At 36.8% G+C, this 72,089-nt stretch overlaps 1 long non-coding RNA gene across 13 annotated transcripts; it reads left to right on the forward strand.

The window, feature by feature from the left end:
* Positions 1–39,598: 39,598 nt before the first annotated feature.
* LOC145163738 (uncharacterized) lies at positions 39,599–50,874 on the forward strand. 13 transcript variants are annotated; one of them, XR_013739725.1, is made up of 15 exons: positions 39,599–39,699; positions 39,819–39,917; positions 40,179–40,276; positions 40,623–40,700; positions 40,800–40,890; positions 41,027–41,408; positions 41,501–41,567; positions 41,684–42,068; positions 42,177–43,127; positions 43,201–43,394; positions 44,149–44,219; positions 44,300–44,403; positions 44,512–44,605; positions 45,184–45,342; positions 50,450–50,874. It is a non-coding gene; the product is annotated as an uncharacterized LOC145163738 (long non-coding RNA). The 13 variants fall into 13 exon arrangements; XR_013739730.1 differs by having other exon boundaries at positions 44,300–44,394; XR_013739726.1 differs by having other exon boundaries at positions 42,177–42,709; positions 42,795–43,127; positions 44,300–44,605.
* The last annotated feature ends 21,215 nt before the right edge of the window (positions 50,875–72,089 follow it).

Here is a 72,089-nt window from a genome sequence, read left to right on the forward strand (position 1 = left end):
ATGATCCTAAGGTCATATATGAGTGTCTTTGATTTGATTGAATGAGAGGGTATTTTAACTACTTTTTGAAAGACGGTAATTTTTAGCGAACACACCGAATTCATTGCAAACATATGGTACTTAAACGTTTTCGTTGTTGGAAACATTACAAAAGTCCTAATAAGATTCCTTGTTGCCCTTGCTGGTTTGTTTGTCACACTCCTCCTGCTCCCCCGTCATTCCTCTTAGTTGGACAGTCTCTCTTGAAGTGTCCCGTTTTGCCACATAGGAAGCATACTGGACTTACATTGGTATTGGTGGTTGAAGTGATGTGCTGAGTCGGGGTCCTGCAGGAGCAAACGGTATGTCCTTTCCTGTTGCAGTTGATACAGTATGGAATCCGGCAAGCTCCTGTGTGATGGTAGTTACACTTGTTACACTTTGGAAGTGTTCCCATATAGTGCCTGTCTGGTGCTTGAGTGACAGATGTTGTGGCTGATGTCGAGGCATGTGTTGTGACTGCTGTCGTAATTGTAGGGGTAGCCACGGATTGCTGTCTCTTAGCGAATTTTTGAGATGGGTTGCACTTCTTTCTGTTCCAAAACTTCCATTTCTTGCTCTTAGATTTGTGGTCTGAGGTATTTTCGTTGGTAGACGCCCGCTGGTGTTCTTGATTGCTATTGCGGTTAGTATTTCCGGCACCATCTCCGCGCCTGCTGGCGTGGTTAGCATTGAGCTGCGCCATGACGGCTGACACGGCTGCCGTGACTGCAGCTTGAAAAGTAGCAGAGTCTATCTGCAGGGTTGGCGCCTTGCTAGTTGGTTGGTTACCTCTTGGTGAAGACATAATTCTATTTCATAATGAAAAACGAATTCGTGAGTGGGGATGATTACCTCAAGTGCATTCTTACAATTTATATTCTCATATATAAATTTCGCACATTGCTGTACTATTCTTAGTGTTTCTGCTAATCACTCCTGAGATGGAGTTACGGAAATGGGTAGAAGTAGGTTTCGTACGAATGTTAAGTTTACCCATCCTAGTTAATATTTTTTCCCAAACACTCTTAACCGAGGAGTTTTGATGGGATCCGGTACATTAGTGCTGGTATGATCGCACCCTATAGGTTTACGAAGGAGGCACCTTTCAACCAAAATGTTTAAAGGTGAAACGATAATGAGTCGTTAGAAGGGCTATGCGTCGTGAGTTATCTAACTAAGTTTATCTTAGTTATAAGTGTATTGTATTTCAATTTTTATGGTGTTCTGAAAGCAATTCCTATTGAGAGTCCATAATAAACCCATGTATTTTAGTAGTTCTGTATCCAAGTGAAACCTTGTAATGTGATCCAAGCTAAGTCCTTCTTACGACCACTTGATGTATGCTTAGCTGCATAAGTAAGACTTAATAGACCTTTGAGCCTATTGGGTCTGTCGTAAGCCCATTTTTTTTATATCATTCTAGAAATTTTAGTTTCAGAGAAAATTCTGACCTCGATACAGGTCTACACCACATCATTGTAAGGAAGAGTTTTGACAACAAATAAATCCCCCGATTAGTATGACCACTTAAATCGCAGGGTTGAGCTTACACATAGAATAGAGTAGCACCAACGCATACTCATGAACCTAATCTACATGGTCTTGTGAGCACTATGAACTCACGACGATTCGTCCCTTGCGATGCCTGAGACAAAGTCGATGCACCTTGCAGCTCTGCAAATCGACGCTTGGCTGCTACCATTCTCTCTTCGAGTGTCGGATGCATACCCTGACGCTCTCTTGCCTTCGCCTGAGTGGCGATAAAGTCCTTATGAAGTTGGTCTCTGAAATAGTAGTTTCTTTCCAAGTCTCGAGTTTGTGAGATGGTAGCGTCTGTAGTAGTACGCAGTTCCCGGACTTGATTCGCAATCTCCCTGTTTTGATCCCCGATGTTCGCGATCTGCCGGGTCTTCGTCGGGAGGGCTCTGTCAGTCGGTCCCCCGTGGTTGAGGTCATAGCAACCTTGTTGGCCTCCAAATGGTGATCGCTATCGTTGTTGTCGACTACAACCCTCGATCACGGTTGCCCAACGGGGCACAAGTCCGATGTAGTCGAAACGGTTCGCGAGAACCCTGGCTATGTATGGAAGGTTGATCACCTCCGGTTCCTCTTCTGACTCTCCCTCGTCTTCATCTTCACTCGTCATTATTTCGATTTCCTCATCTTCAGATTCTTCTCCTCGTTTTCCTCGAGTTCTTCATTGGGGTCTTCTTTGGGTTCTTCTGTTAACCATCCACTATTTCCCTGGTTGGGAAAGTAGGGGTCGCCTGGTAAGTAGAATTCTTCCATGTTATACGTGCGAGAATAGGAGGGGTAGGAAGCATATATTAGTCGTATTCCTAGAAATACTTACAGGGGTTTGATCCTCATTCGTTACTTCTATCATGACATAGTGCATACTAATTATATATATAACAAGATATGATAGACCTTCGAATAAGTGATCCTACCCTAGGTCCACATCCAAACAAGGAAAAGGAGATAAGGCAATGACCACAGATTCTAAGTCTATGATCTCTAAGTTATATATAATTTTAGAGTATCCGCTTAGTGACTATAGACCTATTATTAAGGATCTGTTTAGTTTTCACATAAGTTATGATATTACAGAATACTCCTATAGTATTTTAAATGTTATGTTTGGTTCTTAGTAACTTTCTTGTATGGGAAGTTTTCAGGCTTGTTGCTCACTACGACCATACTTCGGCATACATTAGTCACACCTCGGATAAATATAGTTGATCAGGCTATATCCATCCCAAGTCTGATTACATATCCCAAGGTCTACTCGTAGTGTCCAACTTCTCGTTTTACTTTTGTATTGTCCTAGATAATGATACTATACTAGTATGTATGTATGTACTCGTAGTTTTAACAAGAAAATATTTCATTTCTAAAAGTGTAATTGTTTTGAAATTGTTAAATCAGAGAATTTTAGTCCCAATGTATTTATAGTTGTATATCTTATGTGGTTCGATATACTTAGTTCACTATAAACAATGCTCTGATACCAATCTGTCACACCCCCAAACCAAGGATGGCGGAAACGTCCGGGGGTGGCGGACTTCATGTATAGTATCATAACAACAAGTATAATAGTGATCAAAGCAATACAACCAATCATAATTATAATCGAAAAAGAATTTCATGGTTTCAAGTGTTACATATTTCAATGATTGATTACAACATGATATAAAAATAGTTGTTCAACGCCGTAGCGTCCCATCCTCAAAAGCTTGTGGTTACTTGATTTCGTTGATTTCCTGAGAATACAAGTAGTTTTGAAAAAGTGTCAACAATTAAGTTGGTGAGTTCATAAGCTTTTTAGATGAAGAGTTTAGAAACCGAACTTTGTAATGAGATGTGTGTTCCCAAGAAAAATCCAATATTTTCCTTACAAGAGTGATGTGTAGTCTTAAATACCAAGACCGAAATGTACAAGTAATCTCCATACTTATTGATATAAAAAGTGATTTTAAATCGACATAAAACCCTTTTTGATTTATGAAAATCCCCGTAAACTTTATGTGTTGTTAACTCCCTATGTGAGTCGCTATAACCATACTATAACTAATGAACATGCCACGACGTTTCTCAGGCGTCGAAAAAGATAATGACACTTGTCACCCCAGACTTGCCAGTCTAGCTGTTGCATGCAGCTCAGGTGTGGGTTTTTCAGACCCAATATAGATCTATACACAACTATCAAGTTCTCCCTACAAGAGACTCTGGTTATAACTACCAGGAATTTTAACTCGTACTCTAGGAGTACTGAGAAGAATGTCTCACAATTTAAGTTAACAAGTTTACGTGTAGTGTGCATGAGTGTAAAACCTTTTTCTGTGGGAATATAACCTTCCAAAATGTGTTTGTTGTGTTAATGGAAACATGATTATAATGTATATGAAACATAAACTATACTTACCATAGTTTATCATAAATGTTTGTAATGTATACGAAACATAAACTATACCTATTATAGCTTATTAAAAACGTTTTGTAATGGTAGAAATCCTTTTTACATATGATGTAAACCTCTGTAATGAGGTAAAAGCCATGTAATATAACCAAGATGTATTTATATATGATAATACACACCTTGCTCAACAAGTTACAAGGTGTAAATGAGTTAATAACAATTTGCTAGTTTTATCCTTTCTGTTCCTGTTCTTGGAATAATTATAGAAAATTCATACGGAGTCAAAAACTGATTCTGTAAATTATGAGAGTTTAGAAATTGTGTCTAGTTTGCTTATAATTTTTCTCATGATTTTTAGAAGTTTAGAACTGGTGTGAAAACGTTCATATTCACAGACTGGTCCGAAATCGTAGCTACAGTGATAGGCAGTTTTTGTAAAAATCACCATAAATTGTAGAAAAATCATGTGAATATGTGCAAGTAGTAATTTTAAAGGTATAAAGCTGAACTATTCGTATCTAATACAGTTTTGAAAACTAAAAAGTTTAAGATGTTCAAAACAGTCCGTGAATGAACATTAACTTTTCTGTTGAAAGCTGATGTTTGAGTTGAGTTGTGTTCTTGGTGTTTTAACTTGTATTCCCCCCCTTAAAACTTAAGAAAAACATGAAATGATAGGGGTATGAACTCACCTTGAGTGATTTCAGTAGATGGATGATGGAGAAAAGAAGTGTTCAACTCAAGAACACTTGGGAGATGCTCGAAGATTTGAAGATCTAACAACAAATATGATGATATTTGTGTAAGGAACCCTTGATTTGGGTGAAGAAGTGTAAAATAACCAAGTTTAGGATGAAGTTTACTTACCAAAGATGTGTGAGAAGCTGAAAACCTCCAGGGAATTTCGAGTTCTTGGAGGGAGGAAGTGAGAGAGAATGAGTTTTTGCTTTTTGGTGCAAAGTGAATGTGATCTTGGGTGTGAAGGATAATGATCATTTGTGTGTGTAAGTAAGAAAACTTTTTGAGGAAGTGTGAAAGGTACAATGAATAGGTGAGGGCTGATGGTGAATAGTGACATAAAGTGTGAATAGTAAGCTAAAGGTGTCATAACTTTAAGCAAAAGTCAATGGACACCCCTTTTGTACCAAGCCTTAACTCTTAAGAAAATGGTGGGTTTTATTATGAAAATCCTTAGGATAGGATTATTTTGTGGTCTTTGAAGGTTTAAAATAATAAAATATGGGTTTGTATGAAAATCTCGTGCGAAAATCACTGAAAACGGGCTTAAAACGAAGTTGTGATCGAAAACCGGGTGGAAAAGAGCTTCCTACGAAGTCTCTCGGATTGGGCCGATGTTCAGTCCCTTATGGCCATGGACCGAAGGCGAACTGGGTCGAGATGGACCGAAATGGAGCGAAGGCGAAGGGGGGAGGTTCGGTCCGAAGGCTAGAGCCGAAGCTCGGTTCGGTCCCTGGTGCGAGCTTCGGGTTCGGTTCTCAGCAGGCTTCGGGTTCGGTTCTCAGTAGTTCGGTTCCAAGAGGCTTCGCCCCTTAAGGGAAGGTTTCGGTTCCTTAAGGCTATGTTTCATAAAAACTTCCTGTTTCAAGTGATTTTTGACTCGGTTAAGGGTCGGGATGACCCGAATGCTTATAAAAAGTTAAAAGGGATTTTGAGAGAGATTTGGGAGAGATTTAGATTGCTAAAGAGAGATTGAAAGAGACTTTGTTTGTGACCTTTTTGAGTGTTTAGCTTCGCAACTCAAGGTTCGTAAACCCCGTTAAGCCATGTTTAAGAGTCTTACGCACCCCCGATGGGTATGCAATGGTGTTTTATCGTTTTGTTACCTCACTTACCCCATTTAGGGTTTAAGAATTTCGATCCTACGATCTTTCCAAGTGATAACTTCTTATTAACATAGCGAGTTGTACAACTCTAAACATAAGGAAAACCCTAATATCCAAGGGTTAGATGAGTTGACCGGTTTGACCCGTTGACTTTATTTGACTTTGACTTGACTAGAATTTGACGGTTGTCACACGAGCACATCCTACCATCCGTAGACCGACGGACAAGGTGAGAGGACTATCCAAACTTTGGAACACATGTTGAGAGTCTGTGTGATAGACTTCGGGAAGGCATGGGATACTCATATACCCCTTTTCGAGTTTTCCTACAATAACAGTTATCACACAAGCATAAAGTTTGCTCCATTCAAAGCCCTCTATTGTCGAAAGTGCAGATCCCTTCTATGCTGGGCTGAGGTGGGTGACACCCAGTTAGCTAAAGGACGAGTTCCTGACAGCACTCTCACCGATCTAGAGATCATCCGGGAAACGACAGAGAAGATCGTTCAGATTCGTGAACGATTGAAAGCCTCTATAGACCGACAGAAAAGCTACGCAGACAAGCGAAGGAAGCCTTTGGAATTCCAGGTGGGAGACCGCGTGCTATTGAAAGTATCACCCTGGAAGGGCTTGATACGCTTCGGAAAGCGTGGAAAGCTAAATCCAAGATACATAGGGCCTTTCGAGATTCTCGCTAGAATCGGCCCTGTAGCTTACAAACTCAATCTACCTCGCGAACTTAGTAACGTACATTCTACCTTCCACGTCTCGAACTTGAAAAAGTGTCTATCCGATGAGACTCTTGTAATCCCACTCGACAAGATCGAGATCGACAAGAGCCTCAACTTCGTGAAGAACCAGTAGAGATCATGGACCGAGAGGTCAAGAAAACGAAGCAAAGCCGCATCCCGATAGTGAAGGTTCGCTGGAATGCCAAGCGGGGACCTGCATTCACTTGGGAGTGCGAGGATCAAATGAAATTGAAATATCCTCATCTTTTCGTTTAGTTATTTGTAACTACTTAATTGCTTAAACTCTAATTCGGGATGAAATTCTCTCTAACAGGGGGATGATGTGACAACCCGAAATTTCTATCTTGTGCAACCATTCAACTCAATCAAAGTCAGACTTATTCCTGCTATCTTTTATCACTGTTTGGGGTCTGTTTGATTGTTCTAAGCCTAGTACATTAAAGGAATAAGTGTTAGGAAGTATCAGCTGAAGTTCAAAACCAACAAACAAGCCATAAACCCCTTCATGAGGAGTTTACGGCCAGGACACATGAGTTTGCGGCCGTAAACTCATGGTGGCCGTAAGCTCTTGGCTATATATATGATGCTTGGCCATTTTTCAACACTTTTACCACTCCTAAACTCAAGAACTCGGTTTTGCTCTCAACTATCATCAAGCTCTTCACTTAAATCTTCAAAAATGTAAGTGTTTCCACCCCTTGATTAGTTGTTATATCACCTTACCTAGCATCACCCATTGATTCCATCCATTAACATCATCTTTTGGGTTAGATCTTCAAGAAACACCAAGAACACACACTAGTGTTTTGGGTTGAAATCAACCTTTTTAGCTTCTATATCGTAAGTATCACTTCCCTATACTCGATATCTAGTTAAAACACATGTTAAGCACCTTGAAAACGTCCATTTCCCCAAGAACAATAGGTGTTTACGGCCAAGAGCATCTCCCTTGGCCGTAAACCCTAGTTAGAGGTGCATATGAGCCATAAACCCTTCCTAAGGCTTGGACTTGAGTCTAGAACACTTCATTATTGACTGTAAGACCTTAAAACACTTTTTTGCACAACACCTTATGATTTTACGGCCGTAAACTCATGTGGCCGTGAACACATTGGCCGTAAACCCCTAGGGTCGTGAACACTTGGCCGCAAACACCAAGTGTGGCCGTAAACTCCCCTTATACACAATCATTTGTGATTTATACCTTTCCATTCAAGGGTATCCTAGTCCTTAAGGTGTTTCCCTTACCTGATTAGTTGTATAAACACTAATTATATACATATATGTGTCATTATATGCTAAATAGGATCCGTGTGTGTGCTCAAATCTTCACTCGACACTTAGCATCCTATACCACTCTTTCATCCGAACTACTCACTACAGGTGAGTTCATAACCCTTAATCTACCTTTTAAATGATTTTAAATGCTTTTATGGGGGGGATACAAGTTGAAACATTGTAGTTATTATATCAATCATATGTGATTAATAACTATCAAACAAGTGGATTTCATATACTTCAAAACTGTTTACCAATGAAACTCTTTAAAAAAATTTATAAACTGACATCAAGTCATCTATTATCATTCAAATGGTTAAAACTTCTTTTTATGTCAAACTCTTTTATGCTAAAACTCTTTATTAAACTCTTTAAAACTTATATATTGTCAAAATCATGTCTATATAGATATAGTTATATAAGTAAGGTTGAAAGGACTTAGGACTGATAACTCACTTTATCTCCTGTTCCTTGTTTCGTTGTGGACTTAGAGTATTCAGTTGTTTGTCCGAGTGTCGTTTGAACCTTAGTTATATATTATGTATATGTATATAGATATAAAAGCTTTTACCTCAGTTCAACACTTTTGGGTAGCAAAGGTGTACAAACACACTCAGTCAGTCAAACAAACATCTAGTAAACTATAATAGGTATAATTTAGTGAGCATATACAAACAACGAAAGCGAACATATACATATACATTTACATATACAAAGAACAGAAGAGAACATATACATATACAAGAACAGGAACGAACATATACATATACATATACATACAAGTACAGTAAGAATACTGTAACGCCCCGTTCTAAAAGTACTTATTTATGAGTTTCCGAGATCAAGAGTAAGGGCGTTTCGGTCTTTTGTGGACAATGGGTTTCATTCGAGAAGGTTTCGGATCAGGGTGTGTCGTTAGAAGCATAGGGCTTCTCGCCACCTTTTCATGGATATAAAGTTCGTCGGAAACGGACTTAGGATGAAGGAGTTATAACATTTTGAAGTTGTTGTCATTTATGGTCCCTTAATGGAAAAGTTGGCAATGCAGCCCCTTGGCATGCATGTAATGCACGCGTATGTTTAGCTGAGTACGCCCAACGTAAGGCTGGGGTACGCCCAGCGTAGCAGGGCAAAATGATTGCGGGTGCTGGGGCAGTACGCCCAGCGTACGCCTAGAGTCCTTAAACCCTAATTTGAGGGTGAGCCACTATATAAAGAACATAATGGCTCAAACCCTAGCCTCATTATCAGCCTCCCCAACCTCAGAGATACCCTAGAACGACTCATCCTTCCATTTTGTGAGATCTTGACCTTGGGAAGCTCATTTTGGTGGTTTAAGCTTGGAAGAGGAAAAGAGGAAGTTGACAAAGAAGGACTTGGGAAGTTGGAGCTTATAGATCTGGAATAACATCATCTTCTGGAGCCCTTTTGAGGTATAAAGTCTCTTGCTTGACATCTATTTTGTGTAGATCTAGGTGTTATGAGGTTTTGACACCAATTCTTGTCCCAAAAACCCCAAAGTGATGCATGATGCGAGTTGGTTGAGATTAGATGTCCTTTCAGACCTTAGGAGAGATCTTGAGTGAGAAAAATGAGGTCCCAAAGGCTTTGATTGTCTCATGTGTGATGTAGGTGGGTCTTAATGGATTAAGACCTTGAGTTAAGAGCTTTATGGACATCCCAAGTAATAAAGTTTGAGACTTTATGAATCCTAGGCATGTTTGGTCGATGGATCTGAAGTTTGGGCTTAAGAGCTTAAGCCATTAAGAACTTAGGTGGAATTTTGGTTCAGCGAGATTACGCCCCGCGTACCAAGAGGGGTACGCCCAGTGTACTCCCTCTATTGGGTTTTTGATTTTGGGCCTTAAGTGATTGGGCTGTTTATGGGCTAGTGAGGCTTGGGCCGTGACTGAACATTATGGATGGAGTAATTTAGACCCAATAATTATTATGGACCTTGGATCTAGGCCCATTTGGTGAGGTGGGCCCAATTTAGTAAATTGGGCCAATATTGGGCTTTGCATGAGGATTTGGTTTTGGGTCTTGGCCCAATAAGAGGATGATGGACTTAATGAGTGTTGTGGGCCCTTGGTCTAGAAAGTCATGATTGGACTCTAACTTGGTGATTATCATGTGATAGTTGGGAGTCCCGGTGAGTCAGCGGTCAGAGATTTGCAGGATTTCGGCAGTTGCAAGGTGAGTTATCCTCACTATATCGACAGGGTCTACGGCACCAAGGCCGGCCCTTTATCGGATGGAAATCCGGGTATTATTTGTTATGTTATTGTTTTGCTAGATCTGCATCCTGGTATTTAGGATGGTGTTATGTTAGTGACATGGTTAAGGTCGGTACCTGGGATATAGGGTAATGTTATGCTAGTGACCGGTTAGGTCGGAATCCTGGTTAGGATGTTGATATGCTATGTGATCTGTTAGACTGTTTGTCTGGTTGAGGATTGTTATGTGATTAATTGTTGTATGTGCACATGGTTGTTTGACGGGGGTTGGGTTGAGGCGGGTCCTGCTTTGTGCTGTAGGCCAACATACCCAGGGCGTACCGGATGTTCCGAAGGCCCAGCGAGCGGTCCGGATAGGCTGAAGGCCCCAAGAGGGCGGACCAGACGTGCCGAGGCTCGGAGAGTGGACCAGGCCGACTGAAGGTCCGGTGCGGGCAGACCAGTCATACTGTAGACTCAGAGAGTGGACCAGGTGGATTGAAGGCCCGGTGCGGGCGGACCAATCACACTGTAGACTCGACGTACATGGCTAGACTCGGAGGGTGGAGCGGGTGGACTGAAGGCCCGGTGCGGGCGGACCAGTCACACAGTAGACCCGATGCGCATGGCTGTTCTATTTATGATATGTTATGAGTATGATATGTGTGGTTGGTATTTTGGGGGTAACTCACTAAGCTTTCGGGCTTATAGTTTCAGTGTATTGGTTCAGGTACTTCAGGAGATCGTGGCAAGGTGAAGGCGTGATCGTACCGCTCCTCATGTTTTATGATTTATATGATATGGTTATGGGGGATACTCTGATGTTTAAACTATTTTGAAAACGAGTTGTATGAACGTAATGGTTTTTGAATGATTAAAATGTTTTAATTTGGCTCAAATTTTATGGGTGTTACAAATACGATAACTAGAATGTGAAATACTACTTCATGGTACAACTATACATTGTTGTATCACATTTGTAACCAGAGTCTCCTGGACGGAGAGCGGGCATCGTGTGTATAGATCTATACGGGACAGACACTCCCACACCCCGACTGCTAGCTACAGTCCCAACCGGTAAGGCCAAGGGGTGACAAAATGTCACCTTACTATTTTATGACGCCAGAAGGTCGTCAGGTATCCAGCCGTCAATCAGTATGGTTACAACTAATTCACATATAACCCTTTAATTAACCAAATCAGAATTAAAGGCAATAAGACTCTCCAAGGAGTATAGTACATTTAATACGACTATGAGTCTTCATTTTTATCATTTCATATTTAGTAGTGTCACTGGAAAAATAAAACATTCTATTTTTCCTAATAGATGATAGTAATAAATGGGAGAAAACATACTTTTACACAGATATAAAGTACTACTATATTTTTCCATACTATTCCAAGTAAATATGCAAACATTACATTTTTATACGAGAACAAACATGTAAGACAGTCGGGCCTCGGGTAGAAGGCTACTTTAATCATAAGCAGGAAATATAGGATTTTCTGGGAAATCTTTACAAACTGTTCAAGGTTTTAATACAAACATTTCGAGGTTTTTAATTACTAGATGACACTAAACACTTATGAACTCACCAGCATTTATGCTGATACTCTCTTTCAAAATAACTTGTATTCTCAGGGAACCAGTAAGACAGGTACACCCATACAGCTTTTGAAGGACGGAGCAGATTCAAGACTCGTCATTATTTTGATTATACATTTTTGGTGTCATTTAAACCTTACAAAAGAACACACAGGTATTTAACTATTCTATTACTGCAATGGATGTTGTTGCTTGTTTTTACTATTATGCATTGTTATGATACTATACATGACGTCCTCCACCCCCGAATGTTTCCGCCAATTCGGTTTGGGGGTGTGACACAGTGTACTCTAAAAACCCATTGACGTGTATTTCGGGTGGATTGCCGAAAATAATACTGTCGATAAATGAGCTATGGACTTAGCACCCGTTGGATAAACCCTGGCGACGATGTGACTTCGTGCCTATTCCTTAAGTTGTATAAACCCTGGTGACGATGTGACTTCGTGCCTAATCCTTAAGAATGAATGAACGAGAAATAGCTGATTCTTAGGGTAGATCCTTAAGATTAAAGAAGATAATGGGGATGGGTAATTGGGTTGATTGTTTGATGTTTAAACATAATAATTATATTATTGTGGGTTGAAAACCGTATGTGCTCACCAGGTTTCGACACCCGACCCACTCAGTTTATTTGTATCATAGGTGTCGATACGAAGCTATTTTACACTAAGAGATTTAAAGGAGATGTAGATCACTAGTGTAAATAAATGTAATGTCTGTTTATGCTTATGTTTCAGTATTGACGATGACATCCAAAAGTTTTAATATGAACAAAATACATTTCTTCGAAAATGATTTAATAATATATTTATCATGTTTTTCTGGGAACAAATTCCGCAACACTTTTCTTTAAAAGGATACTCTGATTTTTAAAATAAAGCATAAACAAATCGGTATTTTTGGGCCGTGAAATTGGGGATGTCACATCATAAGACATCGAGTAGAAGAAGGACTCCTCGTAATGAAGGGGGTATCGTCAGAGGAGAACCCATCAGATCCCCTTACGAAGGGACTAAGTAGGGTTAAGCACTTGCAACACGCTAGGAGAGTATCGGACTGAAGGACGATATTAGTTTTAGTGATTAGATAGATATTTAGAAACTTGTAATAGGTAAAATGTAATTGACATTTGATGATTGAATAAAAGTATTTTTATTTATAAGTAAAGTTACTATCTTGTGTCAATTGTTTACTATTGTTTCATTTTTGCATGTTTTGACTTCCAGAATAATAAGATTATTCAAACCATCCACAGTCGATCATACTTTGGAAGTAGGTTATGAAAGTAGACTGTCTTGAATGGGTTTTTGTAAGATTGTCTAAGGTGTTAGACGTAACAAAAGTTTGCTACAAACATTCACGATTGCTCTTGAAATAAGATTTGAGTATTGGACTAAACCCACGCTCACATGAATCCCTTCATGGAATTTATCACGAGTGATTGTGAGACGATAATATCGTATAATCTTCAAACCAAGATATTTGAGTTGTTGATTATGAGTTGGTTGTGCATTGATAGTACGAAACCACATCAATAACTTGATGTAACATATTATTGCATATGATTTAAAGATTAGTTAGTACAAGCATATAAGTCGAAGTTTATTTGTTCCTTTTATCCTTAGAGGATTAAAAGCGATATCTTGGGCCCTCGATGATTTTGTTTTGACTTATGTGACGGGCCCGGTCAGGACTCAATTGATGTATTCAATTAAGTTCTATGTTAAACAAATCAGAAATCGGGAAACAGACTACAGTACAATGAGTATGACTATGTTCCATGTATTATTCTGCACGATATCTTGAAGAGCAGACGATTATATGATCCCTTATCTAATGGACACGTCAGAGTTCGACAACGGATTTTTGAGAGCTACGATTGCTATTCGGATTTTGAAGTTACACTGGCAGTTATAGTTATTAGACTTATCCAAGTAGGAGACTGTTGGATTACGTGTCTAAGCCCATAACTATAATTGGTATGTACTTGACCCGATAGTAGCATGGTCCATTTTGGGTGGCCTTCACCGGAACAATTTGATAGGTTGGATATTTGAGAAAGAGATTATTTGTGATTTATTAATATATTATAAGAATAATACATTAATTGAGAAATCATATTATTTAATTAGTATTGATCAAAATTAATTTGGAATTAATTTACTGATAAAAAGAGACTAATTAAATTAATGGGGACTGATTATGTAAATCAGTGAGACATATGGTTTGGGCTAATGATCCATGATTGATTTGTGATAGGCTAAGCTTATGAGTTAGTCCATGAAGTGTTAGTCCAAATCAATTATTGGATCATAAGCTTAAGTGTAAGAATTAGGGTTACAAATGACTCTTGGAATTCTACACTATAAATGTTTACCCTAAGCTCTAAAATCGGTGACCACTTGCATTCCAAGAAGGGCTAGCCGATTTTGTGTCTCCTAAACCTCACTCATTGTCCTCTAATTGTTTATTGGTGTTTGTGACTTGTTTGAGGCATCACACTTAGGGTGCTAAGCTCTTTTAAGGCCAAGTTCTACACGCTACATCAAAAGGTAATATTCTAACTAGTTTTTATGATTCAAATATTACCTTTGCATGCTAGTTAGGCTTCATGCTTTGGAAAATGAATATTGCATGTATAATTAGAGAAAACTTAGATCCAAAGCATTAGGGTTATATGTGCACCATAGGGATGTTAGAGTACATAAAACCCATCAGGGCTAAATTAGGAAAAAGGTATAATGGTCCTTTTACCCTATTCAGTTTGATGATTATGGATTGGAGTCCAATTATTAACTGGATGTTATTTTATAGCGCAGGGATTTATCGGTACAACATCCAGAGATTTATCAGTGTGATTTAGCAGTTCGAGGTGAGTTTCCTCACCATGTTTAGTGGGTCGAAGGCACCAATGCCGACCCATGGTTTGTTATGTCAGTATGCTAGATGTCTGTGTGACTCTTGCATGTGTATGTGCTTGTATTTTTACTGGGCGGGGCCCGATGATCTTTCTGTATATTACTATCATGTTATGCTTGTATGATTTGTGTGCCAGGCGATGCCTGTTATATGAGTTTGGGCGGGGTCCGCTATATGAGTCTGGGCGGGGCCCGTTATACTTAGTGGGCGGGACCCGTTATATTCAGTGGGTGGGGCCTGTTATATGAGTTTGGACAGGGCCTGTTATATGTATGATATGTTTAGTATGTGGTATTTGGGCGAAACTCACTAAGCTTCATGCTTACGGTTTTCAGTTTATGTTTAAGGTACTTCTAGTGCAAAAAGGAAGAGCTTGGGGTGGTTGCAGTGCACACACGTTATTGTTCCGCATTTTATGATAACTCTAGTATTGTGAAGTTTTGGTACAATTGTTACATTGGGATTTTATGATGATGTCTTGGATATTGTTTTCATTAAATTAAAAATGAAATTTTTGGGACGTTACATTTGAGATCTGGTCTCATTCAACCATTCTGATATTGATTTTGAAGTGAAATTAGGTGATAGAATTGGGCAGCTGATTATTAAGAAGATAATCACACTTGAAGTCATTGAGATCTGTAATATTGATTCAACTATAAGAGGTGCATGTGGTATTGGGTAAACAGGGCGTTTGATTTCTTATTTTTGACATTAATCATAGCCAACATCACATTCTAGTTCTTCTTCCTTGGAGATCGTACAAGTTTCATTTTGTGTTATCAGAAAGAACAATCCATGTTTCTGAAACAAGTTTAAAAGCTTCACCTACTCCCATGGTTTTGTTCTTATCAAGGTGAAGAAGAACAACCATTTTCTTGTATTGTTTCTTGAGTGATGATTTGTCTAAAGAAGGGTTTAATCCAAGAATTGAATATAATTCGATTTCAATGTTGTTTTTTTTTTTTTACAGTTGTTGCATATATTTCATAACTTCCATCATTTGTGAAATGCCCTCGAGTTGTCGGCATATTACTTGAGCTTTTAAGACGTAATGTTCTACGAAAATGAAGCCTTTTACTATAAATAGATTTGTTGTGTTCTCTTTTGCCATACGAGCTTCTTTTATGTTAGATTACATCTGAAAATGACGAACTCTTTGTGGTTGCTTACGAGAAATCTACATTTGGGAAATAATCTCTAGTTGTGGGTATATTGCTTGAGCTTCTTCTTGTTTTTTTTCTTGATGAGAGAGAGAAAGAAAGGGAGAGAGAGAGAAAGAGAGAGAGAGAGAGAGATGGATGGATGGGACCCCTTCCATACTATATTTCATTTTTTTAATAAGACAAAACCTCATGAATAGTCCCTGAGGTTGTGAAATGAAGAAAATGTCTTTCACTTAATGGTAGAAAACTGACGAAGGTAAGCATAAGGACCAAATATCAAAAGTTTTGAAACCACGGGGACCATATACGAGGTTTTTTAAACTTAGGGACTAAACTTCAGGATACCATAGGTAAGGTTTTTTCATATTTTTTAATTACAATTTACAAAAATGGTCCCTATGGTTTGCCAAAAGTCACAACGTCAGTCACTGTTAATTTATTTAATGCAAATGGTCCTTGTGGTTTGCAAAGCTTGCACAGATGGTCCTTTCTACTAATGCCGTTAGTATTCAACTGCTACGGACTGAATCTGTAATGACATTTTCAACTTTTTAAGTATAAAGGGACTGAAGTTATGACATTTGATAAACCACATTGACTATTTTTGTAATTTGTCTTAAAATAATATAGTTAGTATTCAACTGTTAGGGACTGAATCTATAAGGGCATTTTCGTCTTTTCAAGTATAAAGGGACCAAAATTATGACATTTGATAAACCACATGGACCATTTTTGTAATTTGTCTTAAAATAATATAATTGAGGGGAATAGGATTCAAACTTGTGACATCCTCTCTTTCTCCCTTAATCAACCAAAGCTTTAACCAACTAGGATAAAACCACATTTGTTCTATATTTTCAAAAACTTATTAATATTATCTACAAATCGTAAATAAATTAATAATAAAATATTAAAAAATCATATTTTTACAAAAAAAAAAACTTTTTTTAATAAAACAAAATATATTTTTAGCGTATTGTACAAAAAAACATTTACAAACAAATTATTTGTTTTTTTTACGTATTTGTTTTATGTAAAATATACTTTTTATGTATTTAAAAAATAAGTTCTTGTATAATATGTTATTACATTGCTATGATCCTAAAACATATTTTTACCTTTTCATATAAAAATAAGTTTTTTTTTCTTTCACATAGAAAAAAAATTTGTATTAAATTTACGTAAAATATTTTTTTATATATTTAAAAAATATGTTTTGGCATAAAATCTTATTACATTGTTATAATCCGAAAATATACTTCTAAATACATAAAAAAACGGAATAACATATTATATGAAAACGTAATCCTAGAAAAACATTAAAAAAAAGTTTTTTGTATATATTTATTTTATGTGAAGTATGTTTTTTATGTATTTAAAAAATACATTTTCATATAATACGTTATTGCGTTATAATTCTAAAATATACTTTTACATATCTTAACGTTTTTAGTTGATTTAAAGCGATTATGCAAGTAGTTTTTTTATGTAAAAACATTAACATAATAACATATTATACGATAATGCATTTTTACGTTATGTTAACGTCTTTAGTTTGTTTTACGTAAAAAAAATATGTCGTTTTGCTTTGATTCTAAAACATATTTTTACGTTATGTTTTAGGATCATAGCAATGTAATAACATAGTATACGAAAATGTATTTTTTTTAAATACATAGAAACGTATATTTTACGTAAAAAAACATATATACGAGGATAAAAAATACGTAGGAACAAAAGGTATGAGAATATTTAATTTCTCTTTCGTATAATATGTTATTACGTTTTTTTAGGTATTTAAAAGTATATTTTCAGATTATAAAAATGTAATAACATATTATACGAAATCGTATTTATTAAATACATGAAAACGTATACTTTACGTAAAACAAACACATAAAAAACATATAAATTGTTTGCAAGTTTTTAAAATACGTTAAAAGTATATTTTGTTTTATTAAAAAAAGTTTTTTTGTAAAATATTTTTTAAATATTTTATTATTAATTTATTTACGATTTGCAGATAATGTTAATTTGTTTTTGAAAATAGACAAAATTGCAAAACTGGTCCCTATGGTATGCATTTTTTAGGGTTTTACTCCAAACCATAACTTTTTGGATTGGTGGTCCTTTTGAGGTAGTTTCGATGCGTTTTTGGTCCCTCGATAAACTGAAATGACTGTAATGCCCTTGAGGTATTTATTTTCTATTTTTCTTTCATTTTTAAAAAAAAAATCTTATATTCATTTATTTATTTAAAAAATTAAAAGATAAGTGGGCTCTCTCTCTCTCTCTCTCTCTCTCTCTCTCCACCATCGACCCAATATTTCTGGGTTTTCAAGAACTCAAGAACAAACACTTATTTTCATTTGTGGGGCAAGCCGCTTTAAAAGCTGCATCAAGCAAAGTGGCAAAACATGAGAAAAGGTGCATGGAAAATCAACACATGTTTATACCCTTTGCATTTGATACTTTTGGTTTCCTTGCACCAAAAGCTGTGGAGCTACTCAATAGAGTCCAACGGGTCATGCATAGTAATGTTATGATTCCTAGATCTATAGATGTTGTTTTTAAAAGAATTAGTTTTGCCATTCAAAAAGGGGTTGCGACACAACTTGTTGCTCGTTTACCCGCTACGTCTATGTAAATCTTTCTTATGGAACTTAAATATATGCTGTAAAATTAAGTCGTATTTAATCACCAAATTCGATTGTTCATTCGATTTCAAAGAAAGATGTTTACCCCTTATATGAATCTTCAGAATCCACCGAGTCATTACCGGATATTTGTATGATAATCTTCGGTTTGGGACCTGAGAGGAATTCGATGACATATTGATTTAGGGGTATTTACACCTCCTGCTTTTTTGTGCTTCTCACAACACCTCAACTCCTGCTTTTCATCTTCCTATTTAACTTTACTTAAATAGGGACCCGTTGCTTCTCGAGTGCTTTGTTGAAAACCATCTACATACAAAAATGTACAAGTTTCAGTTTCTACATTCGAATCACCCACATCTACTTCATGGATGCTAGCTGCTGGTTCTTCCCCTCCTCAGCCCACAGACCCACATATAAGGATAATTGATCTATTTATTGTACTCTTCATAGTTGTTCTCAACACATGCTCAAATTAACTTGATTTTGAATTTTGAGATTTTGTGTTCAAATCTATGAGAGAATTCCTCATGCCCATCAACTGTTTGATTTAAGTCTTAAACCAACAATACGCCATGTTATCTGTATCTTTATTGTATCTTTATTACTACTTTTATAATATAAAGTTATGGCTTGTGATTGTAAGTTCCTGATCAAGAATAAGGATGTCTTGTTGGAAGGAAATAATACAAAACGACTAGCTTTGTTTGGGTTGAAATTGTTGGATAAGGTGTCTAAGTCCATAACTATATTTGGTATGTACTTGACCCGGCTTAGCATGGTCCATTTGGGTTGCATGGCATCAGAACAATTGAATAGACAAATGAGAAAAGGATACTTGTGATTTGTTAATATATTATAAGTTCTAATATATTAATATGAAATCATATTATTTAATTAATATTTATCAACAATTAATTTGGAATTAATTTTGTGATCAAATGAGACTAATTAAATACATGGGGATTGATTGTGTAAATCATTCATTCTTATATAGTGGGCTTATGATCCATGATTCATTAGATTGGGCTAAAACCCATAGGGTGATCCATGGATGCTCCATGGAGGTTAAAACCCATGGATCATGGAGGAAATGAAAAGTCATGCACATTAGGGTTTGCATGGTGAATGTGACACACTATATAAAGGACCTCATAGCAAGTAAAATCGGCCACTAGATATACAAGTGAGGGCTAGCCAAATTTTGAGTACAAATGTTCTTCTCTCAAGTTATTCCAATAGTTGTGGTGTTGTATGAGACATTTGAGGCATCACACTTGCGGTGCTAGGGTCACAAGGTCTTAAGGAATCAAGCTACAAGAAAAGGTATGTCATTCTACTAGTTTTTATATTACATATGCCTTATGATATGCTAGTTAGGATGAAACCTTGGAAAAATCAAATTTGCATGTATAATAGTGAAAACATAGATCCAAGGTTTCTAGGGTTGCATGCACACCATAGGAGTGTTAGAATGCTCAAAACTCATCAGTGGTATCAGAGCCAAGGCTTGTTTTCAATTATACTTGATGCAAATTGCTGAAAAAGTCGAATTTCTGCTCACTATTCAGTTAACTCGCTGAGTCCATGGGGGGACTCGACGAATCCATGTGAAAATTCATCTAACTCGTCGAGTTGGTTCATGCACTCGACGAGTCGGAGGCCCTGAGTGCAGAATTTCGAGTTTTATTGCTGGAATTGGACTAGGATCATTACCCTAAACTGTTTTTAGATTGTTAACCCTGTTTTTGATGTGGTAATGATTATGCTTATCCAATTTCAATGATAATTGTCAAAGTTTCATGTTTTATATTAAGTTCATATGATACTTGAAAATTGTTGATATGGATGTTTATTGCTTATGAGTTTTTGTTAGATCATAGGAATTATTTGCAAATTGTTTGTTAGTTAATTGTTCATCTAAATGCTTCATATTGGACTCCATAACTTTTCCTCAAGTTATGGAATTCCAAAAGTCTCTTCCATTAAAAGCCTTTAAAACTCATAAGTTCTAGAAATGAAAGGTTTTGAATAGTTTCAAAACTTGCTCTCAAGTTTTGGAATTTGTAAAGTCACTTTAGAAAACTTTAATTCCAAACCCTAGAATTTTAAAAGTTTAAAATTCAATCCTTATACTTTATAATATTATAAGTTAATAATATATATATATATATATATATATATATATATATATATATATATATATATATATATATGTATAAGATCAAGCCAGTCTTACCGTTAGTAGGCCTCATTCACGAAGCCGGTCTATAAGGGGGGTATAAGGTTGTTGCCTATAAAATGGAAGCTTAATGGGTGTCCACTCTCACCCACCGCTTCCTTGACTAGTGGAGAGTCGTTAGCCGAACGGGTAGGATAGGACTATAATTCTCCCTTCATTAAAAGTATAATGATAATTATAAAGTAACTAAACTTTTATAAATTCCCAATCTTAGTTACTTTAGGAAAATGTGAAATTGATGCTAACCCAAGAAATTACACTTTGTACCATTACCAAGTCGTTAATGGAGCGTGTGTGGTAAACCGACACACTAGCATGAACTAGTAAGGGTGGCAAAGGGTAGCTTAATGTTTATTATAGATCGGTGGAGCGTGTGTGGTTAACCGGCACATCGATTAGATAATAAAGTTAAGAGTACCAAGTTAATTTGCATGGTTATTCACACCTTGTTTTTTGATCCTCGGTATCCCAGTCACAAACTTGAAGGGCATATTCGAGATTTAAACGTGCCATTGAATTGTTCAATGAATCTCAAAAGATATATGAGTTTTCAAACCAATTAAAACTTAATAATCTATTTCATTTTTCATGGTGGAAATTGGTAAATCGTCATTTATCTACCTTCAAATATTTTGTAGCTTGGATTACGGCATCCCTCTTCCAAGTTATAAAATATTGTGTTGGCTCCTAGCCTTAATATTTCGTTTGGGTGACTTATTAAGGACTATTTATCTAATCTAAACTTGTCTTTCTTCTTTTTCATATGTCTTCCAACAATGCTACTTCTGGCTCAAACCCAACATGCTCCTTCTCTCTCATGAATCTTTGTGGAAGAGTCATCTTTGATGGAACTAATTTCAATGACTGGATTAGGAACATAAGGATGGTCACTCGCTACGAGGACAAGGAATATGTCCTTGACAAGGAGCTTAAGGAAATTGATGAGTCTGCTACTACTTCTCAGGAAATTAACGACTTTAGGGCACATGAGAAAGATGCCACCAAGGTAGCTTTTATCATGCTTGCCACCATGGCACCTGAACTCCAAAAGTCCTATGAGGACTTCTACCCTTTTGAGATGCACCAGGATCTGATGGAAAGGTACCATCAGAGTGCACGCCAAGAGAGGTATGAAATCATCTGCTCTATGATCACAACAAAGATGAAGGATGGTGAACCCATCACGGCCCACCTACAGAAAACGCAAAGGTCCATGGACCATCTGCTCAAATTGAATGTGAACTTTGATGAGGAGCTGGCTATAGATATCATTCTACACTCCTTACCTCCATGTTATGATTAGTTCCGAATGACCTATCATATGAACAAGGAGGAGGTCACTTTGAGTAAGCTTCAGGGACTTTTGAGGACTGCAGAAAGTGGTCTTAAAGGTAAAAATGTTGTGACTACTCCTATTACTGCTCCTGTTCTGGCAATCGGGCAAGGTAAAGGGAAGAAGAGGAAGCCCCCTTCCAAGGGCATTAAGGGAAAGTCTCTTGATGGCTCCTCTTTGAGTGAAACCAAAGGTAGTTCTGCCACTCCCTCTTCCAACCCAAAAGATGCACAATGCTTCTATTGCCAGGAAAAGGGGCACTAGAAGCGAAGCTGCCCTAAGTACCTGCAAGATGTTAAGGATGGGAAGGTTAAACCTACCAATGCAGGTATTTATACTATTCTGTCTAACAACTCACCACATACTAATTCTTGGGTCCTTGATATAGGTTGTGGAATTCACATTTGTTCTGATATGCAGGGCCTAAAAAGAAGTGAGCATGTGGAGCACGGGAAGATAAACTTGATCATGGGGAATAGGAAAGCATCACCTGTCACCAAGATTGGAGTTTACTCTTTATTTCTTAGTAGTGGGATAACATTAGATTTGAATAAATGTTGTTACTCGTCTGAAATGGTGAGAAATATTATTTCTTTTCATGGCTTGTACAAACAAGGATTTACTTTTTCATTTGATAATGATATTGGTACTATTAATGTTTTTTACAATGATGTATTTTACTTTAAAGTATTACCTTGTAATGGTGTATATGAAGCTGTGAATGTTGTAGACAACTTAGGAAATAATGTATTGCATATTGATTCTTCCGTTAGCTTGGATAAAGCATCCTTGTGGCATTGTCGTCTTGGACATGTCAACAAGAAGTGCATAAGCCAACTCCAAAAGGCAGGAGTCTTGGAGTCATTTGACTTAAAGTCAGATGATAGTTGCGAATCTTGTTTACTTGGAAAAATGACTAAGTCACCCTTTACTGGTACTTGTGAAAGGGGTGAGGGTTTGTTGAACCTCATACACACAGATGTGTGTGGACCCTTCAGAATCGCCACAAGGGATGCGAACCGCTTCTATGTGACTTTTACTGATGATTACAGTAGATATGGTTATGTCTACTTAATCAAGAATAAGTCAGAAAATTTTTAGAAATTCAAAGAGTTTAAATAAGAAGTGGAGAATCAGTTGGGCAGGACGATAAAGATGCTCCGATTCGATCGGGGTGGTGAGTATCTTAGTATCGAGTTCCTTGACTATCTTAAGGAATGTCGAATTGTTTCACAATTGACACCTCCTAGGACACCACAGCTGAATGGTGTGGCTGAGAGGTGTAATCGAACTTTGTTAGACATGGTTCGTTCCATGATGAGTCGGGCTTCGTTACCAATCTCTTTTTGGGGGTATGCCTTAGAGACTGTCGCCCACATCCTTAATCTAGTTCCAACTAAAAAGGTTGCCAAAACACCTCACGAGACGTGGACTGGGAAAGCTCCCACATTAGACCACATCAAGATTTGGGGTTGGGAGGCTTTCGTGAGACGCGAGACTCACGACAATTTCGAACCTCGAAGTGAGCAGTGTATTTTCATCGGTTACCCAAATAAATCCTTTGGTTACCTCTTCTACAGACCCAGTGAAAATGTGGTCTTTGTAGCAAGGAGAGGAGTCTTTCGTGAGAGAGAATTCATAAGCTAAGGAAACAGTGGGAGGCAAATTGTAACACCTGATTCCCAGTACGTATTTTATTCAAGGTTTATTGTATTTGTTTTGAGACTCTACGAGTTGATGGCCCAACTCCTCGAGTAGAGTCGTGACCGCGAGGAGTTTAAGTGGCCTACTCGACGAGTCGGGAGCCTGACTCGGCGAGTAGGTACTGTTTGAGTGAAACCCCAAATCTGAGGGTTTGCACCCTATTTAAACAACTTATCCCAACCTCCTTCGTCGCTATCACTCCCATAAGACAGTATATCGAAACCGTAGCCTTGTTTGTGTGCTCTAAGGCCATTTTGGTGTATGTTGGTTGGTTGTGAAGCTTGAAAAGAGGAAAGGAGCTTGGGAGTGCAAGTTGGGGCTTAAAGATCCAGGAGATTTGTTCCATTTCTAATTCATTCAAGGTAAAAATCTCTTGTCTTGGTCTTCTATGTGATTATTCATCTTGGGAGTTAGGATATTGGGGGCTTTCTAAGCCATTTTCGGATTATGAAGGGATTGAATGGGGTTTGACTTCAGATTTGGGCCTTAGAAGGGGTCTCATGGCATAAAGGTGCCAACTTTATGGCCATGAGAGCCCCATGCCTCTTGTAGGTCACTTCTTATGGGTTTTTGAGCCAAAAACCCATTGCATGTGCATCAAGTTCGGGACTTTACATGTAAAATGGGCATTAGGAGGCCAGATCTCTAGTTTTGGTGTGTTAAGGCCCCTTTAGATCGATTGTATGGTGATGGTCAAGAGTGAACTCGACGAGTCAATCTTGGGAATCGATGAGTCGGAGCGTAATAACCATAAAATCCTTCTGTCGAAGGACCATATGAGAGCAAGGAATGTCCCTTAGTTGTTGAAGCTCATTAGAGGGCCTGGGAGTCATAGGACTCGACGAGTGCTTGGAGCAGGCTCGGCGAGTCCAAGGGAATCTCCTACGGACTCGACGAGTTGTAGACTGGACGTGTTCATAAGAGGGAGGTGGGCTCGGCGAGTTCAAGGTGAACTCGGCGAGTCAGATGAAGTTGGCCCTGATGGTAAGATCGAAGAAGAACCCGTCGAGTTCTTGCCAGACTCGACGAGTGGAGACGGGGATTTGCATCGAGTTGAGGGGTATGGACTCGACGAGTTGGTAGAACCACTCGGCGAGTCAGGTCAACTGGGAGTTGACTTTGACCAATGTTGACTTTGACTAGATGGGTATGACCCCGGTTGGGGTTGCATACTCAAATGAATAACTTTGAAGTATTGTCGTGTAGGGATCGAGGGGTCGAGGGTAGTCGACTTGTACGCCGAAGATAGTTCAGACACTGCACGACATCGAGGTGAGTTACCTTCCAGTAGGGGTGGGTCTAAGGCCACAATGCCGGCCCATCATCAGGAGTATTTGGTGGATAATTGTCTATGTGATAATTATCTTGGTATGTTTATGTGATAAGGTCATGAGATATTCCTGTATGATATGCAATGTGTATGTTAGTGGTAGTAGTAGGGAATAGTTTTTCCCTGACATCGGTCGTTAGGATCGAAGGGTAGGTCAGTACCCCAGATATGCCTGACTATATGATTATATCTTGATATTGTATGATAGCAGTAGGGGTGAAATAGTCCCCGTTTACTGGTTGAAAGATACCGATGGCAGGTACCGGTTGAAAGATACCGATGGCGGTTACCGGTTGAAAGATACCGATGGCAGATACCGGTTGAAAGATACCGATGGCAGTTACCGATTGAAAGATATCGATGATATGATATTGTATGTGGTATGATGGGGGAACTCACTAAGCTTTGTGCTTACAGTTTTGGTTTTGGTTTCAGGCACCTCTTCGTCGAAGGGGAAGGAGCCGGCGGTATAGCAGCGCATCACACACACACATGGTTTCCGCATTGGGTTTATGGGATTGTACTCTGATTTTCATTACTTTTGATGTCATGGTTTGGGACACAACATTATGATTTTGTAATGTGATGCTTTATTGACAATGTTATGGTAAAATGTTTTATAAATTATTAATTCAAAAATGAAATTTTTGGTCTCGAAATTTGGGATGTTACACAAATTGACCTTGAAGAGCTTCAAGAGTCGAGCGGTGAAGGAACCTCAAACACTAGCCATCAACCTGAGGAGAAACTCCTGTTGAACCAATTGACAAGTCTGTACCTCTGAGGCGTTCGACTAGAGTTAGGAATGCACCTGAGCATTATTATGGTTTCCATATTACTGCAGAAGGTGATACATTGATCAGTGATAGTACACTGGTTAATCTGGATGAACCTAAAAGCTATAAGGAAGCCATGGCGGGCTCTGAGTCAGCCGAATGGAAAGAGGCTATGGAAAGCGAGATTCAGTCCATGTATGACAATCAAGTCTAGAACTTGTTTGACAATGTACCGGGTCGTAAGACAGTCGGGTGAAAATGGATCTTCAAGAAGAAGACCAATATGGATGGGAAATTACACACTTATAAGGAGCGACTGGTTGCGAAGGGCTTTACTCAAACTCCAGGAGTTGACTATGATGAGACCTTCTCACCAGTAGCGAAGATTAAGTCTATTAGGGTTATGTTAGCCATAGCTGCATTTCATGATTATGAAATATGGCAAATAGATGTCAAAACCGCTTTCCTTAATGGGAAGTTGGCTGAGGATGTTTACATGAGTCAGCCAAAGGGTTTTGTCGATGCAAACTACCCGAATAGAGTGTGTAAGCTTGAGAGATCCATTTATGGATTGAAATAAGCATCTCGTAGATGGAATATTTGTTTCGATGAGAAAGTCAAAGATTTTGGCTTTTCAAGAAGCGAGGATGAGTCATGTGTATATGTCAAGGCTAGTGGGAGTATAGTTAGCTTTTTGGTATTGTATGTCGATGACATACTACTAATAGGAAACGACATCCCAACCTTGCAGGAGGTTAAGTCCTGGCTTGGGAAGTGTTTCGTTATGAAAGACCATGGAGAAGCTGCCTATATTCTGGGAATAAGGATACTGAGAGACAGGAGTAAGAGACTAATTGGACTTAGTCAAAGTACCTACTTGGATAAGGTGCTGAAAAGGTTCAGCATGCAGGATTCCAAGAAAGGTGACTTGCCAATCCAGTGTAATGCCAAACTGAGTAAGACTAAGAGTCCGAATACAGAGGCTAAGATAGCTGAAATGAGTCATGTACCATATGCTTCCGCTATGGGCTCAATCATGTATGCTATGACTTGTACTCACCCTGATGTGGCATTTGCTTTGAGCATGGTCGGCAGATATCAAGGGAACCCTGACAAGGCTCACTGGACTGCAGTGAAAAACATTCTCAAGTACCTACGGAGGACTAGGCACTTGGTCCTTACCTTTGGTGGGAGCGATGACTTGAGAGTAGTAGGGTATAGTGACACTGGCTTTCAGACTGATAGGGATAATTTCCGCTCTCAGTCAGGCTGGGTCTTTACCCTAAATGGAGGAGCAATTACTTGGAAAAGTTTCAAGCAGGAGACAGTAGCTGATTCAACTTGCGAATCAGAGTATATAGCAGCAAGCGAGGCGGCAAAGGAGGCAATATGGCTAAATAACTTCATTGGAGACCTTGGAGCTGTACCAGCTATAAAGGAGCCTATGGAGATTTTCTGTGATAACGAGAGTGCAGTTACCTTAGCCAAGGAACCAAGGGATCACAATAGATTCAGGCACATCGACAGAAAATACCACTTCATTAGACATCGTATAGAAGAAGGACTCCTCGTGGCAAAGAGGATATCATCAGATGAGAACCCGACAGATCCCCTCACAACAGGACTGAATAGGGTTAAGCTTATACAACATGCGAGGCTCATTGGGCTGATGGATGATATTAGTTTTAGTAATTAGATAACTTTCGAAACTTGTAATAATTGAAATGTAATTAACATTTGATGTATAAATAAAAGGTGTCTTTATTTACTAGTATGGTACTATATTGTGTCAATCATTTACTATTATTTCATTTTGCATGTTTTGACTTCCAGAATAATAATTGTATTATTCGAAACCATCCACAGTCGTTCATACTTTGGAAGTAGGTGTTGAAATAAGACTGTCATGAATTGGGTTTGTAGATTTGTCTGAATTGTATTAGACATAACAATGGTTGCTACAACATTCATGAGTGCTCATAAGGTTTGAGTATTGGATTCAACCCACGCTCACTTGTATCACTTCATGGAATTTATCTCTAATGATCGTGAGACGGTAATATCATATAAGTCTTCAAACCGAGCGATATGAGTTGTTGGCTATGAGTTGATTGAACATTGATAGTGCGAAACCGCATCAGTAACATGATGCTATAAAATGTCCTGTTGTGTTCAACTTGATGAATAACTAGTACAAGCATATGAGTCGAAGTTTATCTGTTCCTTTTAGTCCTTGGAGGATTAAAAGCGATATCTTGGGCCCCTTGATGATCTTGTTTTGACTTATGTGCCAGGCCCGGTCATAACTAAATTGATGTGTTCGATTAAGTTCTTTGTCAAACAAATCAGAAATCGGGAAACAAACTGCTGGACAATAAGTATGACGTTGTTCCATGTATTTGTCCGGTTGATATCTTGAGAACAGAGGATTATATGATCACTTATCTTAAATGGCGCGTTCTAGTTCCACGAGACTTTGAAGAGCTACGATTGCTGGTCGGATCTTGAAGTCATACTTGCAGCCATAGTTATTAGACTTATCCAAGTGGGAGACTGTTGGATAAGGTGTCTAAGTCCATAACTATATTTGGTATGTACTTGACCCGACTTAGCATGGTCCATTTGGGTTGCATGACATCGGAACAATTGGATAGACAAATGAGAAAATAATACTTGTGATTTGTTAATATATTATAAGTTCTAATATATTACAATGAAATCATATTATTTAATTAGTGTTGATCAAGAATTAATTTGGAATTAATTTTGTGATCAAAAGAGATTAATTAAATACATAGGGATTGATTGTGTAAATCATTCATTCTTATATAGTGGGCTTATGCTCCATGATTCATTAGATTGGGCTAAAACCCATAGGGCGATCCATGGATGCTCCATGGAGGTTAAAACCCATGGATCATGGAGGAAATGAAAAGTCATGCACATTAGGGTTTGCATGGTGTAACCCTACATGTGACACACTATATAAAGGACCTCATAGCAAGTAAAATCGGCCACTAGATATACAAGTGAGGGCTAGCCGAATTTTGAGTACAAATGTTCTTCTCTCAAGTTATTCCAATAGTTGTGGTGTTGTGTGAGACATTTGAGGCATCACACTTGGGGTACTAGGCTCACAAGGTCTTAAGGAATCAAGCTACAAGAAAAGGTATGTCATTCTACTAGTTTTTATATTACACATGCCTTATGATATGCTAGTTAGAATGAAACCTTGGAAAAATCAAATTTGCATGTATAATAGTGAAAACATAGATCCAATGTTTCTAGGGTTGTATGCACACCATATGAGTGTTAGAATGCTCAAAATCCATCAGAAATAAATATCTCATGCCAACATTAGACTGCTATACCAAGGTGTTTTCTTCACTAATTAACATGGATTTTTTTTGTTTTGGTGAGATCGATAATGGTGGTGGTTTGGAGTTCGCCGTCGGAGTCAAAGTGGCGATAATTTTGTTATGTCGAGGAGGTTGTATCCGATGGAGATGGTGGCGATAATTTTGGGTGTGGCAGAGTATTTGATGGTGTGACGGTGAGTGAGGCAGAGGTTTTGATGTGGAGGGTAGAGATGGAGAAAGAGAAGGTGAGAGATCGGTGGTTGGCAGGTAGAAAGAGGATGTTTGAAATAGCCAAATGGGTCTCATGTTAGAGAGAGAGAGAGAGATGTGGGTCCAATTTAATTATTTATTTTCTTTTTCATTTAAATTAAATAGAAAAAACATAAAAAAAATATTAGAAGGGCATTACAGTCATTTCAGTTTATCGAGGGACTAAAAATGCAACGAAACTACCTTAAAAGGTCTACCAATCCAAAAAATCATGGTTTAGACTAAAACCCTAAAAAATGCATACCACAGGGACCATTTTTGAAATTTTGTCTTGAAAACATAAAACAAGTGTGACTCTTGCCTAGTTGGTTAAGGCTTTGGTTGATTAAGGGAGTGGAGGAGGAGGTCCCAAGTTCCAATTCCCTACTCCCCTTATTTTCTATCATTTATATTATTTTAAAACAAATTACAAAAATAATCCCTGTGGTTTATCAAATTTCACGAATTCATTCCCTTTATACTTGAAAAGACAAAAATGTCCTTACAAATTCAGTCCCTAATGGCTAAATACTTATTTTCTATCATTTATATTATTTTAAAACAAATTACAAAAATACTCCCTGCAGTTTATCAAATTTCACGAATTCAGTCCCTTTATACTTGAAAAGACAAAAATGCCCTTACAAATTCAGTCCCTAATGGTTAAATACTAACGACGTTAGTAAAAAGGGTCATCTTTGCAAGTTTTGCAAACCACAAGGACCATTTGCATAAAAAAAATTTTAGTAAGGACTAACTTTGTGACTTTGGCAAACCACAGGGATCATTTTTATAATTTTGTCTAAAAATATTTGAAATATTTTTCATCTATATGTTTTATTAAAAATATTAAGTTTTTACCCGATCTTTTAAAAGAAGATCAATTTTTGTTAAGACCACAAAAGCTTTAAAAAGTTTAACACTATTTTGTTTTCCTAATTACAAACATAGCAATCGGTACTAAGACGGATTGATGAACAGCCCGAAGCATGTAACTAAGTATCCTTTTTTACCCTGAACACTAGGGATGAGCGTTTGGACCGGTACCGGTTAGCACCGAATAAGCTTCACTGGTTGTAAACAAAGCAATTAAATAAAATCGACATCATCCCTTCTTGTCCCTCATAGTCTGTTCAATAATCGGCTTCCAACAAATTTTCACCACAAGGAACTTAAATCATTCCCAGATTGAAACCTAGTCGATCAAGAAAGTGGGTCCAAACCCAGACCTGGAAAACCCGAAACCGATTAACGAGATTTTGTAGAATCAAAAACCGGATCGGTATATAGGAACCAGTTCCGGTTCGGTTCCGGGTATGGTATCGGGTAAAGTGGGTCAAGAACCGGAAAACCCGGAAATATCAAAGTGGGTAAGATGGAACTGGGTAAAATGGGTTTAGAACCGGAAAACTCGGAGAAACCATAATTTTTTTTTGTAATTACCTCAATCACATAATCTTTCAATCATTTTAAAAAAAATTAATAAACAAAAAATTACACAAGAATTAAAAATTAATCTAATTTGGCATTAAGGTTACATAAATGACGAATTTGAATTTTTTTAAAAGAAATAATGTAATGACCCATTAATGGTTGGTAATTTGTATAATATTATTGTGGAAGACATCACTAAAAAGTAACGAGAATTGAACAGTAATGTAATTGTCGAACGTTCATACCCACCATTATTATATATATATATATATATATATATATATATATATATATATATATATATATATATATATATATATATATATTGTATAGAAATAATGTATTGGACTATTGGACACTTTTTTTAAACACCTTCTCCAATTTAACTTATTTTGGGTTGTGTATTTTCATTTAAGATATGTAGAAATTCTAAATTGTTGTTTATTTATTTATTTGGGCAACCACACTAACTTGTCTTTTTATATCTTTGATTTTCAAGGCTTCAACTTTGAAAACATGAACATAAAAGCAAGAACACAAATTTTTTGACATTAGCAATCTTTTAATGTTCATGTTTGTCAACACCTCATAACTTCTCATTATAAATAGGTCATTCTACCTTTACATTCTCACTTAACTTATTATTCTCTAAGTTGAAGTCTTGAAGTTGTTTTTTCTTTTCTTTTCTTTATCAAGAGTATTCATGGAAGTTAACCGTCCAATTCAAGTATGTTTCTTTTTAATTTTATGCAAATATGCATTTAAAGTAATTGACTAATTTACGTCTTTATACTTCAATTAGGTTCCGTTTTGGATCTATTAGTTTTATGTCTTTGATACTTCATTTTTTTACATGCTTTAAATCTACCTAGATTTTTTTTACTTATTTGTTTAGCATCTGAAATCGAAGGAGTGGTCCACATGTTGGCTACATTTTGATATGTTGTGGGTAGTAGAAGATGACGGGGTTGAACGAAGGCAAGCAAAGTATAAGGTGCTGTTTGTTTTTTTGAAGCAAAAATCCATAAAGTCTGCGGACCACCTCTGCAACCCTCTGCAGTAGAAGAGGTGGACCAAACGGCTGCAGACTGTAATAAGAAGTGTGTTTGTTTTTTTAACATCTGCATGCTGCTGCAGATATTAAAAATTTAAAATAAACTGATTTTATAATCCGAAAATAGTTTTTTAATACCGGAAATTTAATAACGTATAACATTTCGGCAAGAATTTATGATATTTCAGCAACAAATAATTATATTTTAACAAAAAATAAATATGTTTTAGCATAAAATAATGATATTTCATCAACAAATTATTATTATTCAATATAAAAAAAATTCAACAAGAATAAACAAAAAAACAAAAAAAAAATATGAAATAAGATTTTGACAATATATAATTAATATTTTAGCAAGAAAAAAAAAGAAGAAGAGGTTGGAAGAGGTAGGAAGAGGCAAAACAAGTGCTGCGTCAAGAAGAACACGCGCATATGTTTTCTAATCCGAAGACTTCTGAAAAACAAACAGCTGCGAGATGAAAAGTGCTGCGCCGCGCAACAATAAGAGGTTTTTTACAAAAAACAAACAACACCCAAGTATTGCTTCGCTACACTTAAAGCTGATCCATCGAGACGCTGTACAAGTAGTCTTAATAGACATTGTCGTACGTGTGCTAAAAATCCGAATAATATAACTAGGTAATAAGTTTTGTGCTTTTAATTTATTTGGTAACATTTTTTTAATAATAAATATGTTTAATTTTGTTTTATGTATAGAGATTGAAGATGCGTTAACTAGATAAGATGGTCAAGAAACACTTGCTGTTTTGTTCTTAATTGTTTAAGAATTTTGATTTGAATTTTGAATGCTAGACTTTGATTTTGAATTGTTTAAGGATATTGATTTGAATTGTTTTGAATATTACATTTGAATCGTTTTATTTACATATTTTATTATGATACCGAACAAAATTAATTAATTATAATCCTTTAAATTAAGTTCTCTCCATTTATGACCCCAACCTCCATGGTTGAATGGTTACCCACATTAGTTGCTTATTTGTTGGAAAAACTAAAAAGTTTGTACAATTAAATTTCTCATGTAACATTTTAAGTACTTCAACTTGGAATAAATTTTATAATTTCTCAGGTAACATTTTAAGTACTTCAACTTGAAATAAATTTTATAGTTTCATCCGGAAGTTAAAATATTTCATCCGGATAAAGTGTACACTTTTATCGTGTTTACACCCACATGCAAAATACCAAACAAGTAAATCATACAATTAAATGATAAATTTAGAAACTCTCAAAACTCAATCATATATTGAACCAACCATGTCCCAATAATATATATATATATATATATATATATATATATATATATATATATATATATATATATATATATATATATATATATAAATAAAAGAAGTCTCTTCTTAGGAACAGTAAAGTTCCTACGGATTTAACATAAATGGTCCCTGTTTATGTTTGTTTGTTTAATTTTGTCTCTTTTGTGGCTGATCTTTACAGGGGGCATTTTATGTTATTTTCTATAATATTGGTGGACACGTGTTCTTCTGCATTTCTTCACCGCTTTCTGATCCAATCAGATTCCAATTAGTGGTAGTGTTCTGCTCCCCTTTCTTCTCATCGAAATACTCATAAAGACATCTGTTGGTACCAGACCACCAGACGACCTCCTCCACATCTTTGCTTAGCGTCTTCACCACCACCATCAGCTTACCATGTCTCTTCCGTTACTCACCGTCACACGCCCACCACCATAACCCAGGTGACCCCTCAATCGTGTCCGGTTGATACGTTTTATTTTTTAGGGCTTTTCAAGAGGAACCCGGGTAAGCGAATCCTCCCCCGCTCTCCGCCGTATGTCGTCGAGTCCCATGTGAAGCCTTCGACCGGTCACCTTCGCACCTACAGTTACAGGTTCGTTTTCTTCAACTTTTTTCTGTTTTCGTTTGTCGATGTCGATTTGGGGTCGCCGCCCCCTTCTTCCAATCTTCTTTACGCACGAAGCTGCAATCCACCACCTGCTTTGGTTTTTTTCCTCCACTTCTTTTGTTTCCGGACGGTGTTTTCTTTAACTGGAGAAGAGGAACGAACTAAGCAGCTTCAGCAATGGTGACCAACACGTCTCACCATCACATCCTGTCACCTGATCACTACCGGCCTTGGCCACCCCCCGTTAACACCACCACACCACTAAAGAAACATACCATTGACCATGTGGAAAATGTTGCCTCCAAAATTAGCAAGTGGTAAATAGTTCAGGGGTTATTTCCGTAACTTATCATTTACTATTCATAGTTTGACTATGAATAGTAATATATATGTGAAATGTTTGAAGAATTGGACGGCACATGTGAATTTGGAGATTTGTTATTCAAAAGTTTGTAGGTGGAATAGTATTCAAATTTGAAGGCGCAACTTTTTTGGACGACGGCATTTTTTATCCTTTCATATGTTCTTTTCTTTGGCTATAAATAGCCTAAGCCATTTCATTACGAATGAACCCAACAATCAAATATATATATATATATATATATATATATATATATATATATATATAGTAAAACATTACATATATATATATATATATATATATATATATATATATATATATATATATATATATATATATATATATATATATATATACTGATACACCACCATATATTTTAGCCCTCTCACTCTATTTATAATCTCCTTCATAATCCCTGTAAACACTGCAAATTATAGTGAATTGTTTCTCGGCTTCCTCCGCCCGTGGTTTTTTCCCGATTTGGGTTTCCACGTAAATTCCTGTGTCTCTATTCTATTTATTTTATTCGTATTTCGTAGTGATTATTACGCTTTGATAATTTTTTATCCCATTCCGCATTGAGCTAATATTATTTAAGTCTATTCGGATCCTTCGTATTTCACAACAATTGCTATCAGAGCATCCGGGTTGTGATATTAGCTCGTTGGGATCATTTTATCAAATAATTAATCATGACTTCCGTAAAATACGATATTCCACTACTGGATCGTAACACCCGATTTCCGTTGTGGCAAGTAAAGATGAGAGACATTCTCATTCAGATGGATTTACACAAGGCGCTATTGGGTTTCAATAAGATGCCCGATACATGGACCGAAGAAGAAAAGGAGATGAAAGATCTGAAGGCTTTATCCCAAATTCGTTTGCACTTGTCAAACGATGTTTTGCAAGATGTTCTAAAAGAAACGTCAGCGGCTTCTTTATGGCTAAAGTTGGAGCAACTGTTGATGACCAAGAGCTTACCAAACAAGTTGCATTTGAAGCAACGATTGTTCAATCTCAAGATGATTGAAGGAGGCTCTTTAACTGAACATATATCCACATTTAAAGAGTTAGTAAATAACTTAGAGAATATGGATGTTTAGTATGAAGATGAAGACTTGGCTCTATTCTTACTGTCGTCGTTGCCAGAATCCTATAGCCATTTTCGTGATACTATTATCTATAGTCGTGACACTCTAGTTTTAGATGAAGTCTATACAGCTTTGGATTCAAAAGAGAAGATGAAGCATATTACTGGTGGTGGTTCAAGTGATGCTAAAGCCGAAGGTTTGAATGCCAGAGGAAGAACAACAGAGAGAAGTAGAACTTCTCAATCTTCCAACAGAACCAGATCCAAGTCAAAAGGCAAACGAAAGTTTTGCAACTATTGTCACAAGAAGGGACATGTGCTTGAAGAATGCTTCAAGTTGAAGAATAAAGAAAAAGAGAAGACGGCAGCAAATGGTAAACAAGCTAGCACTTCGGGTGAAGCCGATGTAGCTGAGGTGGAAGGTATTGGAGAACTTTTGACAGTTTATTCAGATAAACTGGATTCCACTGGTGATTGGATACTCGACTCTGGTTGTACTTTTCATATGTGTCACAACAAAAGTTGGTTTTACACATTTGAAAAGGTTAACCAGGGCTATGTGTTGATGGGTAACAATACTACATGTCCAGTTCTTGGACATGGTTCAGTCAGGATCCGTATGTTTGACGGAGTTATTCGAACCATGGGGGATGTTAGATATGTTCCTGACCTCAGAAGAAACTTGTTATCTCTCAGTTCCTTTGACAAAAGGGGATACGAGTTTGCTGGTAAAGGTGGAGTTCTCAGGGTATTCAAAGACGGTTCCGACAAACTGAGAGCCAAACGAAAAACCTCAGATCTTTACTTTCTTGACGGGCAAACAATTTCGAGTGATGCTGCTGTTGTGTCAAAGTCTTTTTCTGATCCAGATCAGTCCCGTCTTTGGCACCTTCGACTCGGCCATATGAGTTTTCAAGGCATGTCAGAATTGAGTCGAAGAGGTTTACTTGGTCAACAAAAGAGTGTTGATTTGGATTTCTGTGAAGACTGTGTATATGGCAAGGCAAAACGAGTGAGGTTTGCAAGTGGTATCCATACAACGAAAGGACCACTTGATTATGTTCACTCGGATTTGTGGGGACCGGCTCGAGTTGCTTCAAAAGGTGGAGCTATTTATATGCTCACTATTATTGATGATTTCTCCAGGAAGGTGTGGTCTTTCTTCTTAAAACATAAAGGAGACGTTTTCTATACCTTCAGAAATTGGAAAGTTCAGGTTGAAAAGCAATCAGGTCTGGTGGTAAAGTATCTTCGTACGGATAAAGGACTTGAGTTTTGCTCAGAAGAGTTTAATGTCTATTGTCAAAAGGAAGGCATTACTCAAAGGAAGGCATTACTCGACATCGCACAGTAGTCCATTCACCTCAACAAAATGGTGTAGCTGAAAGGATGAATCGCACCATTATGGAGAAGGTCCGGTGTATGCTTTCTAATTCCAAATTGCCAAAGTCTTTTTGGGCGGAGGCTGCTTCGACTGCTTGCTATGTTATCAACCGATCACCGTCACGAGCAATCGAGAAGAAAACTCCGTTTGAGTTATGGTCCGGTAAACCTGCCAATTATTCAGATTTAAAACCATTCGGATGTCCAGCGTATGCACGAGTTGACAATGGGAAGCTAGAACCAAGAGCAATCAAATGCGTTTTTCTTGGGTACAATCAAGGTGTAAAGGGTTACAAGTTATGGAGCTTTGATTTGAAGAAAATTATCATCTCAAGAGATGTTACTTTTGATGAGTCTGCTATGATTCAACCAGTTGCTGACTCTTCTAAAAGAACAGATGCATCAGATGTATCATCCGAAGCAAATAAAGAGTATGCTCAAATGGAGGTGGAGCTTCCTACTTCACCTACCACTAATCAGAGTACAAATCAGCATCAAGATTCTTCTTCGTTGGATGAGCATGTTGTTGGTGAAGATTCAACACCTTCACAACCACAAGCTACTACTCCAAGCATTGCAAGAGATAGACCGAGAAGACAGATTATTCCTCCGAAGAGGTATGCTGAATCTGATTTGGTTGCCTATGCTTTTATTGTTGCTGATAATATTGAGTCCGCAACGGAGCCTGCGAATTATGACGAGGCTATCAAATCTGAAGACTCAAATGATTGGATGCTCGCTATGCAAAATGAGATGGAATCCTTGCAGCGAAACAGTACTTGGAATTTAGTTCCTATTCCGAAAAGGAAGAGACCAGTTAAATGCAAGTGGGTCTATAAGCTCAAGGAACCTGTCAACCCAAATGATAAACCAAGATACAAAGCTCGGTTAGTAGCTAAAGGCTACAGTCAGATTCCTGGTATTGATTACACTGACATTTATTCCCCAGTTGTCAAACATACTTCCATTCGTGTATTGTTGGGGTTGGTTGCTTTTAACGATTTTGAGTTAGAACAACTTGATGTCACTACAACTTTCCTAAATGGTGAGCTTGAGGAAGAGATTTTTATGCAGCAACCTGAAGGTTTTGTAGTTCCTGGAAAGGAGAACTACGTATGCAAGTTGAACAAATCTCTTTATGGCCTCAAGCAGTCTCCTAGACAATGGTACAAGAGGTTCGATTCTTTCATGACCAGTCACAAATTCAGCAGGTGCACCTATGATAGCTGCGTTTATTTCAAGAAAGGTGACAATGGTTCAAAGATCTACTTACTCTTGTACGTGGATGACATGTTGATTGCAGCGAAAGATATGAAGGAGATTCAGAAGTTAAAAGACCAGTTGAAAGCTGAATTTGAAATGAAGGACTTAGGAGCTGCCAAAAAGATTTTAGGTATGGAAATTATTCGTGACAGGAAGTCTAGGATCTTGCATCTTTCTCAGAAAAGTTATATTGAGAAAGTCCTAAGACGCTTCAGTATGCACGAAGCAAAGTCTGTCAACACACCTTTTGCAGCTCATTTCAAGCTATCATCCGCTTTGAGTCCTACTAATGAGACTGATATGGCTTACATGGCACGTGTTCCATACTCTAGTGCTGTTGGATCTTTGATGTATGCTATGATCTGCACGCGCCCTGATTTGGCTTATGCTGTTAGCATGGTTAGTAGATACATGGCGAACCCGGGGAAAGAACACTGGAAAGCAGTACAGTGGATTTTTCGTTATTTACGCGGTACGTCTTCCACGTGTTTACGTTTTGGCAAATCTAACACTGGGGTGTTCGGATATGTTGATTCAGATTATGGAAAAGATTTGGATAAACGAAGATCAATTACAGGGTATGTGTTTACACTAAATGGTTGTGCTGTTAGTTGGAAAGCCCAGTTACAGTCTATAGTTGCCCTGTCTTCTACCGAGGCAGAGTACATGGCGATTACAGAAGCAGTTAAGGAAGATATCTGGTTGAAGGGGTTATTCGGAGAACTCGATGATAGAATAAAGGTGACCACAGTTTTCTGTGACAACCAAAGTGCTATCTTCTTGAGTAAAGATCAAATGTTTCATGACCGAACAAAGCATATTGATATTCGTTATCATTTTGTGCGAAATATCATTGAAGAAGGTGATTGTGTTGTGGACAAGATTCATACAGATTATAATCCCGCTGATATGTTCACTAAAAGTCTTCCTATAGCCAAGTTCAAATTATGTTTGGACATGGTGGGTGTTTCTGATCGCAGTTGAGCCTGAAGGCTCGTAGGTGGAGGAAGTATTATTTATTTTTCGGAAACAATTTTTCTCTATATAATTTTGCAGGTTCTTATGGAAGTTTTAGAATTTGATGAGCTATAGTTTTTTGACTAATCGTAAAGCATGACTTGCTTAATTTTGATGTCAAGGTGGAGATTGTGGAAAATGTTGCCTCCAAAATTAGCAAGTGGCAAATAGTTCAGGAGTTATTTCCGTAACTTATCATTTACTATTCATAGTTTGACTATGAATAGTAATATATATGTGAAATGTTTGAAGAATTGGACGACACATGTGAATTTGGAGATTTGTTATTCAAAAGTTTGTAGGTGGAATAGTATTCAAATTTGAAGGCGCAACTTTTTTGGACGACGGCATTTTTTATCCTTTCATATGTTCTTTTCTTTGGCTATAAATAGCCTAAGCCATTTCATTACGAATGAACCCAACAATCAAATATATATATATAGTAAAACATTACATATATATATATATATATATATATATATATATATATATATACTAATACACCACCATATATTTTAGCCCTCTCACTCTATTTGTAATCTCTTTCATAATCCCTGTAAACACTGCAAATTATAGTGAATTGTTTCTCGGCTTCCTCCGCCCGTGGTTTTTTCCCGATTTGGGTTTCCACGTAAATTCCTGTGTCTCTATTCTATTTATTTTATTCGTATTTCGTAGTGATTATTACGCTTTGATAATTTTTGATCCCATTCCGCATTGAGCTAATATTATTTAAGTCTATTCGGAGACCATCATCTTCTTCGGTTCTTTGTTCCCTTTGAAAACTACAGTTTTAAATCGCACCATAGAAGGTAAGTTCTATGGTTTGGCCACACCTCACTCCATTTTTAAGCATCTACATCGGCATATCATACAATCTATTTTGTTTTTGTTTCCATGAATTGATACCTTGCTTATGTTCGACAATTAGGGATCAAAGGCGGATCAAAGGCGTTTGAAAAAATATATCTCAAAGAGATGAACGTCTTCCTAGCACAAGGCAGAGTAATACCAAACGAAGAATAAAAAGGTTTGTGTTTTTTCTGGGATTGATTTTTTCTAAATTAAAACTTAAATTACCATCTTTTGTTGTTTAATTTCCCGAAGCTCTGTTTCGTTTGTTCAACAATTTGGGAACTAGAAGAAAGAGTGTTGTCGTTTTTAAGGAATCAATTGTCTACGGTTTTACTTTTCCTTTGAAGATTAATTATTTCTTGGCCATATCCCCTTCCCTGTTTGAAGACGATTGGAAGGAAATATTCTATTTATAGTAAAATGGTTCCATGTACAGGTAGGTACTTGTTGGTATGGTTCTTTTTGCTCAACCTCCAAATCTGGTCTCATGTAAGAAGTAGGAAAAAATCCAAAGCAAAATCTTTTGCAAAGAAAGTAAGTTCCAGATGCATGTGTGGTTCGTTGTTTCTTTGCTACTCACATGTTACACACCTTAGTCTTTAAGGGCATTTGAGTCTTTTCTTAAATTTTGTCATAATTTTTTTTTTCTGGAAAACCATATATTGAATCCCTGTAGTATTCAAATCCATTTTTAGTTTATCAGTATAAGAGTTATTTTCTCAATACCTTTATATTTTACATGCATAATAACCATTTGATGAAATGCCCCAATGAAATTCGATTTTGTTATATGCATTTTTTATTTTTATGAACATTCAAAAATAGGTTGTCTGTTAAGAATAGTCTTCTTTATAAATTAAAGATGATGCAATTTTTATAGATTTCGGGAAGGTGGACCTCACAATTAATGCAGTTGAATGTGTGAATAGACGCATCTCAGCTGGTGGTGGAATTCCAAGTGAGTATGTTAATTTTTTAATAAAAGAGGATTCCAATGTTTATTTGTTCATTTATTGTAGTTTTACTTACCAACTCTTCCATTTGTATGACCATAAAGGGGACAACCTGACTCGATCTTTAGAATCAACTACACGGATTCTTAGATTGGAGAATATTAGAAATGTACATCAAGAACAATAATGGTTCAGGTACCCGTCAAATTCAGATTTAATTTTTTTTTTATGTTTTTCTTTACATATTAGGTTAATTCCCTTATTTCTAAGCAAGAGGTTTTATTAAGTTTTGGCTCATTAACTGCTACTTAAGTTGTACCGGCACTTGCAGGGATGCGAAGGTAAATCCATTGATCTAAGTTGTGATTTGGATTCTGTTAGGAGGGTGGTTGTTTCAGATTCCCTTACTTGACAATCAAGATGTATCTTTTATTTGAAAAGTAAGCATTGTTTATAGTAAAATTTTACTTTTTGTTTATTGATTGAATGGAATTACAACTTTTTCCATAAAGAATTTAGTTGGAAATGTGGAAACGTAGCCATAACAGATTGTAACAGACCAGTAATTGCTTTGGTTGTTGTTCCAATTCACCACCAATTACTGCTGTTGACGAGCCATCAAAGGGCCTTAAAGTACAAGGCCAAACTATGAAGATATCTATTCTTTTAGATGATTTTTGTGAATTCTTTCACAACCCTTTCGAAGAAGAAAGGTAACTTATATATAATTTAAATGTCAATTATTAAATCAAATGTTTTTTTTATCGAACTAATGTAACCATATTTTTTTTTTCTAATGATGTAGGTAGAGTTATGAAGGTTTTGAAAGGTGGAGCCTCTCCCAGATGGATCCGGTCACTTCTTTAATCTCAGTAATTCTTTTGCTTTTTTTTTTACTATTTTCAGTTCTTAATCGACTATTTTCTTGGTTATAGATTTAACCAAACTTTTTTTTTTTTTTTTTTTTAAATTTCTGTTTGTGGTGAAGTGCCGGAACTTGTGATCAAAATAAAGGACAAGGATGTTCGTTCTGAAGATGATCTTGTGGGAGAGGTTAAGTATATACAATTTAATCAAAACTTTGTTATTATTATGTATTTTTTTTAGCAAAGGGCATTTTGGTCGGTCCTAGAAAATAATAGGTATTTGAAACCCATTTATAATTTTTCTATTTGGAAAATTTTTAAAAATCAGTACTTAAGGGATCTCAAAGCTGCAAGAGATTATCAAGATATAGATAAAACTGTCAAGTAATTTGCAGTCCTCACACTCCTGGGCCATGAACAATTATGCTTCTGGCTCTCAACTGTTGCAGCCAGTTTAGTCATCATAGCATGTCTAGCAATCAACCGTTCTGCCCGACTGCATAGAAGGTAATAACAAAGAATGAAGTCCACGAAATGCATTTTTATGCAATCCAACTTTTTGAAGGTTATATTGGTCATTTTCTTATATGTTTTCTCATTCTCCTTCATTTATAGATTCCATTGGGTTTGAAGCTACAAGGGAGACCTGATAAAGGTCAAGGAGGAGGAATTAGAGCAGTACCCACGAGAGGAAGCAGTTGGACTGCTGCTGCCTTTGACTAAATTTGGTTAAAATAATTTTGTACCCAACATATGTGTTTTAAAAAGAGTATATCTGAGTTTGCTTCTACTTTACTTCATTTTTTAAGCATCATACTTTCTTAGTCAACCAATTATAGCATCCTACTTCCATGACAAACGACTGATAAACGATGACACCATCTTTAACGTAATGTCTTCCATCGGTTTTCTTTCACATTAGTGTCGAATCCAACCCCCGCGAAGCGGGGCTTCTTATCTAGTATATATATTAAAGTTATCAACTCTTAGGAACAGTAAAGTTCCTAAGAGGTTGGCAAAATTGGTCCTCTGTTTATGATTTTGGTTGCAATCCGGCTTGCTTTTTGTAGGGGGTATTTTATGCCATTATGTATATTCTGGACAGGTGTTGCAAACCCCCAGTACCTTATCAGAATACTGTTCATGAGGTAATTCATTTATCTAACCAAGGTCACCAACACCGCTTCTTCTCTCTATTCTTATACTCTAGATTCTTCTTCTTATTTTTCTCAGTTAAACCTGGTCACCGACACCGCTTCATCTCTCTATTCTTATACTCTAGATTCTTCTTCTCACTTCTTCTCAGTTAAACCCGAAAAGTATCGGGGTTCTTTCGCTTCGATAGTGAAGTCAACTATGTAGCCATCTGCTTTTCTCCTACACCGACTGTCGGCTTCAACTTCTCACAACTTGGTTTTGGCTTTGATTTGAGGAATGTTTTCAGGATCTTGAAATCACCAGCGTTGGTGGGTAGTGCATGGCTCACCGTGTCCCTTCTTCGAATCAGATGCTCTTCTGCTGCTCGCTTCCTTTACCGGCGCCTCCAGTTTTTTGATCTCGAATCAGGTGACTAATAATGTCTACTTCTTTCTGATTTTATTAAATTGTATTTGGTATGCTGATTTGAATCGAAAATTAGCTCCCTCCACTAAGAAATTGTGTCTTGAGGTGGAGTTTGAAAGATTGCACGCCAAGTGTTTGATGAAAGGACTCAAATACGTCAACTGATGTTCTTGGGTTCAAGAACAGCCTTAGTGGGCTTTTCAATTCACAAATTGGATTATCTTATACCAACATCTTCGGTGGCTGATTCGTCTTGCAACAATGATTGAGGTACCATCTTATCTCCCGACACTGATTCTAAAGGATTCTACCAAAGTAATTTTAATTGATCGAGGGTCTTAGAGGATGTTTGGATAAATAGTTTTTAGCTTATTAGCTTATTGCTTATTTGCTTATTGCTGTGGGAATAAGCATGTTTTTAAAATGTGTTTGGATTAGCTTATTGTGGTGGGAATAAGCAATAAGCATTTTAAGTGTTTGGCAAAAAAAAAACCAGCTTATATGAGTAAAATGACCAATAAGCAATAAGCAATAAGCATTCCCTCCCTTGCTTATTAAAATCAGCTTATTTGGCTTATTCCTACCGCAATAAGCTGAATTTTAAAGACTCCTATCCAAACACTTAAATTTGCTTATTGCGGTGGGATTAAGCAATAAGCAATAAACAACCTATTTTTTCCCTATCCAAACACCCCCTTATATTATTTTTAATATCTACATAGTATAATCGTTGCTGATTAGTATATGCCTTGATTCTACTCAATCATAATCCTTTTCGTGGACATTGTGGTTGCTAATGATAAGATAAAGTACCAAACAACTAATAAAGAATAGAAAACAATTTATGATACATAAATGGAGCAAACTGGAATGAAGGTTCCAAACCACAAATCCATGGGAGAGAAGGTTCTCCACCAATTGCTTCCACCAACCACAATAGCATCAGAAATTCAACTTCACGAGCGTCTGTGACTGTTGATACCATCTCTTTACCTCCACTGCCTCACATGGCTTTCTATTGCAGATCATTTATCAAGACACATAGGGAAAAAATCGATTCCCTGGGACACAAATCGATGTTCCTCTGGTAAACAGGTAAGCCCTAATTTCTTGTTTTCAGAATTGATCCAAAATCAAAGGTTGATTGGCTTCGTTCTTTTTTTTTTTTTTTGCAGCTTCTCGAACCGGCAACAGAAAGTATTTCATAAGCCATGCCCATAAACATTTCATCAGAGTCAAGGCACAAGAGAAATGAAAAAAAACATATCAAGTCTGTTTTGTATGCCCAATCACTCGACATTTTTTTCTAAAAGCTTGCATCTTTCTCCTGCAATCTTGAATCTGTCTTCAATTTTTCATTAACTGATTTGTTGTTTGCTTTAATTAGGCTTCTAATGTGTTATGCATCCTTAAAGGAGAAATTGATTTCTTATAGTTGAAGACGAAGAACAGGGCTTGGAAAAAAAGGCAACAAAATAAAGGTTTTTGTTTTTAACTATCCATGGTATTTCTTATAAAGGCTATCTTTGAAACTAAGAATAATCTTCTCCAATTGACCTCTTCTATTATATAAGATAAGTTGATTTTTGTTTTCTTTGTGAAAGTGATTTCTTTTACAACATGTGTTTCGTATAGAAAATATAAGTACTTCTACAAGTTTATCTTTTGTCATCAAATATCCTTGTAATTAAGTGTGTCAATTGTGCACACACATCCTATTTGTATAAATACGCAATCTGAAATAGAAAAAGTAAACACAACTCAATGACCAAAACAAATTCAAATACACTTACATAAAAAAGGTTAAAAAAAATACACCACATTGAAGCATTACAACAGAAACCTGTCAAAAACATCAAAAATATTTCTTAAAATCCAAATTTCATCATGAAATGTAATTCATTCGACTTCTATAAAGTTAAACCAGATTCTCCTTTGTGTTTTTTGCTTCTCAGATCAATCCCATTCAGTTTAAGAAACTACTCATACACCAAATTCTATCACCTACTTATTGTCTTAATAGTTGTTCCATATTAATAAAAAAATGCCAAATTTTCAGATGTCAACTACTTGGGAGTTAGGAGCATGGAAAACCCGAATAAGAACCATGCTAATGATATGTGTAATGCGAATAACACCAGCAAAACGATTATTGATATCCGTTGAGAAAGAGAATAAGAATATGGCGGCTTTTATTTTCCAATTTCTCTACTTACATGTAAGCTACATTTTGTTTATTGTCCGCAACGTTATTTTGTTGGAATCTTAAGTCATCATTTCCCTCCACCCATGTCTTCCACTCCTAAAAGCTAACACAATTTCTGGAACAAAGTAGGGGACATCATCAAAGAGTGGTTGGGTCTCTTTACTTGTTTAATATTATAAGCTTACTCCAGCTTATATATATATACAGCATATATCGAGTTATGAATAAGCAGAACAACACAAACACAGTGTAAACCAATTGGTTTTTGAGTGATATTTCCAATTATAAATCAAAGAGATATTTTGATATATTTGTCTGTGTTTATACAATTGCTATACTATAATTGTTTATACAATTACTATACTATACAATTGTTATACTAGAATTGGTATCAGAGCTTTGAAATCAATCAAGAAGAGCTGTGAAATCAAGGAATCTTATCTGTTTAGAAGATGTCTTCTGTTGAAGATGATGGAGGTGCTGGTGCTGCTACTCCTCCGGTCAGAATCAAGGAAGTCGGAACCACATCGGTGGCTTGCCCGATGTTAACCCAGACAAATTACACTGTTTGGGCTCTACGCATGAAGATCGTCCTGCGTATACACAAGGTTTGGACATCGATTGATCCAGGAACAGATAGTAATGATGATAAAAACTACCTGGCAATCGGATTGTTGTACCAAGCAATGCCGGAATCATCGATCATGCAATTGGGTGATGTCGAATCTGCTAAAGCTCTCTGGGATGCAATCAAAACTCGACATGTAGGCGCCGATCGGGTAAAAGAAGCCCGACTTCAAACCCTAAACTCCGAATTCGACAGATTGATGATGTCAGAGAAAGAATCAATCGACTCCTTCGCCAGGAAACTGTCCGGAATCGCCTCCCAATCGGCGTCACTGGGAGAAACCATCGAAGAAACAAAGATGGTGAAAAAGCTGCTAAAAACCGTACCAAGAAAGTTTCTTCATATCGTCGCCTCCCTCGAGCAAGTGCTAGATTTAAAGACGGTACCTTTCGACGACATCGTAGGGCGTCTGAAAGCATACGAAGAAAGAATCAGAGGAGATGAGGGCGGAGACGGGCAACAACAGGTGTTGATGGCTAGAACGAGTGGTGGTGGCGGATGGAGAAACGAAGGTGGTGGCGGTTCTGGAGGATCATCGGGGAAGAAGGAGTCGAATAAGGGAAGAAAAGGGGGTTCGGGGGGTTTTAATCGAACCGGGTCAGGTGGATCCGGTGGAGCCGGGTCTTCGAATGGATCCGGGTCAAAATCAACCCGACCCAATTTGGCCCAAAACAATAATAAGCCCAATAACCGGCCCAATTCTACTTCGGACTCGAACCGTAACCCGAAAAAAGATCTGTCAAAAATTATTTGTTACAGATGCGATAAATCGGGCCATTACGCATCCAAATGTCCGGACCGAACCCAAAAATTCCAAGAAAGTAATTTTACTGAACACGACGATGCCGATGAAACAGTATTTCTACACGAGTCCGTATTTTTGAACGAAGAGAAGGTGATACCGTCTCGATACAACTCAGAAGAAAACGATGTGTGGTATTTGTACAACGGGGCAAGTAATCACATGACGGGAAATCGTTCATTTTTCTCCGAACTCGACGAAGGAATAACCGGAAAGGTCAAATTCGGTGATAATTCGTGTGTCGAAATAAAAGGGAAAGGCTCAATTGTTTTCCAAGGAAAATCGGGGCAACAACGATTGATAACGGAGATTTATTTCATTCCGGATTTGAAAAATAATATTTTCAGTCTCGGACAAGCAACCGAAGCCGGGTGCGATATTCGGATGAAAGACAACTATTTGACAATGCATGATGCCGACAACTGCTTATTAATGAAGCTACAAAGAACTCCAAACCGCCTTTATAAAATACAGTTGCCCATTGGAGTACCTATTTGCCTTCATTCAAGACTAAGTGAAGACACATGGCGCTGGCATGCAAGACTTGGACACATCAATTTCGAGTCAATGAAAAAGATGTCCAAGAAAGGTCTAGTCAAAGGGTTACCCTATTTTGACAGTGAGAATCAATTGTGTGAATCTTGCTTGGTGGGCAAGCAAACAAGAAAGTCATTTGCATTAATGACGACGTACAAAGCAACACGACCATTGGAGCTAGTTCACGGTGATTTATGTGGTCCGATAACACCGTCAACGAAGGGTCAAAATCGATACATTTTCACACTAATTGACGATTTTTCACGGTATATGTGGATTTTTCTCTTAAAAGAGAAAAATGAGGCGTTTTTATACTTCAAAAAATTTAAAGCTTTGGCGGAGAATGAGCTCGGAAAGTCTTTAAAGGTGTTTCGAAGTGATCGAGGAGGTGAGTTTACTTCGCTCGAGTTTAATTCCTTTTGTGATATGAATGGAATCAAACGCCATCTTACCGCCCCATATTCACCACAACAAAACGGTATTGTGGAACGAAGAAACAGAACACTTATGGACATGACACGAAGTATCATGAAGGCGATGCATGTTCCAAACTATCTATGGGGAGAAGCGGTAAAACATTCCACAAACCTGATCAACCGTGTTTACACAAGAGTACTTGGTGATACAACTCCGTACGAGAAGTTGTATAAAAGAAAACCTAATTTGGAGAACGTACGTATCTTTGGGTGTTTAGCGTATGCAAAAGTTGAACCGGTAAACGTGAAAAAATTGGATGCAAGATCAAGACCATTGGTTCATCTTGGTTCTGAACCGGGTACAAAAGCCTATCGGTTATTTAACCCGGTTACACAAAAAATAATCGTAAGTCGAGACGTTATTTTTAATGAAACCAAAGGATGGAATTGGGTTAACGAAGCTACACCTGACAATGAAGAACCAGGATCATTCATAGTACCATGGGATTTACCGGAAGATGAGGCAAACAACAACCAAGGAAACGATGTAAACAACGAACCAAACGAATCGGATCACGAGATTGAAGACGGAGTGGAGGTACAAGAAAATGAGCAACCAAGTCCGATCAACAACAACGTGAACAATGTTCAAAATCAAAGGCCCACAAGACAAAAGGTGCTTCCAATTCGATTACGAGATTATGTACTTTATGTTGATGAAATTGAAGAACTTCTCCTAGCAACCAATGACGAGCCGGTATCGGTTGAAGAGGCGAAGAAAGAACCAGAGTGGGTCAAAGCCATGAATACAGAAATCAATTCGATCAACAAGAACAATACTTGGTCTCTTGTAAACAAACCTATGGGGGTGAAGCCCATTGGACTCAAATGGGTGTTCAAGCTGAAGAAAAATGCAGATGGCACCATAAACAAACACAAGGCGAGGTTGGTTGCTAAAGGGTACGTACAACAACCTGGTATTGACTTTCAAGAAGTATTTGCTCCGGTAGCTCGCATCGAAACCATACGGTTTCTCATTGCCTTAGCCGCTACCAATGGATGGGAGCTTCACCACTTGGATGTCAAGATGGCTTTCTTACATGGAGAGTTGAGAGAAACCGTCTATGTGTATCAACCGGAAGGCTACATAAGGAAAGGCGACGAGCACAAGGTGTACCGTCTTTCAAAAGCACTATATGGTCTTAGACAAGCACCGAGAGCATGGAATACAAAACTTGATGGGATTTTGAAAGAAATGAAATTTCACAAGTGCATAAAAGAACCATCGGTGTACCGGAAGAACGAAGGATCCAACTTGCTAGTTTTAGCAATCTATGTTGATGATTTGTTTGTCACAGGTACAAATTTGAGCATGATCAAAAGGTTCAAATTTGAAATGTCCAAGAACTTCGAGATGTCTGATCTTGGAAGATTAACTTACTACCTGGGCATTGAAGTCAAACAAGAAGAATCAGGGATTACTATAAACCAAGAAGCGTATGCTAGACGCATTCTAAAAGAAGCCGGTTTACACGATTGCAATCCGACCCACATTCCCATGGATCCAGGAACCAAAATGTCGAAGGCCGAAGATGAACCCGAAATCGACCCGACACAATACCGAAAGTTGGTAGGATGCCTTAGATATCTCTTGCAGACAAGACCCGATATGGCATATGCGGTTGGAGTTGTTAGTCGATACATGCAAGATCCAAGAGAATCACATGGTGTTGCAATCAAACACATCCTAAGGTATTTACGAGGAACAACGGGATACGGAATCAAGTACGAGAGGATGGGACAAAATCGAATAATTGGTTACAGTGATAGTAGTCATAATGTGGATCCAGATGACGGAAGAAGCACAACCGGTCACATTTTCTACTATGGGTTGTCTCCAATAACATGGTGTTCTCAAAAGCAAGATATTGTTGCTTTATCATCTTGCGAGGCGGAGTTCATGGCTGCAACTGCGGCTGCATGTCAAGCAATATGGCTTCAAGATTTGCTAGGCGAAATCATGAACAAAGCACAAGAGAAGGTGGTCCTAAGAGTTGATAACAAGTCAGCTATCGAACTCACGAAGAATCCTGTTTTTCACGGAAGAAGCAAACACATTCACACGAGGTTTCACTTCATTCGTAAGTGTGTTGAAAAGGAACAAGTGGAGGTGAAGTACATTCCAGGTGAAGAACAAAAGGCAGACATTCTCACAAAACCATTGGCTCGAACCAAGTTCAAGACAATGCGGGACTTGATCGGGATTGAAGACATCTTTAGAAGGACTTAAAGATTGGCGGTGATCGGGAATCTCTAGAAGGACTTAGAGATTCGGGGGTGATTGTTGGAATCTTAAGTCATCATTTCCCTCCACCCATGTCTTCCACTCCTAAAAGCTAACACAATTTCTGGAACAAAGCAGGGGACATCATCAAAGAGTGGTTGGGTCTCTTTACTTGTTTAATATTATAAGCTTACTCCAGCTTATATATATATACAGCATATATCGAGTTATGAATAAGCAGAACAACACAAACACAGTGTAAACCAATTGGTTTTTGAGTGATATTTCCAATTATAAATCAAAGAGATATTTTGATATATTTGTCTGTGTTTATACAATTGCTATACTATAATTGTTTATACAATTACTATACTATACAATTGTCATACTAGATATTTTACTTTTTGTTTTCTTTTGAATCTTACTCTATTCCTATGGTGTTTACTTTGCAGGGTTAGTCAGGGAAAAAATGTTGTAGCTTGTGTAAAATCTTCATATCCAATAGTCCTTCAAGCATCAAGAATCATGAGCTTGGCACACAACACAAAGATAATGTCACCAACAGATTGTCTAACATGAGAGAAGAGAAAGTTGCTAAAGATAAAGGAAAAAAGGAAACTGCCCGTGTTCTCACGAAAATTGAAGAGGTGACATATTACTCCACCATCTGCTGATCCACGTGGACACTGGAATATGCCACCATCTGCATGTATATTTTAATTTTGCTGAAAGACCAATCTACCCCTGCACTTAAATATGTCACAATATGCAGTAAAATGGGACAGAGCATGCAGTTTTTTATGGTGAAATTGAATACAATTTTTTTTAAACCGACTGATTTTACCAGTAAAAAAATACATATTTCTTTTGTCATTAACAGTTTTGTGACTAAACTACCCCTATGTACAGTTTTTTTTGTTCATATTTCAATTTTGTTGAAAGACCAATCTGCCACTGTACTCAAATATGCCACAACCCAGTAAAATGGGACAGAGTATGCAGTTTTTTATGTTCAAATTGAATCCAATTTTTTTTTATTTTTTATTTTTGGTTAAAATTGACTGATTTTAGCAGTAAAAAAATACATATATTTTTTTTATCGTTAACAGTTTTGTGACTTAACTACCCCTATGTATAGTTTTTTTGTTCATATTCAATTTTGTTGAAAGACCAATTTGCCCATACACTCAAATATGCCACAATACAGTAAAATGGGACAGTGTATGCAGTTTTTTTATATTCAAATTGAATGCAAAGTTTTTTTGGTTAAAATCGACTGATTTTAGTAGTAAAAAAATACATATTTTTTGACTAAACTACCACTGTATAGTTTTTTTGTTCATATTTCAGTTTTGCTGAAAGACCAATGTGCCCCTACATTTAAATATGCCACAGTGCAGTAAAAATGGACAGGGTATGCAGTTTTTTTATGTTCAAATTGAATGCAAAGTTTTTTGGGTTAAAAGAAGATAGTAAGAATATATCAAACAGTTGATTATTTTAATATATATAAACTTCCTAGTCACAACAAATATGTGCTTTTGTTCTTTTCACAAAAATGGATAAACCATTTTTATAGAGTTTCTTTTACTTAATTTATATAGTAATATTGCACAACAAGAAACATGCATAAACCTGGATTTTATATTTCTTATACACAATAGAAGTTTTAAAGTTATGCAAAAGTTTAAAAGCAAAAATGTAAATACTAAAGACACGTTAAACAAGTTGGAGACACTTGCAGAAATTCGAGTTCGGCCTAACATCGCCAAACGGTATTGAAGGTGGTTCATGGTGGTTCTAGGAGTCCAAAGATTTGCTGAATAATAGAGATTGTGTTAGTTCAAAATGTCCATTATTCTTTCAGAATTCATATCAAGAATAGATTATTTATTGCATATTCTTCAAGAATATATTATAATTTGTAATATCTAATTGTGTGTAAAAAAATATATCACATTCTTCAAAAATCTCATCAAATTATGAGATAAATAAGGGATCTTCCTTTTTTTAAATATAGGTTAACAGACAAAAATACTCTTAGAATTAATTGTGTGTAATTATATTGTAAATGATTTCTCATGTTAAAACCATGTACCCTCAAATCATAACATTTCATTCTCTTAATCCAATGGATAAAAAGTGGTCACACATTCATATAATATTTATAGTTCACATTTAATCCTAACCCTATATATATATATATATATATATATATATATGTATATATATATATATATATATATATATATATATATATATATATATGTATGTATGTATATATATATATATATATATATATAGAGAGAGAGAGGTAGAGGTTCATTTACTACCATGTTAATTTTGTGAGATATGAGGACACAATCCTAGTCACTTATCTAGGAAATTAAAAAATTAATAAAAAAATTGTAAATTGCAAAATAAAATGAAAAATTCGAACTCTTTTTTTTTAAATATTATACTAAAAGAATAAATAAAAAATATTAAAATAATAATAATAAAATTACTGTCTTTTTTTCGAAATATTCATGAAATATTATAATAAATATTATACTGTAAATATTCAAATCGATTTTTTAGAATGTTAGAATATATTCTAATATTATACTAAAATTGTTAGATATGTTAAAATATATTAAATTTCTACTAGAATTTGTTAAAATATATATTCTATTAGAATTGTTTGGATATTTACAGTTTAATATTCTAAAAAGTCTAAAAATTCGATTTCAATATTTATAGTATAATATCATATTAGAATATTTCATGTATATTTCGAAAAATAACGGTAATTATTTACTTTTTGTTATTTTATTTTGTATTTTTTGTTTATTTTTTTGGATAATCTTAATGACGAAAATAATTTAAAAAAAATCAACAATTTTCATTTATTTTGCATTTTAAAAATATAATTTTTATTGATCTCCAAAATAATGGCTAGGATTGCGTCGTCATGTCTCACAAAATATGATGGTCTCATATGAACCTAACCGTACACACACACGTAAATTAAGAAACAAAAAGATTTGTGTAAAATTGAGAACTCTTAAACCGCACATCATTTTTCAAAATAAAAACCACTAATATTAACGAAATGCAGCGTCTAAACCATATCTAGGATAAAAAAAGATTCGAAGAATTTTGTTTTGTTTTTTTTTTTAAAATGTTCATATATATGATGCATGCATGCATATCTATGTCCGCAGTCCATATGACTGCTGATGCATGCAAATCTGCGTTGCGATCCATATGACTGCTGAAGCATGCATACATATGTGCGTTTGCAGTCCATATGACTGTTGATGCATGCATTGCATATATATGAACATTTTTCAAAAAGACAAAATCATCAATTTTTTTTAGCTTAGATATGGCTTAGACTTTGCATTTCATAAATATTGGTGGTTTTGGTGTTAAAAAATGATGTGCAGATTAAGAGTTCTCAAGTTCTAACAAAACTTTTTATTCTCACAATAACTCAGCCATATATATATATATATATATATATATATATATATATATATATATATATATATATATATATATATATATATATATATATATATATATATATATATTCTGTGAGAACAAATCGTGGATGTTCATCTAAAAAAGAGAGGCTATGATTTTTTGCATTTTATTTTTATTTTAATTAAAACCGGCTGTGGCATTTTTGAAATTATCTCCAACTTTTTGGTATTTTCCTGCAAAGGGTAAATCTTTTGAGGGTATGATTATCCATCTCATTTTAGAAAACCGTTATCGATATATATAAATCAGATTCACACTTGTTTGTTTTAGCGATGATCAATATCACTTCATATGTTTATGTTGTTATCCTAACTAACCTAAGTTATTCCTCATGTTGCCAAATAACTTCTATAATCAATGCAATGATAGACTCTTTTACAATTTTATTTTCTTAATTCTTATCTACAATAATTGTTTTTGCTTCCTTGCTATTGTTTTGATATATTTTTTTTAGTTGTGTTTTAACATCATTTACTTATGTGTTTTATTTATATGTAGTTGAATCAAATAAAAGTAAGAGATTATCTCTTCTAAAAGATGCAAAAGACGATTTTATAGATCTTTCTTCGAACAAAAAGAGTTTGTTAAGGTCCGATTCTTTGGTAGGTATTTCATCTTCTTCCAAAGGAGATTCATAAGTCAAACTTGTTAAAGTTAAGAATGTTGCCAAAGTCATTACAACTAGTAATGAAGATGATGATTTTGTTTGTCCTCCTTGTCTTGGACAAGTTAATGTTAAGAACGCTGAAATTACATATAGGAATCCTTCAGGTTTAATCTCTACAAACTGTAGAAACCTTAATGATAATCAAAAAGCTACAATTAAAGGAATAGGGTTTGAATTTCTTGATGATTATGTGGTTAAAAAATTTAGTAAGGAAATTTATCCGTGGGTTCTTGATAGATATGATGAAAAGAGAAATGTTCTTCGTATCAACAACAACGAGATTCATATTACTAGTGTAACACCCTAATTTTTTTCAAACTTTCTCAAAGCTATGGTTATAAAACCATTTTGGGAATTAACCTACATTTAATAAAAACTTAGTCCAATAAAAACATTTACAATTAAAATATTTGGTATTATCATTAAGTAGCAATACAACCATAACAAACAAATATGAATACATCGATACCAATATCAAGGAACTCAATAAGTTCCACTCCATCTATCATGACACATCATCTAATTTCTATCAATCGACACTCTATCCTTGCGTATAAACTGGGATACATGACATTGGATACATAACACAATAATGTCTCGTGAACTACGAGCGTGTTCGGCAAAACTAGCTGGTAGCGGGTAGCTTGTAGCAGGTAGCGGGTAGCTTGTAGCTTGTAGCGTTTTGTTAAACGCTACATGAAGTAGCATTTGGATTTGAAGCGTTTTGATTAAACTAAACGCTAGAATCTTATAGTGCCAAACGAGGCTTTTTGTTTTAAACGGAGCGTTTTGTCAAACGCTACAAGCTAGAAGCTCTCAAACGCTCCGTGCCGAACACGCCCTACGTGAGTTTATGAACCAAAACATTTATCACATTTTCATCAAAAATATTTCATCTTGGCAAAAACATATTTCAAATAGACATTTTCCACATTTTGTTCAATATTGAAATATTTCATTAGTCGTAACATAATTCAAAAGACATTTCTTTTCACATTCCATTCCTTCTTTCATTAAGGGCTAATTCCAGTGTTGAATCGTTGCCATTTTTATACCTAGAGTGCCCCAAAGTCTAGACCAATATGGAAAGAACAAATCAGTCCACCAAGGCATCATCCTAATCTAGACATCTACTTCATGAAGGATACGCGCCACCCCATTAGATTCCTCTAGATCCTGTAACGGGGACATCATGGCTCGAGCAATATATTCTTGTCATTACTTTCTAATTCTTTTCATTGATTTCCATTTCTTGTCATTACTTTCCAATTCTTTTCGCGGCCTTCCATTTCTTGTCATTACTTTCCATGATTTATACATTTCAAAAATAAATCATATATATTTTAAAACCTTTCAAACACGTTATCAAAATGTTCGTTCTTCCAAAAAGTTCTTTGTTTTCAAAAATATTATTGCATTCGAGGCATTATTTCAAAACATTCTTTCTAAAAGCATTTAACACTTTCATTTCAAAACGTTTCATATATCAAAGTATTAGTATTTCATTATCATAAAAATCATTTTTCCATGTACCCCAAAGTGGGAAAATGCCAACACGTATTCACCTCAATCACACGTAGATTAGCTAGTCCTCTTCTATTCCCTTTCCTTAGAAAAACACACTTAACCAACAATTATGTAACAAGTAGGTGAAGGTCAATAAAATGAAAAAAAAATACTCCTCAAGGGTTCCATTGCTAAATTGTATTGCTCCAACACATTCCATATGTAAAAATATGAATGTAGGCGAAAACCATGCGTAAATCCAAGTTCATATGCAAAAGTTAGAAAACAAATGTGTGAAAACTCCTCAGGAGGGAACACGGGTCGTGTTTATTTAGGCTTAAATAACAAGGGACGTGTTCACGTGGCTGCTGATCGAGGTCGTTGTCTCAACCAAAAATAAACCAACTAACCTAGGTAGATAGGGTAAGTCGGGTCGAATCCACAAGGAGTTCGTGGTCAAACTATGTGTCAAAATAGTCAATGGAAAATATATTACTTGTAATTGTCACGAAAATGTTTAACAAAGATTAACTTATAATACATAGTTTTGGGCAAACGATATGTTCATTCAACTAGTTGTCTTACTCCCTATGTCTAAATGGATTAGGAACAATTAGTGAACTAGCAATAAAGTGTCTTACAACTACCTATTACCGTATTAACATTCAATATCATAAGTTGGAATAATATATGTTGATTCAATCACTTGTCTTTATTCCTAAACTAAGTGAACTTGGAACAAATGATGAATTGGCAATAGACTATCTTAATTATGACATCAAACAAATTCATACAACCCAATTTCAATTATCATTACCAAAGATCATCACATGAAGCATAAAACAACAATTGAAATTAACTAGAATCAAGTAATAATCAAGTGTGTTTATCCAAAAGTCCTAAACATCCCCGGAAGTAACCCTAATGGTTTAACTTTCCATACAAATCAAAAAGCACTCAAATTGAATAAAAACAATGGAATTCATTCTAAAATTCATAAGCAAACTTGAAATCATAAAACTAATAAAGTCTAATGATCAATCAATCATGGAACGATGAAACCTTGGAGAAGTAGTAACCAAATCTGGAGTTTGATGAAGATCCACCGGTTGAACGACTTCAATTGTTGAATGATAATGAACTTGGTGATTTGTAGCCTCTGATTCGGAAATTGATGATCAATAATGTGTTTGGAGAAGTTTTGGAAGTGTTTGGAACCCTCTAAAACTATGGAAAATCGCAAGGAAGAAGTTCACTTTCGATTAGGGTTAAATCTCCTTTAAATAGGTGTTGAAAAACTGATTTTCGGAGCTGTTTTTCCGCGTCGACGTCATAGTGCGCGTCTTAGACGTCATATAGGACGTCTTGGCGTCCTTCGGGACGTTTTACATGTCATCTGTCGTCCTTGATTTGCACTAGAAAATGGCCTAAAATGGGTAGGCGTCCTAGGAGGCATCTTAGACGCGTTCTAGGACGTCCCTAATCTTTGTTGGCCATATTTGGCGATGAAAACGGTAGAATCAGAAAACACGCAAAACATGAAAGTTGTAGGAAATTTTGTCTAGTTTCTAGAACTTCTTCATTCATGTCAATCGGAGCTCTAGATCTTGAGATATGATTAAAACATTGAAGAGTGGTCAAATTTCTCAGCACTATTTTTCTTCATTCCTTTAGCAATTCGTCTCCCATGCTTGCTAGCTTCATTTTGCTCGTTTTTCTTGCAGGTTCTGTCCACTTTTAGTCATATATAATGACCTGCATATAAAGTTCAACAACTCATCAAAGTAGTGCAATTCTTGGGCAATCACACATCAATTCAACATATTTAGTACAATTTATTATGCTATAAATGTAGACCGATCAGCTGCATATTGTTCTTAATTCATAGTTCCTCAAAATAATACTCTTCTTTGCATAACTCTTGGAGGCCCTTTCCAATTCACTTTGCACCAATTATATAGATTCTCACACATGATTTCAAGGTGTTTTATCATCCAAATACACATTACTTAATCCATTAAGCGATCATTGAAACCTTTTAAGGTCATATTAATTCTCAAATTCCACAAGAAGGGTTAACTTGTCTATTGATCAACTGAGCATTCTAAAACTTACAAAGCTTGTTCCCAACTTATTGAAAATTCAAATAAATGTTTTCAAGTACATAAAACTACCATTAATCTCCTTGTAAGTACATAAACTAACTATAGGATTTTTTGCCAACTCATTAATGGAGCATATCATGTCACTATCTCGATATGCTTACATCATCTCCTGACCTTATGAATTTTTATTAGATGTCATTGAATGAATCACTAGAATGGAACCAAAATATACACACAATAAATCTCACCTTATAGCCCACTCATTGAATCATGAGTGGATCACCGACCACCGCTCATGGTTTCACATTCTTCATCGCAGATTTTCAAAAACTTTATCCATTAAGTCCCTTGTGGGCTATTAATCAAGTTGTTTTTCCATTAAGTTATGTCCGAAATAATTTTAGGGAGTTTGCGATGTGACAACTTGGTTATCATGATGCATGCCACATCATTAAGTTGTGATGTGACAATCTATTGGTCATGACGCACGACTGTAATCAACCCAAACCTAATCTCAGGCCTTCGACCCCATATAAATACCCTAATCTGTAGAGTTAATTATTCACAGCCTTCATCTCCAAGAAATTAAACCCTATCCTTATGTGTTTTATTATGTGTATGCCTGAAGACCATGAACCTTGGAGTGCCCTTTGGAGAAGAAGGTGGTGATTTGATGCTTGTGAAGCTTGTTCCATCAAAGATTTTGAATTCCTAGCATTTTAATACCTTGGAAATGTATAAAGCTTCCACCTTTATTGCTCATTAGTTCTTATATCATGCTTAAAAGTACATTTTTGGTCTTTTGGGAGACTGTGCTCGGAGTTTGAGCAACTCCAAAACTGTAGGATGGTATTGTGTTGGTTTATAAACTTAGAATGATAGAAAATAGGGAATAAATGGGCTCCCTTTGACCCATGCACTAGTTCTTAGCAATTTTGCACCATTTTACGAGTTAGGGTTTGAGTTGGAGTTTGATTAGGGCATAGATCTGGATAAAGTTAAGTCCCTTGTGAGATTCAGATCTGAAAGTATAAGCCTTTATCTGAAGGGATTAAGTGCTTAATAAGGGAAAAGCGTCTACCTTGAAAAGCATGATGACACCAAGGAAGGGGTCGTTACACGAGTTTGAGAAGAGAATCATGATGGTTTTTTCTCCATGTGATCACGACACGACCTGATGGGTTGGGGCGTATTGGTCGTTGGTCGTTGACTTTTTGACCGGTTTAACTTTTGGTCAAAATTTGAGGATTTAAAATGCAGACTGAGGTGGTGTGTGTATCTGATTCACTTGAGGGCTATTGTGAGTGTGTGATTTTCTACTCTTCGTATTAAGGTAAGTTTTCACACTGTATTGTTTATGTAATTATTGGATTTGATGTATGTAGGATGCCTACATAATGCTATGATATGATTGTATGCTTAATTAGATCAGTGGATTCTTGCATGTTTGCATGTTTGTTTCTATGGTTGACATGCTTGTTGATGTTGTGCACGTTGGGATGATGACAACATCACATTTCATACCGAAACACCAATCAAATATTATTTTATATTGTTTCCACTTGTTTTTTTAAATATAATATGCATATAGTGTCCTTTATTTTTTTTAGTTTGTTATAAATATATAATAGAAATAATGCCATTAAAAGCCTTAAGTTTGGCCGAAAATGTCAGTTTTACCTACTGACCGGTTTTTGGTTCGTTTATGTCGCAAACTTGCCATTTTTTCGATTTTACCCTTTTTATCTGTAATAAAAGGTTTCTAGGTTACCATAAAATATTATTTGTGTAAAAGCCCTTAAATTTAAAATACTTTGCAAAAAACCCCTTAAGATTATAAACATATACGGTATAAATATACATTCAAAATTTGATAAAAACTAAATAGTTTTTTTTTTTAAAATTTAAATATCAAAAGTTTATATCCAACCAATAATAAAATTTTACCGTACTTATATTATGAATTAAAACCGAAACATATGTTTACCTTTAAATCCAATAAATTTTATATTGGTTCAATATAACTTTTGATATTTCAATTTTAAAAAATTATTTAGTTTTATTAAATTTTGAATATATGCCTTAGTTAATACTTATACTTTTCAAAACGAAACTAAAAGACATTTGTTAGCTAATAATTAAAAAAACAAATGCCAAAAACCCGTTGGAGCGTAAAACCGACATTTTCGGCTAAACTTAAGGTTTTTTATGTCATTATCCCTGTATAATAAATATTAAGTTAGATATAGTTTGTACCTATCGAGTAATTATCATTAGCACACCACTCCACATTATTTTTAATTAAATTTAAATAAAAAATACAACAGAACTTAGATTTAAAAAAAACTAGTTTTCATTCACCAAAAAAGACATTACATATTTTTTTAATAAAAGACAATTTAAAATAAAATGCAAGAAAACATAAAAATTTCAAACATAAAACAAACTACCCCAACATCCTAGTTTATTTTCGGCAAACATAAAAATTTCAAACATAAAATAAACTATTATTTCCATTTTGGGCAATTCTTTAACTTTAGCCAAACTTTAAGATGTGAAAATGTCTATGGGTCATGTTTTCATGTTGATGCATGGACACACTAACCACATCGATATCGTCTTCGCGTTGATTGTTTACCATGTTGTAAATTCCATTGAATTGACAACATTTTACCATCATATCATGCCACTTCAAACATATTTCGTCGGGATTTCAACTTGCACCACCCATTAAACCATAGAATACTCTTCGAACTTTTCCTAAAAAATATCTAGAGATTTGACTATCTCATTCTTCAGAAACCGACACTCATGCTAGTGCTAACTTCTATTCTTCCACTTCCGACCAATTTATCCTTTTGGGAGCCATGTTATTTGAAATTTAACAATACAAATGTGTGAATGTGAGTAAAAATAGAGAATAGTTGTATGACAAATTAGGTGATTTTGTAGTGGTATTTATATAGGCAAAAATTAAATAAAGAAATTAAAAAACCCAAATTCACCATACAATGGTCAAAGAAGCGAGTCCAAGAGTAAAACATTTTTATTGGTTGTGGTTCGTCGTTGTCTACACCACATTGGACAATGACCAAGAGCCAAAACGAGACATCGGGGTGGTGTTTGTGTTCGTGGTCCGTTGCCACCTAGACCACATATATGCATCCGTGTTAGATATATGTGGTGGTCTTATGTCACACCCCCAAACCAAGGATGGCGGAAACGTCCGGGGATGGAGGACTTCATGTATAGTATCATAACAACAATTGTAATAGTAATTCAAGCAAACACAACCAACATATATATAATTGAAAAAAAGTTACATCATTGTATGAATTACATGTTTACGAATCAATTACAATATGTTGACAAAATATGAAATAGTAGACGCCTTAGCGTCCCATCCTCAAAAGTACTTGATTACCTGTTTAATGATTTCCTGAGAATACAAGTTGTTTGAAAAAGTGTCAACACAAAGGTTGGTGAGTTCATAAGCTTTTGTTTGGCATTATTAAAAGCCTTTCGTTTGTAAAAGTAGTATTTGTGTTAGAAAATCCAATATTTTCCTTAATGTGTAAATGTAGTCTTAAAACCGAAAGACCGAAATGTACAAGTAATTTGTCATATTTATAGTAAAACAATGCAAGTTTAAATCGACATAAACTCGTTAAAATTTAATGAAGTTCCCGTAAATTCCAATGTTTATTAATACTTTATGTGAGTTTATTATAACCATACTATGACCAAGGTTGCCTAAAACGACGTTCTTCAGGCGTCGGAAATGTTATGACATTTGTCACCCCAGACCTATCGGTCTAACTGTTGCATGCAGTTTAGGTGTGGGTTTGTCAAACCCAATATAGATCTATACACAAGTATCACGCTCTCCCTCAAGGAGACTCTGGTTACAATACAGGACTTAATGGTAATTTGAAGTAAATGTCTCACAAAGTCATTAACGGAATTACGTGTTATGAAAACTTGGTACCATATGGCCGTACCTTGCTTAATGAAAATATCCTTTGTATAAATGTACCCTTTTTAAATGTATGTGTTATGTAATGTATCATAAACTATACCTATTATAGTTTATCAACCAAGGGTAGTACGTAGTAATGTATGCAAACTATATTCAAAATAGTTTATTAAATGTTTGAATGTATCGATTGTACTTTGATTATAATCACTTGTTATTCTTTATATTTTATATGTCAAACTCCATTTGTAAACTGATGTGTGTCTAAATATTAGCATAAAATGTCATATATTGCAATAACATATAATCACATAAAGATATACACCTTGCTCAACATGTTACAAGGTGAAATGAAATTAACAGCAACTTTTCGTTGAAAACAGTTTCTGTTACTGTTCTTAGAAAATTTATAAAAAAAATCATCAAAGCTCTAAATCCAAATCCGCAAATTTTGAGAGTTTGGAATATGAGTCTAGTTTGTTCGTAAATTTTATCATGATTTTTAGTGATCTCTAACAGAGGTGAAAATGTTCATAATCACAGACTGGTCCGGGTTTGCCTCTGAAATGACAGGCAGTTTTGTAAAAATCACCATAAATTGTAGAAAAATCATATGGAGATGTGCAAGTAGCCATTTTAAAGCTAAGAGTTTGAACTACTTGCACCTGGAACAGTTTTGAAAACTAAAATATTTAAGTTGACCAAAACAGTCCGTGATTAAAGCCCATCTTTTCTGATGTAATCTGTTAGAAAAAGTTTAATTGTGTTCTTGATGATTTTACTTGTATTCCCCCCTTAAAAGTTAAGAAAAACATGTAAATGTAGGGGTATGAACTCACCTTATGTGGTTTCAGTAGATGAAAGTGAGAGAGAGGAAGTGTTCAACCCAAGAACACTAAGAAGATGTCTTGATGATTCGAGAATCTAACACCGAATAAGATGGAACTTGTGTAAGATATCAATGATTTGAGTAGAATGGAGTTTAATAATTATGTGAATGATGAAGATACTTACTAATTGAAGAAAGAAATCCCTGGAGAAAGCCTTGAAGTTCTTGAAGTTGAGAGAAAAGATGAGAGAATTTTGGAGAGTGTTCTTGGTTGCTAAGTGTAGAATGAAAGAATTTTATGGAGAATGAGGAGAGAGGATCAATCCTCCAGCTCTTAGAACGTGGGAAGAGCTGGAGATTGGGTGTAAAGGTCCACTAAGGAGACAAGGGGTAGTGGGAAAGAGTGGCTAATCATAGAGTGAGGTGGTGGTGGTTTGCTTTTGCCATAAATTAAGGAAAAGCAAATATTCCCTCAATAATTAGTTCAACCACTAATTCTTTTAATATATTTTATAAAAAACCCTGGAGATTTATATATTTTGGGGCCTTAGTTTATAAAATAAAGTTTTGGGTGAAAATCCCACGTTAAAATAATGAAAAACGGAGTCAAAACGAAGTCGTAGTCGAAAAACCGGTAAAAAGGGGCCGTCTGCGAGACCCCTCGCATGGGGGCCGAAGATGCGAGGCTTCGGACCCTGGCATGCGAGGCTTCGGTCCTCGTCTCGTGAGAAGCCTCGGCTTCGGATCAGAGGCCTCGGATGCGAGGCTTCGGTCCTGAAGCTTCGGTTTCGGATCCTTAAAGCTATTTTGCTCGTTTTTACCCCGTTTCAAGCGATTTTTGACCCGGTTAAGGGTCGAGATGACCCAAATGATTACAAAAAGTTAAAGTAACTTTTGAGAGAGATTTGGGAGAGATTTGGGAGAGATTTCAAATAGAAAGAGATAGAGTGAAAACGATTTAGAGAGGTTTCGTTTGTGATTAATTTGAGTGTCCGGCTTCACAACGCAAGGTTCGTAAACCCCGTTAAACCGTGTTTTAGTGTCGTACACAATCCCGATGATTGTGCAATAGTGTTTTATCGCTTTGGTTCGTTGTTTAGCACTGTTAAGGCTAAGGAAAATCAAACACATGAACTTTCCAAATGATGATTTCTCATTAAAATAGCGAATTGTATAGTGATTACATAATGTAAACCCTAACATACAAGGGTTATTGGAGTTGACCGGTTTGACTTGTTGACTTTGTTTGACTTTGAATTGACCGAAATTTGACGGTTGTCACATCATCCCCCCGTTAGAAGGAATTTCGTCCCGAAATTTTCATTTTGACTGGGATTTCAAGAGTTTGGGAAGAGATGTGGATACTTTTGTTTCATCTGATCCTCGCGTTCCCAGGTGAATTCGGGTCCTCGTTTAGCGTTCCAACGGACCTTCACGATGGGAATACGACTTTGTTTCGTTCGTTTGATTTCCCGATCCATGATTTCGACTGGTTCCTCCACGAAGTGGAGATTTTCGTTAACTTCGATTTCGTCGAGTGGTATTACGAGTGTCTCATCAGACAAACACTTCTTTAGGTTCGACACGTGAAATGTGGGATGTACTTTGTCGAGTTCCTGAGGTAATCGAAGTTTGTATGCTACTGGCCCAATCCTAGCAAGGATTTCGAATGGCCCGATGTACCTTGGATTTAGTTTCCCGCGTTTGCCGAATCGTATCATTCCTTTCCAAGGGGAAACTTTTAGTAGTACTCGATCACCCACCTGGAATTCCAAGGGTTTGCGTCGTTTGTCTGCGTAACTCTTTTGCCGATCGCGAGACGCTTTCAGTCTTTCTCGAATTTGAACGATCTTTTCTGTGGTTTCCCTTATGATTTCAGGGCCAGTGAGGGTGCTATTAGAGACTTGCCCTCTAGCTAGCTGTGTATCCCCCACCTCAGCCCAACACAGGGGTGATCTGCATTTGCGACCGTAAAGAGCTTCGAATGGAGCGACTTTGATGCTAGTATGATAGCTGTTATTGTAGGAGAATTCGATAAGCGGTAGATGGGTATCCCATGCTTTACCGAAGTCTATCACACAAGCTCTTAACATGTCTTCCAACGTTTGAATGGTTCGTTCGCTCTGTCCGTCGCTTTGTGGGTGGTAGGCCGTACTCATGTCAAGCCTAGTTCCCAATGATTTTTGTAGAGACTGCCAAAACCGTGAGGTAAATCTACTATCTCTATCGGAGATAATGGATATCGGCACACCATGGAGTCGTACAATCTCTCTGATGTACGTTCTAGTCAGCTTCTCCATCTTGTCGGTTTCTTTTATCGGTAGGAAGTGTGCTGATTTGGTCAATCTGTCTACGATTACCCATATGGTGTCAAGCCCGCCCGATGTCTTAGGCAGCTTGGTTATGAAGTCCATGGTTATTCGTTCCCACTTCCACTCAGGTATATCCGGTTGTTGTAATAGCCCGGATGGTTTCTGGTATTCGATTTTGACCTTAGCGCAAGTCAGGCACTTGCTCACATAGGTAGCAATCTCAGCTTTCATGTTCGGCCACCAGTATAATTTCTTGAGGTCCAGATACATCTTATACGACCCGGGATGGATGGAGTATCGAGTCTTGTGTGCTTCATTCATGACGACATCTCGGAGTCCACCGAACTTCGGTGTCCAAATCCGGTTCATGATATAACGTGCTCCATCATCCTTGACTTCTAAGTTTTTATCCATTCCCCTTAATGTCTCTCCTGCCACCTTTTCTGGTTTCAAAGCTTCCAGTTGAGCTTCCTTGATTTGTATGGTCAGGTGGGAATGGATTGTCATTGTTAAGGATTTTACTCGGCGGCCCGAGTACTCCTTCCTGCTTAGAGCATCGGCCACTACATTGGCCTTGCCCGGATGATAACGAATTTCGCACTCGTAGTCATTCAGCAACTCTACCCATCTCCTTTGTCGCATGTTGAGCTCTTTCTGATTGAGGATATGCTGAAGACTTTTGTGATCAGTGAAGATAGTGCATTTCATGCCGTAGAGGTAGTGTCTCCAGATCTTCAAAGCGAATACCACTGCTCCTAATTCCAGGTCGTGCGTAGTATAATTAACCTCGTGCGTCTTAAGCTGTCTTGATGCATACGCGATAACCTTCCCTCTCTGCATGAGCACACATCCGAGGCCTTGATTCGAAGCATCACAGTACACTACGAAGTCCTCGGTTCCCTCTGGGAGAGACAAGATCGGTGCGCTGCATAGGGCTTGTTTTAACGTTTGGAAAGCAGTTTCTTGTTTATTTTCCCACTTGAATATCACACCTTTCTGCGTCAAGGTGGTGAGTGGTTTCGCAATCTTGGAGAAGTTTTGTATAAATCTTCGGTAGTAGCCAGCAAGCCCAAGGAATTGTCGAATTTCGGTTGGCGTCTTGGGTGCTGACCAATTCTCGATTGCCTTGATCTTGGAGGGATCCACATGTATGCCTTTCCCACTTACCACATGTCCAAGGAAATCCACTTCTCTAATCCAGAATTCACACTTAGAGAACTTAGCATAAAGCTTCTCCGCTCTTAGTGTCTCTAGCACTTGGCGTAGATGTAGGCGATGCTCTTCTTCGCTTCGCGAGTAGATCAAGATATCGTCGATGAATACGATTACAAACTTGTCTAGGTAGGGTCGACACACTCTATTCATCAGGTCCATGAATACCGCAGGTGCGTTTGTTAAACCGAAGGACATCACCACAAACTCGTAATGCCCATAGCGAGTTCTGAATGCAGTTTTGGGAATATCTTCTTCTTGAACTCGTAGCTGATGGTAACCTGACCTTAGGTCGATCTTTGAGAAGAAATTTGCTCCTTGGAGTTGGTCGAAAAGGTCGTCGATTCGGGGTAGAGGATATCGGTTCTTGATGGTGAGTTTGTTTAGTTCCCGATAGTCGATGCACATGCGAAAGGATCCGTCCTTCTTCTTTACAAAAAGGACTGGTGCTCCCCAAGGTGAGAAGCTTGGTCTGATGAACCCTTTGCTCAAAAGCTCGTTCAACTGACTGGACAACTCTTGCATTTCTGATGGTGCGAGGCGGTATGGAGCTCTGGCTACGGGGGTAGCTCCGGGTATTAAGTCAATTCTGAAATCGACTTGTCGTGCGAGTGGTACACCAGGAAGATCTTCTGGGAAAACATCCGGGAAGTTACACACTTCGGGGATGTCTTTGATGTCTTTCACGTCTTGTTTCTTGTCTACTACATGGGCTAAGAAGGCGTGGTACTCCTTCCGGAGATACTTTTGGGCTTTGATGCATGAGATGATTTGTAAATTCGCACTAGGTTTGTCACCATAGATGAGAAGGGTTTCGTCATTTGGTAGATTGAGGCGAACGGCCCTTTCGTAACATAGAATGTCGGCACGGTGAGGAACTAACCAATCCATCCCGATGATTACGTCGAAGCTTTTTATGGTGACCGGCATCAGGTCAATTTTAAATGTATGGTTGTCTAGAGTGAGAGTACATTCTGAGTATATATCGCTAGTGCGTTCTACTTTCCCATTTGCCATTTCTACTACATAAGTATCCTTTAGTGATTGGGGATTTTGTTCAAGTAAATGTTTATATTGGTGGCTCACGAAACTCCTCTCCGCTCCACTATCGAATAGTACGCATGCATAAGAGTTATTGAGGAGAAACGTACCGGTAACCACCGTGGGATCCTCGACTGCTTCCCCATGTCCTATTGCCAGGACTCTTCCTACTCCACCAGCATTAGGGGCTTGTGCTTTGGGGCAGTCTCTTTTGAAGTGACCTGCGTCTCCACAGTTGTAGCAGGTTCGGGTTGCCCCCGTACTGGCGACTTGGTTGATTGGTCGAGCCGGCGCTTTACAGAAACGAGCAGTGTGCCCTTTCCTGTCGCAGTTGTTACAGTGCATCTCCCTACAAGCACCATTGTGGTGAAAGTTGCACTTGTTGCACTTAGGTAGGGTTCCAGCATATGGCTTCGGTGATGCTGGAGTGGTAGCAGTAGTGGCAGCATTAGTGGCAGCATGGACAACAACAATTTGTTGCTTCTTAGCGGGGTCCTGTGCTGGTTGGCTCTTCTTTTCGTTCCAGAACTTCCTTTTGTTGTTTCCCCCTTTTGATTTATCAGTGGTGGTGGTTGTAGTATTATGACCGGCTCGATGGTCAACAAGTTGTTGTGCTAGCTCCCTGGCACTGTCAAAAGTAGTTGGCCTTGAAGCCAGGACACTACTTTGCACTTGGAGAGACAGTCCCCAAAGGTATCGCTCCACCTTTTTCTCCTCCGGAGTAACCATTGTTGGGCAGAGGAGAGCCAATTCATTGAATCGGGTGGTGTAGGTTTCAAGGTCAGAGCCCGTCATCCTGAGGTTCCAAAGTTCTTGTTCCAGCTTTTGAATTTCACCTCTCGGGCAGTACTCCTTCATCATCAACGTTTTTAGTTCTGCCCAGGTTATGGAGCTAGCCACTTCGAGAGTAAGTGAATTAATCCGGCAGTTCCACCAAGTAAGGGCCCGGCCGGTGAAAGTGAAGGCTGCGAACTTAACTTTGCTCGCTTCGGGGCAAGAGCACACCTGAAAGACTAGTTTGGTCTTTTCAAACCATTGCATTAAAGTGATGACTCCCCCGCTCCCATTGAAGTTGTCGGGTTTGCCATTGGTGAAATCTTTGTAGGAACACTCTCTTGCACGCCACGTACTGTCTCCGTGGTTAGAGTTTGTAGCACCCGATCCCGAACCACCAGCTCCGTTTGTCCCTATCTGCGACATTGCGGCCGCTACGGCTGCTGTTACTGCAGCCTGGAACATCGCAGGATCAAACTGTGGAGGCAGCGGCGGAGGAGGTGTTGCTGTGTTGCTGGAAGGTCTTGGTCTTCTCCTTGGCGGCATGGTTCTGTCATAAGTCGTAAACCAATGTACTTTTAGTAAAAGTGTTTTTATAGGAAGAGAAATCTTTTATACATAAAGTATATTATTACGTTGTTTTCCGGTATGTTTACGATACATACGATTTTATACTTTTAATTGACCCAATACATTGGGTTATGAGGTAAAATGAAAGTATAAAATATTTTATTTGAGTTTCCTTGTTTCCAAGTATATGACTGTTTGTAAAAGTTTCACATATACTAATTTAGTCGGGACATAATTAATATATTATATTTTAAAATGATCTTTATCGGTTACTTAATTAGTTGCAAAGTGCATACCAGTCATATGTGATTAAGATATAATAGTCCTTCGAATATATGACCCTAACTCCAAGACCACAACCAAACAAGGACAGGAAGTGAAACAAAGATACATAAATTCTAAGTCTATAGCATCTTAGTTACATATGACCTTAGCGCATCCACTTAGCAGCTATTGATCTATAAATAAAGACCTATTTAATTCTCAGATAATTTATTATAGTAACACAAAATACTCCTATAGTATTTGTAAATGTTTAGTTTTGAGTTCTTAAAGTATCCTTTGTAGTCTGTTATTAGGTTTGTTAGATTTGTTGTCCATCCTGACCATCCCCCGGTATATGCAAGTCAATTCCCGGACAGATATAGTTGATCAGGCTATATCCTTCCCAGATTTAATCCACATATACTAAGGCATACTCAAAATGTTCAACTCTTCTTCTTTTGCTTTATGTTTTCGCTAGTTATGATACCATGCGAGCATGTAATGTATGTATGTATACTTTAATCAAGAAAATCATTTATTTTCTAAGAGTATATTTATTTGAAAAATGCACAAATCAGAGACTATTAGTCCCAATTGTGTTTATAGTTTGTATATCTTATGTGGTTTGATATACTTAATTCACTATAAACTGTGCTCTGATACCAATCTGTCACACCCCCAAACCAAGGATGGCGGAAACGTCCGGGGATGGAGGACTTCATGTATAGTATCATAACAACAATTGTAATAGTAATTCAAGCAAACACAACCAACATATATATAATTGAAAAAAAGTTACATCATTGTATGAATTACATGTTTACGAATCAATTACAATACGTTGACAAAATATGAAATAGTAGACGCCTTAGCGTCCCATCCTCAAAAGTACTTGATTACCTGTTTAATGATTTCCTGAGAATACAAGTTGTTTGAAAAAGTGTCAACACAAAGGTTGGTGAGTTCATAAGCTTTTGTTTGGCATTATTAAAAGCCTTTCGTTTGTAAAAGTAGTATTTGTGTTAGAAAATCCAATATTTTCCTTAATGTGTAAATGTAGTCTTAAAACCGAAAGACCGAAATGTACAAGTAATTTGTCATATTTATAGTAAAACAATGCAAGTTTAAATCGACATAAACTCGTTAAAATTTAATGAAGTTCCCATAAATTCCAATGTTTATTAATACTTTATGTGAGTTTATTATAACCATACTATGACCAAGGTTGCCTAAAACGACGTTCTTCAGGCGTCGGAAATGTTATGACATTTGTCACCCCAGACCTATCGGTCTAACTGTTGCATGCAGTTTAGGTGTGGGTTTGTCAAACCCAATATAGATCTATACACAAGTATCACGCTCTCCCTCAAGGAGACTCTGGTTACAATACAGGACTTAATGGTAATTTGAAGTAAATGTCTCACAAAGTCATTAACGGAATTACGTGTTATGAAAACTTGGTACCGTATGGCCGTACCTTGCTTAATGAAAATATCCTTTGTATAAATGTACCCTTTTTAAATGTATGTGTTATGTAATGTATCATAAACTATACCTATTATAGTTTATCAACCAAGGGTAGTACGTAGTAATGTATGCAAACTATATTCAAAATAGTTTATTAAATGTTTGAATGTATCGATTGTACTTTGATTATAATCACTTGTTATTCTTTATATTTTATATGTCCAACTCCATTTGTAAACTGATGTGTGTCTAAATATTAGCATAAAATGTCATATATTGCAATAACATATAATCACATAAAGATATACACCTTGCTCAACATGTTACAAGGTGAAATGAAATTAACAGCAACTTTTCGTTGAAAACAATTTCTGTTACTGTTCTTAGAAAATTTATAAAAAAAATCATCAAAGCTCTAAATCCAAATCCGCAAATTTTGAGAGTTTGGAATATGAGTCTAGTTTGTTCGTAAATTTTATCATGATTTTTAGAGATCTCTAACAGAGGTGAAAATGTTCATAATCACATACTGGTCCGGGTTTGCCTCTGAAATGACAGGCAGTTTTGTAAAAATCACCATAAATTGTAGAAAAATCATATGGAGATGTGCAAGTAGCCATTTTAAAGCTAAGAGTTTGAACTACTTGCACCTGGAACAGTTTTGAAAACTAAAATATTTAAGTTGACCAAAACAGTCCGTGATTAAAGCCCATCTTTTCTGATGTAATCTGTTAGAAAAAGTTTAATTGTGTTCTTGATGATTTTACTTGTATTCCCCCCTTAAAAGTTAAGAAAAACATGTAAATGTAGGGGTATGAACTCACCTTATGTGGTTTCAGTAGATGAAAGTGAGAGAGAGGAAGTGTTCAACCCAAGAACACTAAGAAGATGTCTTGATGATTCGAGAATCTAACACCGAATAAGATGGAACTTGTGTAAGATATCAATGATTTGAGTAGAATGGAGTTTAATAATTATGTGAATGATGAAGATACTTACTAATTGAAGAAAGAAATCCCTGGAGAAAGCCTTGAAGTTCTTGAAGTTGAGAGAAAAGATGAGAGAATTTTGGAGAGTGTTCTTGGTTGCTAAGTGTAGAATGAAAGAATTTTATGGAGAATGAGGAGAGAGGATCAATCCTCCAGCTCTTAGAACGTAGGAAGAGCTGGAGATTGGGTGTAAAGGTCCACTAAGGAGACAAGGGGTAGTGGAAAAGAGTGGCTAATCATAGAGTGAGGTGGTGGTGGTTTGCTTTTGCCATAAATTAAGGAAAAGCAAATATTCCCTCAATAATTAGTTCAACCACTAATTCTTTTAATATATTTTATAAAAAACCCTGGAGATTTATATATTTTGGGGCCTTAGTTTATAAAATAAAGTTTTGGGTGAAAATCCCACGTTAAAATAATGAAAAACGGAGTCAAAACGAAGTCGTAGTCGAAAAACCGGTAAAAAGGGGCCGTCTGCGAGACCCCTCGCATGGGGGCCGAAGATGCGAGGCTTCGGACCCTGGCATGCGAGGCTTCGGTCCTCGTCTCGTGAGAAGCCTCGGCTTCGGATCAGAGGCCTCGGATGCGAGGCTTCGGTCCTGAAGCTTCGGTTTCGGATCCTTAAAGCTATTTTGCTCGTTTTTACCCCGTTTCAAGCGATTTTTGACCCGGTTAAGGGTCGAGATGACCCAAATGATTACAAAAAGTTAAAGTAACTTTTGAGAGAGATTTGGGAGAGATTTGGGAGAGATTTCAAATAGAAATAGATAGAGTGAAAACGATTTAGAGAGGTTTCGTTTGTGATTAATTTGAGTGTCCGGCTTCACAACGCAAGGTTCGTAAACCCCG

Source organism: Lactuca virosa, chromosome 1 (genome assembly GCF_052849685.1).
Source record: "Lactuca virosa cultivar CGN04683 chromosome 1, Lactuca_virosa_CGN04683_v6, whole genome shotgun sequence".
In the NCBI taxonomy this organism is placed as follows: Eukaryota; Viridiplantae; Streptophyta; class Magnoliopsida; order Asterales; family Asteraceae; genus Lactuca; species Lactuca virosa.